The 72,089-nt window shown below is 48.8% G+C and overlaps 2 protein-coding genes across 2 annotated transcripts; one reads left to right on the forward strand and one right to left on the reverse strand.

Annotated features, from left to right (window-relative positions):
* Positions 1-5,383: 5,383 nt before the first annotated feature.
* Positions 5,384-16,645, reverse strand: LOC149431170 (uncharacterized). Its single transcript, XM_089665836.1, has 7 exons — positions 16,566-16,645; positions 7,760-7,869; positions 7,523-7,639; positions 7,313-7,436; positions 6,961-7,208; positions 6,706-6,847; positions 5,384-6,606 (listed from the first exon to the last, which is right to left on the reverse strand). Exons 2-7 carry the CDS (start codon positions 7,835-7,837, stop codon positions 5,384-5,386), a joined length of 1,932 nt encoding a protein of 643 aa, XP_089521962.1. The 5' UTR covers positions 7,838-7,869; positions 16,566-16,645.
* Positions 16,646-16,789: 144 nt separating this feature from the next.
* Positions 16,790-58,276, forward strand: LOC149431171 (uncharacterized). The gene is made up of 2 exons (XM_089665835.1): positions 16,790-16,974; positions 52,543-58,276. The coding sequence occupies exon 2, from the start codon at positions 53,246-53,248 to the stop codon at positions 54,659-54,661; it is 1,416 nt and encodes a 471-aa protein (XP_089521961.1). The 5' UTR covers positions 16,790-16,974; positions 52,543-53,245; the 3' UTR covers positions 54,662-58,276.
* The last annotated feature ends 13,813 nt before the right edge of the window (positions 58,277-72,089 follow it).

The raw sequence follows: 72,089 nt of genomic DNA on the forward strand, positions 1-72,089 counted from the left end.
GGGTGGAGGACACTGAATGGAGGTCAGTGGAGGGATTGGCAGAGAGGGATGGAGGACACTGAGTGGAGGCCAGTGGAGGTATTGGCAGAGAGGGGTGGAGGACACTGAGTGGAGGCCAGTGGAGGGATTAGCAGAGAGGGGTGGAGGACACTGAATGGAGGTCAGTGGAGGGATTGGCAGAGAGGGGTGGAGGACACTGAGTGGAGGTCAGTGGAGGGATTGGCAGAGAGGGGTGGAGGACACTGAGTGGAGGCCAGTGGAGGGATTGGCAGAGAGGGGTGAAGGACACTGAGTGGAGGCCAGTAGAGGGATTGACAGAGAGGGGTGGAGGACACTGAGTGGAGGCCAGTAGAGGGATTGGCAGAGAGGGATGGAGGACACTGAGTGGAAGCCAGTGGAGGGATTGGCAGAGAGGGGTGGAGGGCACTGAGTGGAGTCCAGTAGAGGGATTGGCAGAGAGCGGTGGAGGGCACTGAGTAGAGGCCAGTAGAGGGATTGGCAAAGAGGGATGGAGGACACTGAGTGGAGGCCAGTAGAGGGATTGGCAGAGAAGGGTGGAGGACACTGAATGGAGACCACTGGAGGGATTGGCAGAGAGGGATGGAGGACACTGAGTGGAAGCCAGTGGAGGGATTGGCAGAGAGGGGTGGAGGGCACTGAGTGGAGTCCAGTAGAGGGATTGGCAGAGAGCAGTGGAGGGCACTGAGTAGAGGCCAGTAGAGGGATTGGCAAAGAGGGATGGAGGACACTGAGTGGAGGCCAGTAGAGGGATTGGCAGAGAAGGGTGGAGGACACTGAATGGAGACCACTGGAGGGTTTGGCAGAGAGAGGTGGCATATACAGAATGGTTAGTAAGGTGGATGAGTCTGGCAGCAGCATTCATGATAGACTGAAGAGGGGATATCCTGCGATTAGGTCGGCCAATGAGGAGGGAGTTACACGAGTCAAGGCGTGAGATAGCCAGGGAGGGAATACGTTGCTTAGTGGTTTCAGAGGTTAGGAACGGGCGTATCTTGGAGATGTTGCGGAGGTGAAGTCTACAAGATTTGGACAGCGATTGGATTTGGGGCTGAAAGGACAGATGGGAGTCCAGGATTACACCTAGTACCCTGGCATGAGGGGGGGACTTATGGTTGTATTATTGATCTTGATGGAGAAGTCAGGGGAGGGGCACGGGCTGGAGGGAACAGTATGAGCTCCATTTTGGAAATATTTAGTTTGAGGAAGTGGAGTGACATCCATGCCGATACGTCACTTAGTAGGTTAGTAATGCAAGAGGAGAGTGAAGGGGTGAGGTGAGGGGTAGAGAGATAGATTTGTGTGTCATCAGCATAGAGATGGTACTTAAAGCCATGGGAGTTTATCAAGTGACCAAGAGAGGAGGTGTAGATGGAGAAGAGAAGAGGTCCAAGGACAGAACCTTGAGGGTCCCCTACAGAAAGAGGAAGTGGAGAGAAGGAGAGTTATAGGTAACACTGAAGGAGCGCTGCGGTAGGAGGAGAACCAGGAGAGAGGAGAGTCTCGGAGGCCAAGAGAGTGGAGTTTTTTGAGGAGGAAGGGATGGTTAACAGTATCAAAAGCCACAGAGAGGTCACGTAGTAAGAGTACGGAGTAGTGGTCATTGGTTGGGATGAGTACGGAGCAGTGGCCATTGGATGGGAGGAGTACGGAGTAGTGGCCATTGGTTGGGATCAGTATGGAGTAGTGGCCATTGGTTGGGATCAGTATGGAGTAGTGGCCATTGGTTGGGATGAGTACGGAGTACTGGCCATTGTTTTTAGCAGTTAATAAATCATTAGTGAGTTTTAGTAGGGTGGTTTCAGTGGAGTGGAGTGAGTGAAAGCCAGACTGTAAAGGGTCAAGAAGGTTGTTGTCGGTGAGGGAGGAGCTCAGGCCATTGTAGACTAAGCGTTCTAATAGTTTAGAGGTAAACTGGAGCAGGGAGATGGGTCTTATGTTGTTCAGGTTGTTGGGGTCCCGGGAGGGCTTTTTAAGCATGGGAGTGATGTGTGCATGCTTTAGAGGGGTGGGGAAGGCACCAGTAGAGAGGGAGAGATTGAAGATGTGAGTGAGGGAGCATATATATGGTATACTCCTGACCACCGCACTCTGTACCCCATGTTGTATATGATATACTCTTGACCACCGCACTCTGTACCCCATGTTGTATATGATATACTCCTGACCACCGCACTCTGTACCCCATGTTGTATATGATATACTCCTGTCCACCGCACTCTGCGCCCCATGTTGTATATAATATACTCCTGACCACCGCACTCTGTACCCTAGGTTGTATATGATATACTCCTGACCACCGCACTCTGTACCCCATGTTGTATATGATATACTCCTGACCACCGCACTCTGTACCCCATGTTGTATATGATATACTCCTGACCACCGCACTCTGTACCCTGGGTTGTATATGATATACTCCAGACCACTGCACTCTGTACCCTAGGTTGTATATGATATACTCCTGACCACCGCACTCTGTACCCCATGTTGTATATGATATACTCCTGACCACCGCACTCTGCACCCCATGTTGTATATGATACACTCCTGACCACCGCACTCTACACCCTGGGTTGTATATGATACACTCCTGACCACCGCACTCTGTACCCCATGTTGTATATGATATACTCCTGACCACCGCACTCTGTACCCCATGTTGTATATGGTATACTCCTGACCACCGCACTCTGTGCCCCATGTTGTATATGATATACTCCTGTCCACCGCACTCTGCACCCCATGTTGTATATAATATACTCCTGACCACCGCACTCTGTACCCCATGTTGTATATGATATACTCCTGACCACCGCACTCTGTACCCCATGTTGTATATGATATACTCCTGACCACCGCACTCTGCGCCCCATGTTGTATATGATACACTCCTGACCACCGCACTCTGTACCCCATGTTGTATATGATACACTCCTGACCACCGCACTCTACACCCTGGGTTGTATATGATACACTCCTGACCACCGCACTCTGGGCAATGTTTTGGGATCCCACAGTTGTCATTGCACCGACACACAATATTTTTGTTCAATACATTTTTTATTACAGTTTTATTTATTTACAAGATTGCAGCCAAAACCAGGGAACAAAGCAGAAGATGAAGCCGGATATTCTGGTGAAATGTGTGTGCCGTTGTATTCTCCAGGGCCTCTGCTGTCAGGAAATGATATATTTGGGGGTTTAGCTAATCTTCAGGCCCAAAAAAGGAAAAAAAAAAAAAAAAGCAGAAACATCTCCGGCAGTGAAAGGGTTAAGGTGCACTAGATGGAATCACAGTCCTGTGGTCACCACAGCTCCCCCTAGCTGCAGGCCGGTAATAACATTGCTAGGAGGTCTATTTGTTCAGCTGCTGAATACTTCCCATGTTTAACCACTTGCTGACAGGCTACAGCGCGGTCGCCCAGATCTGGGAGGGCGTCATATGACGTGCGCACCCGGCGCTCTCTGGGTCCTTTGGACACGGCTGCAAAGGGCCAATCACAGCTGCCTTTTACCACATGATCAGCGGTGTCCAAACACCTACACTACTAGATGCTGCTGATGACCGGCAAGTGTGAAAGGAGAAATCTACACTGATAGCCAGGGCACTGATGATCAGTGCAGCCCCAAAGGTGCCCGTCAGTGCTGCCTATCTGTGCCCATCAATACTGCCTGTGCCCATCAATGCTACCTGTGCCCATCCATGCTGCCAATCTGTGCCCAGCAGTGCTGCCAATCTGTGCCTGTCAGTACAGCCATTCTGTATACATCAGTGCTGCCAGTCTGTGTCCAGCAGTGCTGCCTAGCTGTGCCCGTCAGTGCTGCCCATCAATGCTGCCAATCTGTGCCCATCAGTGCTGCCAGCCAGTGCCACTTATCAGTGCCCAGCAGTGCTGCCAATCTGTGCCCAGCAGTGCTGCCAATCTGTGCCCAGCAGTGCTGCCAATCTGTATACATCAGTGCTGCCAATCTGTGCCCATCAATTCTGCCAATCTGTGCCCGTCAGTGCAGCCAATCTGTGCCTGTCAGTGCAGCCAGTCTGTATACATCAGTGCTGCCAATCTGTGCCCATCAATTCTGCCAATCTGTGCCCAGCAGTGCTGCCAATCTGTGCCTGTCAATGCAGCCAATCTGTGCCCGTCAGTGCTGCCAATCTGTGCCCGTAAGTGCTGCCAGTCTGTGCCTGTCAGTGCTGCCAGTCTGTTCCGCTCATCAGTGCCCTTCAGTGCTGCCTATCAGTGCCCTTCAGTGCCATCTATCAGTGCCTCCTCATCAATGCCCACCAGTGCTATCTCATCAGTGCTGCCAAAGTGCGACAGCGCTGAAAATTGTCCCTGGGCAGGAAGGGGGTGACAGTGCCCGGTAGACGAGGGGTTAAATGTCTCCTGACATTTCCGGGGTCCCCTTTGGGGAAGGAAGGGGCTGATAAATGTGACATTTTCCCAGATCCTTCCTCTACTCTCCATCCTGAAGGATCCTTTGGTGTGCTGCCAGTGAGAAGGAGAGGAGGGAAGCCGGCAGCACAGCAGGGCACACGGGGGGCTGGGCAGCAGGGGGAAACGTATGGTGCACAGGGAGGGCGATGGGTGTGGCAGGAGGGGCAATTACTGGAACCGATCCCCTGTACGGCTCTTCTCTGCAGCAGCTGAAACCAGTGGGAGGGAGAGGAGAAGAAGCTGGCTTTCAGCTGCTGCAGAGAAGATCCATACAGGGGATTGTTTCCAGTCATTTCCCCCCTCCTGCCGCACCTCTGCAGCAGCTGAAAGCCAGTAAGAGGGAGAAGCCGGCTTTCAGCTGCTGCAGAGAAGAGCCATACAGGGGATCGGTTCCAGTAATTGCACCTCCAGCCATGCCAATCGTCCTCCCTGACCCCTGATGTCCAGCAACATTCCTATAGAAGACATTTCCCGCACTCCAAGAACTAATACACCTCGAGGGCTGTGTGTGATCCCTGACGTCCAGCAACATTCCTATAGAAGACATTTCCCACACTCCAGGCACTAATACATCTTGAGGGTTGTGTGGAACCCCTGATGTCCAGCAACATTCCTATATAAAACATTTCCCATACTTAGGGCACTAACACACCTTGAGGGTTGTGTGGTATCCCTGATGTCCAGCAACATTCCTATAGAAGACATTTCCCGCACTCCAGGCACTAATACACAACCACAGCCTGCCCTTCTGCTGTGTGCTCGGACTTAACCCATTGTCTGCCAACCTGCCCCTCTATAAAACTTATCAGAAAAACATTTCCCACACTCAGGGCTACGGCACCTACGGCTTCTCCCCCGGCCTGAGATCTCAGATGTCTGTAAAGATGAGACTCATTGGAAAAACATTTCCCGCACTCAGGACAGGGCTACAGCTTCTCCACCGGTGTGAGATCTCTGATGTCTGTAAAGATGAGACTTATCGGAAAAACATTTCCCGCACTCAGCACAGGAATACGGCTTCTCCCCGTGTGAGATCTCTGATGTTTGTAAAGACTGGACTTCTGTGAAAAGCATTTCCCGCACTCGGGGCAAAAATGTGGCTTCTCCCCCGTATGAGATCTCTGATGTGTGTAAAGATTGGATTTCTGCGTAAAACATTTCCCGCACTCAGGACAGGTATATGGATGCTCCCCCGTGTGAGATCTCTGATGCTTGCAAAGGCTGGACTTATCTGAAAAACACTTCCCACACTCAGCACAGGAATATGGCTTCTCACCCGCGTGAGATCTCTGATGTCTGTAAAGATGAGACTTATCGGAAAAACATTTCCCGCACTCAGCACAGGAATACGGCTTCTCCCCCGTGTGAGATCTCTGATGTTTGTAAAAACTGGATTTGTCTGAAAAACATTTCCCGCACTCAGCACAGGAATACGGCTTCTCCCCCGTGTGAGATCTCTGATGTTTGTAAAGACTGGACTTCTGTGAAAAGCATTTCCCGCACTCGGGGCAAAAATGTGGCTTCTCCCCCGTATGAGATCTCTGATGTGTGTAAAGATTGGATTTCTGCGAAAAACATTTCCCGCACTCAGGACAGGTATATGGCTGCTCCCCCGTGTGAGATCTCTGATGCTTGCAAAGGCTGGACTTATCCGAAAAACATTTCCCGCACTCAGGACAGGAATACGGCTTCTCCCACGCGTGGGATCTCTGATGTGCGTAAAGATTATACTTCTGTGAAAAACATTTTCGGCACTCAGGACAGAAATAAGGCTTCTCCCCCGTGTGAGACCTCTGATGTTTGACGAGTTCTGACTTTTTTACAAAACATTTCCCGCACTCAGAACAGGAATACAGCATCTCCCCCGTGTGAGATCTTTTATGCACATTAAGATGGGATTTAAAACGGAAACACTTCCCGCACTCAGTACAGGAGAAGCTCTTCTCTGTTGGAAGGTCCCGCACAGTCTGAGGTTCCTCAGGATATGAGGAATCCGATGGTCCATCTACAGTGTGTGGTGCCGGATGGACATTGGAGGGAGCCGGGTTTTCTCCTGGACTGGACTGTGTAATGTCCTCATCTTCTACTCTACAGTCTGGAGACAAAGTGAGACAATCCTCGGAGGTTTTCCTCGTCTCCCGGCCATGGACTACAATAGAAAGACAAAGAGGATTATTACACAGGAGCAGACTGGTTCCCCTAGACCAGGAGTATGGGTGGGGGAATGTATTTGGTGGTAATGCCCCACCTGTGCTCATCTCTGTAGGAGTGTCCTCCTCTATAAATGTCCCCGTTATTCCATCCTCCTCCATAGACTGCTGATCATCCCTCACATACTTCTCGTCTTCTTCAGCTTCACCCTCAACTCCTCTCTCGCTCAGATCTTCACCCTAAACCAGGACAATGATAGAAAAGATCAGCTTTAATATTGTGACATCACATCCAAAAAAAATCCACACATCACCTCCACCAGTCCACGGTCTAAATTCTCTGTCCCACCAACCTTGTAATGTTGAGGGATCTCCTGATCTTCCTGTGTGGAATCCCGGGAATACAGAGGACGGGGACATCTCTCTGGGGGGTTTTGGAAGCTGGATGACTCCACCATGGTGTCCTGGTACAGATCTTTGTGTACGTTCTCCATCACCCCATCCTCCTCTTTTATCTCTTCTTTAATATTGATCTGTGTGGAATCCCGGGAATACAGAGGACGGGGAGATGTCTCTGGTGGGTTCCCATTCCTGGATCCATCTGTAGGAAACACACACACTGACTGAATACATTTTATCAGATGATGGGGGATCTAGGTGGACCCTCCGTACTTGTCTCTCCTTTACAATAAAGTCTCCTCTTACCTGGTGATGTGAGGGGCGGATGATTGTCCATCATGACGTCCTTGTAGAGATCCTTGTGTCCTTCTAAATACTCCCACTCCTCCATGGAGAAATAGACAGCGACGTCCTGACACCTTATAGGAACCTGACACACACAATGATACAGTCACCATCCAGACACATCCCTTGTCTGTTACTGGAGAAAGTCCCAGAATTCCCAGCACCGCTCACCTCTCCCGTCAGCAGCTCCATCATCTTCTTGGTGACTTCTAGAACCTTCTGCATGTTGCGTCTCTCGGGTTTTAGGGAGTCCCATGGAGGCACTGTGATGGTCGTATGGTCACCTGACTTCAGAAGAGGAAAACCAATAGAGACATCATGTCACCCTCCCAAAAACCTCCTCACCTCTACTGTCAAAATTTGGGTTTTATCATTTTATGTCATGTGACCTCACAAAATCTTTCTCACCTCTCCGGTCAGCAGGTAGATGATCTCCAGGGTGAGGTTTAGTATCCTCTCAGTCACATGACTCCGGCTCCCCTTCATTCTTATTGGTCATGTGGTCTACACCGAATTCCCTGTGAACCAGTAATGGATAACAGAGAATTATCTGGACTGTACAATGTTAGGATGGGGGTGTAAAATATGAGGGTTTCTATCGTGTAAGAACAGCCCACAGTAGGGAACAGTTTGGCGTTCGCTCTGCTCAATGTAAACCTATTTTGTTTTTTTTATTGGTTCATGTTTAGTTTTTGATCTGCTGGCAAAGAAAGCCGAATAAGATCCCTTTATGTTGAAAACAAACTGGATTTGTGACTTACTGTAAAAAAAAAAACATTTCTTGGAATATATCACAGGACATAGTCGGCCTTATAAATCCTTACTCATAGGGTTTATGTGCCACCTACAGATGATTGGACCCTCCAAAGAAGACAGGAAGTCCTCTCCTATATAACCCCTCCCATACAGTACATCAGTTTGGTAGAAAGCTTTGAACCACAACATGGGGGGGATCTCTTCGTCCTGTGATGCACTCCAAGAAATGGATTTTACAAGGAAGTCACAAATCCAGTTGTCTTTATCGGACGTCACGAGGACATAGAGCTGTCTTATTAATCCTAACCAGGGGCGGACTGACCATTCGGAAACTCCCCGAGGGCCCGAGGTCAGTAAGGGGCCCCATGAGATGCCCCTGGTACCTTTCCTAGGCTTTTTAGGGTGTGGTTTGAGTGTGGGCGAGGACACAGGGGCCCCATGATCCCCTATTGCCCGGGGGCCCCATGAGTTGTCAGTCCGCTCCTGATCTTTAATCATAGGAATGTCCTAAAGCAATGCTCATGGGGGAGGGTGACACAAAAACAACCAACAATACAAAAAAGACCTCACACAGCAGCCTGCAACAAAAAAACCCCCAAAAAAACATCTCGGCGGCTCTATCATCCACCTGGCAAAAGCTTGGAAAAGTGTAACCGAATACCAGGTTGCTGTCCTGCAGATCTAAGCGACTGAAGTTGGATGGTGGACAGCCCAGGAAGCATCTATACTTCTGGTAGAAAGAGCCATTACTGGGAAAGGCAGTCTTTTTGTCACCCCATAAGCTTGAAAGATTGGCTGATGGAAGCAAATAGTAGATTTTGTAGTCACTTGACCCTTCTTTGGTCCTTCAAGAGGAGCAATAGAAAGTCTAACCGCCAGACCGCAGCAGAAATGTGGAATTGTGTTCCCCGGTGGCTGAGACCTAGGAAAAATATCCGGTCAAACACTCTCCTGGTTGAAAAGAAAAGCTGAAAATGCTTTAGACAAAAATGATGGCTGAAGTCAAAGGACCACCTTGTCATGGAAATGGATCAGGAATGGCTTCCGGCAAGAAAGAACTGTCACAAAAGCGCGCATCAGAGATGGACGCAGTTCAACCATTTTGGTTTCAACCTCCATCTTGGCGAAGGGACTAACCATCCTGAAATATATTTTCCTGCATCCTCCCCCCTTCCCTCTCTGTTCAGCTACAGTGATATCTGGGTGTGGGTCACTAGCAGGCTAGAACAGCAGGGGGCCCAGAGCTACAAAGCCCCCCATGAGAGACAGGGCCGCTCTGCCCAAGAACCTGTGGAATCTCTCACCTCGTAACAGAGATAAGGCAGCTTCTCCCAGGACTTGAAAGAGGTTTTAACCTCATAAAACCTAGCAGCGTAGTTGACAGAATTAAATGAACATTCCTCAAGTCAGTTTTTCTCCTATGTTTCATATCTTGAACTATGAAAGATGTTGGTTCTAATTCAGAGTTCCGCCCAACGATCCCTCCCTAAACAGAGTATTGGTCAGTTACCCAGAGCCACCCCCCTGCTGGGGGACTTTAAGAAACAGGCTAGCAGGCCTAAAAAGTTAAAGACATCTCCCAATTCTTAACATCAATATACCACCTGGGGAGACCTTTCGCTCTGAAATGTGATCTGCTTCCATTCAAGGCTTAAATGGCAAGTAACTTAACCCTTTAACTTCTCCCTGTTATCTCTTTGCTGTGCTGTTTTCTATATATATATATATATATATATCTTAGTTACATCTTCTTTGTAAATATTTTTTATTGCACCTGTTTGACCCTTTTAGTAATAAATCTTTCTTCTGAAAGTGTTGAACTGTTCCTATAGTTCTTAATTGCAATTTACGAATCCCTGCCTTTGAAGAGACGCTACTGTTTGTTTTAATCTCTGTATAACCGGCCTGTGGACCGTTTTATACAGACAATTATTTCAATCATTATAGTGTATTAACTGATAACGTGAGTTTCCGCTTTCTCTGTACAAAAGGAGGTGGTGGCAGTAGAGGGTTAGTTGCATAATTAACTCGACCCAGTAACAAGCGCATTCAGGCTGCAGGCACAGTTTTTAGTCCATTAGCTAGAAAATCGTTGTGCAGGGTGCAGCTGTTTGTGGCATTGTTACGCAGGTCACATCGCGATTTCTGACTGGCCGGTCCTTCGGTCGCGAGTTTGGTGAGAAGGTCTGGGGTCTGACTCCGCGATTGTGACAAGAACCACCAGTTCGGAAAGCCTTGAGGCAATTACAACCAGGACACCGACTTCCATATCTAAAAACTAAGGGAAGGTCCCAAATAAACTAAAAATGGAGGTCTTTGTAGAACAGAAAAACAAAAAAAAATAAAATCAACAATATGTATAACATTTTGGACAAAGGCACACGCCAAAGCTATTAAGCTCTGAAAGAGGACTGCCAAGGCTGACCTCTGACTTATGATTGTTCTTAGAGCCAAAATCATATCAACCCTTATTTGGGGAAAAGCTAGGACACAACCCACAACATACTTGTGAGGATGAACTTCCTAGCCTCACTTCAGGTCACATAGAATTTTCAAGTCCTGTGGTAAATCTTGCTTGAAGTAGCCTTTGATGGCCCTTATAAGCATGGTAATAATGGCTTCAGATATACCCTCGTCCTTCAGGATTCTGGCTTCAATAGTCATGCCACTAAAGTCAGAGACTGGAAAAGAGGATGGAAGGTTGGCCCTTGTGAGAGGAGATCTGGGCAAAAATCGTAAGAGTCAAAAGATCGGCCACCAACATGTTAATGCTGTGGGAACACCATGTCCTCCTGGGCCAGGCTCGAGCCACCAGAATCACCGGCATTACACATGTGAAGTAGAAGCAGAAGAAACTACGTCAGTGAAAGACATAAATCAGAGTCAGCCGATCCCATAGCTGCAACACCTGCAGATCCCTGGCCCTGAAATTAAACTCGTCTAGTTTTGTACTGAATCCAGATGCCAACAGATCCATATCCAGTGTACCCCACCTCTGACAGAGTGCCTCAACACTCTTGAGTACAAATCCCATTCCCCCAGAGACAACTGTTCAAAGTTGAGGAGTCTTCCTGACAATTGTCCACTCCAGGAAAGTGAACTGTGGACAGAACAATGACCTGAAGATCTGCCCAAGACAGAATGAGGTCCACCTACTGATGGGCCACTCACCTCCTGGTGCACCTTATTTATGCCACAGCCTTACAATTGCCTGACTGAATTCTTACAGAGAGACACTGCAACTGAACTGAGCAATGCAGGCAAGCTGAGGATCCCCCCCATAGTTCTATAATTTTAAGGAGAACTAAGAATAATACTTCTCTATAAAAATAAGCAGTAACTTCATCAGAGATCCCTCACCCCCCAAAAACTGTTAAGCTGGCATCTGTTGTCAGCACCCTAGGGGGAGGAAAACTTTTCTGCTCTCAACTGCTCAGGATCCCTAGAATCCTTACTCCTCAGCCTTTTAGACACCAGTCTAAAAGGCTCAGGAGAAAGGATGCTAGGGAGTTCAACTACAGCATTCTCCTGTCCCATACCACCAGAATATTTCCCTGCAGGAGACTAGAATATAATTGCACCAAGGGAACTGCCTCGAATAAGACACCATCTTCCCCAAAACTCTCAGAAGAGATGATTCGAGAGATAACACATGCCCCCCCCCCCAAAAAAAAAATTTCTTGAGGGTAAAATCACCTTCACATGAGCAAATTTTGCTCTGAGCTGGCAACAATGCTGTTTTCTGGAGACTGAGCACCCTTGAGTGCATATTGTAAGAGATAAGTTTTACTCCAATGCTTCATGGATTGCTCCTCAAGCAGGAAAGCATGTAGGCATCCCAGAATAGGCACCCCATGGGTCCTTGGAATACATAAAAATGGCGCCAGGAGATTTGCAAACAAAAAACCAAGGTCAATATAGCAATGCCATAAACTTGGTTTACAGCTAGTCTTCTCTACAGTCTTGCGGCCAGGTCCTGGGTCTCCTGGTGCCAAAAACTTTCACAGCATCTGGTGATGAAGAAAAAAATTGGGCATACAGATAGTCATCTTTATGTCCACCTACACCCAGGAATCCACTGGACGGAGAGCAGCCAACTGATTGATGAGATACTGTATGTGAGCTCCTATATGGGATTAACACTGGTGTAGAACATGAACCTTATGTGTTCTAGAACTGGAATGATCGAGAGCCTGCAAAAACAATAGACTTCTTTGTGGATTCACATAACATGTTAAACAAAAAAAAAAACAAGCTTTTTTTGTTACTCAACATAAAATCCTTTTCTCTGAGTTTATAGATGGACACAGCTCTTCTATTCTTGACCATAGGGTTTATAGTGCCAGCCATAGGAGTAAGACACTGGGCAGAAAAAGAACAAAAGAGGGGTGGGTGCTGTCTTCATCAATGAACTCAGAGAGAGGGATCTTATGGGGAGTAACAAAAAACCCTGTTTTCTCTCACATTCATTGACACAGTTCTTCTATTCTTGACCATAGCAACATTCCAAAGCAGTGCCCCAATGAGGGATAGGCAGCCAAAGAAACTGGAGCAACCAGAAAAAAACAAGCCACCCACCCACACAAAATTGCCCTCTGGGGAACAAGGAACCTAAAACAGCGGCCTGTAAAACCAAACGAGCATCCGAAGGGGCAGACACAGTAACTGTGCAGGAGGTGGTAAAGGTTTGCACAGATGACGGGGTAGCTGTCAGCCTTCACTTCAAGCTGAATACCAATTACATTTATATACTTGAGATTAAGCTGGACTGAGATGATTCAACCACACTGGCTCATTAGCCCTCAAGCTTCATTATTATTAGTCTGTCAGCCTTTACGTCAAGCTGAATATCAATGACATTGATGTCTATAACTGGATTTGGATACCATCCAGGGGCGGACTGACAACTCATGGGGCCCCGGGCAATAAGGGATCATGGGGCCCCTGTGTCCTTGCCCAAACTCAAAAAAGCCTATGAAAAAGGTACCAGGGGCATTTCATGGGGCCCGCTACTGACCCTGGGCCCTCGGGCAGTGCCTGAGTTTCCAAATGGTCAGTCCGCCCCTGATACCATCATCTTTCAAATACCTGTGGTCAGGTTAAAGGGGCATTAGCCCTTATTTTCAACTGTACACCATTGACATTGCTGTCCACTGATGTCCATTGAATTTGGATGGTATTGGTGGGTTAACTGGCTGAACTGACCAATAAGCTTCCTTCTAACTGTGAGCTTTTGCTCAATTGCTCATCTAAGCATATCTCTGTGGCTAATAGGGGATACAAAACCCACCGAAAGTTCATTCTTCACCCATTACAGTGGGTAATGTCTCCAACGACCTTCAGGGACTTGATCCCCCTGCTGGGGTATACTGCCCTGGATCTGTATACACCCTACCAGGAACACCTCGTCAGCTTTTGCTATGCAGGGTTCCGCAAGGTCCAGCGCTGATCGGCAACTCTAAAGGCTTTCCCATCCAGTGTGGGGTCCGGGTACCGTTCTTCTAAGCAGAGGTAGCTGTAGGAATGGATCCAGATAGCACCAGTCTGCTGATCCTAAACAGGACCGCTAAGAATCTGGTAACATTGTGGAGAGACCATCATCATCTTCAGACACTGGCGAAAAATCTGATTATGGAAGGGGATATATAGGTGAGGACTTCCTGCCTTTTTTTTTTTTTGCCAGTGTCCAATCATCTGGAGATGGAACAGATCTCCTATGACACAAGCACCAAACTGGTGGCCCTCCAGCTGTTGCCAAACTACAAGTCCCATGAGGCATTGCAAGATTGTCAGTTATAAACATGGCTCCGAAAGGCAGAGGCATGATGAGACTTGTAGTTTTGCAACAGCTGGAGGGCCACCAGTTTGACACCCCTTGTCCTAGGGGTAAGGAATAATAAGGCTTCTCCGTGTCCCATTACGTTCAATAGAGAAAAAGCCTCATCACTGCACCCAGTGATGTACTTAGCTTTTGTACTACCCTAGGAAACACTAAAATTGAGTCCCAAATTGGGAAGCCCAAATCCCAAATAAACATATTTCCTGTAAATAGGAAGATAAATTCTTTCCTCTCCTACTTGCACCATCGAACAACGCTGTGATGGAGACCGAATGCTGGATGGAGTCTTATAAAATGGCCACCAGCGGTCAGTGGTTTACCTGCCAACGTTAATACGGTTTTCTTGAATTCTATCCTGTAATGTGTCCCTCTTCCCCATCCTTGAACAGTGTCCTATACTATGTCCCTTCACTGTGTCCTGAATCATCTGTCTGAACTGTGTCCTTATATCATCTTCCTGTTATTTGTCCTGTACCATCTCATTGAACTGCGCCCCTATATTGTGTCCCTGTACTGTATCCTGTAGTATCTCCCTGTACTGTGTCTTCATACCTTGTCCATGTATCCTTTCCCTGTACCATCTCCGTGTACTGTATCCTGTAGAGGCCTCTCTGTACCATCTCTCTGAACCGTCTTCTTGTACAGTCTCCCCAAACCGTCCTTTTGTAGTCTCCCCAAACTGTCTTCCTGTACCATCTAATCGAACCATCTTTTTGTACCGTCCTACTGTACCATCTCCCTGAATCGTCTTCCGGTACCATCTCCCTGACTTGTCTCTCTATACCTTCTGCCCAAACTGCCTTCCTGTACCATCTAATCGGACCATCTTTTTGTACCGTCTTACTGTACCATCTCCCTGAATCGTCTTCCTGTACCTTCTGCCCAAACTGCCTTCCTGTACGATCTCCCCAAACCATCTTCCTGTACCATCTCCCCAAACCATCCTTTTGTACAGTCCCTTCAAACTGTCTTTCTGTACCATCTAATCGAACCATCTTTTTGTACCGTCTTACTGTACCATCTCCCTGAATCGTCTTCCTGTACCATCTCCCTGAATCGTCTCCCTGTACCATCTCCCTGAATCGTCTTCCTGTACCATCTCCCTGAATCGTCTCCCTGTACCTTCTGCCCAAACTGCCTTCCTGTACGATCTCCCCAAACCATCTTCCTGTACCTTCTGCCCAAGCCATCCTTTTGTACAGTCCCTTCAAACTGTCTTTCTGTACCATTTCTCCAAACTGTATTTGTGTACCGTTTCCCCCAACCGTGTTCCTTTACCAGCTCCCTGAACCGTGTTCCTGTACCATCTCCAAGAACCGTCTTCCTGTACCATCTCCCCATACTGTCTTCCTGTACCGTCTCCACATACCGTCTTCCTGTACCATTTCCTCAAACCATCCTTTTGTACAATGTCCCCAAACTGTCTTCCTGTACCGTCTCTCCAAACTGTCTTCTTGTACCATCTATTCGAACCGTCTTTTTTGTACCGTCTCCCCAAACCATCTTTTCTGTACCGTCTCCCCAAACTGTCTTTCTGTACTATCCCCCAAACCGTCTTTTTTTGTACCGTCTCCTTCAAACTGTCATCCTGTACCATCTACCCAAAGTGTCTTTTTGTACCATCTATCCAAACCATCTTCCTGTACTGTCTCCCCAAACTGTTTTCCTGAACTGTGCCCCTATATTGTGTCCATGTACTGTGTCTTCATACCTTGTCCATGTATTCTTTCCCTGTATCATGTCCTTGTACTGTATCCTGTACAGGCCTCTCTGTACCATTTCTTTGAACCGTCTTCCTATAGTTTCCCCAAACCGTCCTTTTGTACAGTCTCCCCAAAATGTCTTCTTGTACAGTCTCCCCAAACCATCTTCCTGTACCATCTCCCCAAAACGGTCTTCCTGTACCATCTCCCCGAACCGTCTTCCTGTACCATCTCCCCAAACCATCTTCCTGTACCATCTATCCAAACGGTCTTCCTGTATCATCTCCCAAAACAGTCTTCCTGTACCATCTCCCTGAACCGTCTTCCTGTACCATCTCCCCAAACCATCTCCCCAAAGCATCTTCCTGTACCAACTCCCCGAACCTTCTTCCTGTACGATCTCCCCGAACCTTCTTCCTGTACCATCTCCCCGAACCTTCTTCCTGTACCATCTCCCCAAACTGTCTTTTTGTACCATCTATCTGAACCTTCTTCCTGTACCATCTCCCCGAACTGCCTTTCTGTACCATCTCCCTGAACCGTCTTCCTGTACCACCTTCCTGAACCTTCGTCCTGTATCATGTTCCTATGTTCCATGTCCTTTTAATTTATGTCCCTCTATTATCTGGGGTTAATGTTTGGTGACAATGTGATCAGTTAAACCCAATTATGTTTTATTCCACTGTTACTTTTTTTTTTATGCCAATGTTTTCACTTCAATACGTGACGTAATCTTAAATCTGTGGAAAAATTGAGAGTGATATGAAGACGTTTGGGGCCATTATGTAGAATATTCATAGGTCTGTATGTACATCAGACTGAAAAAAGGGAGATTTAAAGGGCAAAGAGGGACAGAGAAATATGATGTCCCACAAGGGAGAGTGAGGGGAGATATGATAAAATATAATCTCATTACCTCCTCTGCGCACACTTCCAGCAACGCCTCTTCTATATTTCTTCACACATGGAGCTTTTTGTCTGTGCCTGACATCACTTCCTGTCTGTACCTGGCATCATTTCCTCTCTGTACCTGGCATCACTTCCTGCCTGCCATAGAGACTTCCTGTCTCAATATAACTGAGATCACCACCTTGTGGAGCTCAGAGGAACTGCGGCTTCGAGAAACGTCACACAGCGTGAGCCCGTCTGTATGGAGATGCGGTGTGCATGGATCCAGCACCAGCAGGGGGGAGCAGTTCAGTGTGGCTGGAATTAGGAAACTGAAACCAGACTGTATGATTTATTAATAATGAAACAAAAACCCATTCAACACCAACAAACAGCATACCCAGCAAAAGTGAAGGCCTACAGGATCCATAAACCAGGTGACAAAATACCGAACTAGCAATCTAAATATAATGTTTTAATAAATGTTCAATATTTTATATAGTATATGTATGGTGTTCATATAATAAATGTACAATGTTTTCTATAGTATATGTATGATGTTTTATATAGTATATGTACGGTGTTATATACACAGCTCAAAAAAATTAAAGGAAGACTTTACAATCCGAGTCTAGCATCAAGTCGATGAAACTCCTGGGATATTGATCTGATCAGGTAAGTAGCAGAGGGAGTTGCTCATCAGTTTCAGCTGCTTTGGTGTTCATGAAATGAACAACAGGTGCACTAGATAGGCAACATTGAGACGACCCCCAAAACAGGAATGGTTTTGCAGGTGGAGGCCACTGACATTTTTTCCCTACTTATCCTTTCTCACTCCTTTTGCCTTTGGCTAGGGTCAGTGTCACTACTGGTAGCATGAGGCCATACCTGGACCCTACAGAGGTTGCACAGGCAGTCCAACTCCTCCAGGATGGCACATCAATACGTACCATTGCCAGAAGGTTTGCTGTGTCTCCCAGCACAGTCTCAAGAGCATGGAGGAGATTCCAGGAGACAGGCAGTCCCTCTAGGAGAGCTGGACAGGGCCGTAGAAGGTCCTTAATCCATCAGCAGGACCGGTATCTGCTCCTTTGTGCAAGGAGGAGCAGGATGAGCCCTACCAGAGCCCTACAAAATGACCTCCAGCAGGCCACTGGTGTGAATGTTTCTGACCAAACAATCAGAAACAGACTTCATGAGGGTGGCCTGAGGGCCCGACATCCTCTAGTAGGCCCTGTGCTCACTGCACGGCACCATAGAGCTGGATTGGCATTTGCCATTGAACCCCAGAATTGGCAGGTCCACCACTGGCGCCCCTGTGCTTTTCACAGATGAGAGCAGGTTCACCCTGAGCACATGTGACAGACGTGAAAGGGTCTGGAGAAGCCGTGGAGAACGTTCTGCTGCCTGTAACATGGTTCAGCATGACCGTTTTGGTAGTGGGTCAGTGATGGTCTGGGGAGGCATATCCATGGAGGGACGCACAGATCTCTACAGACTAGACAATGGCACCCTGACTGCCATTAGTCAACGTGATGAAATCCTTTGACCTATTGTCAGACCCTACACTGGTGCAGTGGGTCCTGGGTTCCTCCTGGTGAGGTGGATCCTGGGTTCCTCCTGGTGCGGTGGGTCCTGGGTTCCTCCTGGTGCGGTGGGTCCTGGGTTCCTCCTGGTGCGGTGGGTCCTGGGTTCCTCCTGGTGCGGTGGGTCCTGGGTTCCTCCTGGTGCAGTGGGTCATGGGTTCCTCCTGGTGTACAACAATGCCCGGCCTCATGTGGGGAGAGTATGCAGGCAGTTCCTGGAGGATGAAGGAATTGACACCATTGAATGGCCCCCATGCTTGCCTGACCTAAATCCAATAGAACATATCTGGGATATCATGTTTGGGTCCATCCGACACCGCCAGGCTGCACCTCAGACTGTCCAGGAGCTCAGTGATGCCCTGGTCCAGATCTGGGAGGAAATCCCCCAGGACACCATCCGTGGTCTCATTAGGACCCTCCCCCGACGTTGTCAGGCATGCATACAAGCACATGGGGGCCATACATACTGAGGACCATTCTGAGTTGCTGCAATGACATTTCACCAAAATGGACTCGCCTGCTGCATCATTTCTTCACTTTGATTTTCGGGGTGTCTTTGAATTCAGTCCTCTGTAGGTCGTTGATTTTCATTTCCATCAAATGATGGGGCGTCCTTATGTTCCTCACCCATCCCCCGTCCATGTCAGTATAGAGATCCAGCAGGAGATTTGTCCCCATTGAAATCTGATGGGTTTTCAAAGTCTTCCTTTCATTTTTTGAGCTGTGTATGATAAATGTAGAGTTTTATATAATGAATGTACAGAGTTTTAAATACTGTGCAATGAGGATTCCTAATTCTTTCTGAGCACCATTTCCTGGAGGACCTGCTAATTGCTTTCTGGAAAATGTGGAGATCCAGATCCCTAGTGATGATTAGGATCTGAGTACATCTGGAGAGGTCCGGAGAGCTGTTGCAGCCTGGGTAAAGGGAAAGGCGCTTGTACATACATGACTGAGGTGAGCTGTTGGTGTGATTGTGTATTTTGGAAACACAAGGCAAACACGCATCACGCTTGCGTTGCCATTTATGCTGCGGTCGCATCTGCGCATTTTTGAACAAACAACAACCCACACATTAAACATGCGCTTCTCTGTGTGTTTTGGAAATGCGTGACAAATGTGCGTCACGCTTGTGTTGCCATTTAGGCTGCGTTCGCATCTGTGAAGCGACACCAATAATAGAACAGCACTGACTGACACCAATTCCGGTATATAGAGAATATAAATTCTCCTAGCAGACCCCATATTGTCACATGTATGGTGGTCATAAATGGTTCGCATGACTCCTTACTGTTCTGTATGAGGTGGACATAGTTTGTCCCGTGTGGCTCCATATTGCCTTGAAAATGGTAGACTTGGTTTGTCCCATGGGACTCTATATTGTCTATGTTGTCCATAAATTGTTCCAAGAGATTTTAAATTATCCTGCATTCTCCATCAAAACATTGTCCCACGGAACCACGTATTTTGGTGCATATGGCAGGCAAGGTTTGTCCCATGGGACTTGGCTTGTCCATTGACTCCTCTTCCACCTGATCCCATCCAGCTACTGCTCGTTACTGACCTTTAGGCTTGTTCACTGTCTATACTTCTGCGTGTTCCCTATCAGCTTCATTTGCTACGTGACCCCACTCACTCTCTTCCTGTTGGGGCAATCCAGAGGGCCGTGACCTGAAATTAGAACACACCAAAACCTATCTCCACCATCAGGAGGTCTGGTGAAGACGGGCTAGTGCTTAGACCCCATGCCTTAGGTGAGCCCTCTTCATCCGCTTTGGGGATCCTCTTGTATATTTCCAGCTGACTACTCATGAACCTGTCTACTGCTACAGCCATTGGTCTCCGAGCCTGATCCCAGACTGGGACTGACACTGACATAGATTGTCCTACATGACTCCACATTGTCCTTTACATGACTCCATATTTTTCTGTATATGGGGGACATAGATCTTCCTATGGAACTCCATATTTTCCTGCACATGGCGATAGAGATTATCCCAAGGGACTCCACATTTTCCTGAATATGGTGGACATAGATTGTCAGAGACGACTCCATATTGTTCTGCATATGGAGGACACAGATCGTCCCACATGACTCCATATTGTTCTGCATATGGAGGACATAGATTTTCTTACATGACTCCATATTGTTCTGCATATGGAAGACACAGGTCGTTCCACATGACTCCATATTGTTCTGCATTTGGAGAACACAGGTCATCCCACATGACTCCATATTGTTCTGCATATGGAGGACACAGATCGTCCCACATGACTCCATATTGTTCTGCATATGGAGGACATAGATCGTCCCACATGACTCCATATTGTTCTGCATATGGAGGACATAGATTTTCTTACATGACTCCATATTGTTCTGCATATGGAAGACACAGGTCGTCCCACACGACTCCATATTGTTCTGCATTTGGAGAACGCAGGTCGTCCCACATGACTCCATATTGTTCTGCATATGGAGGACGCAGGTCGTCCCACACGACTCCATATTGTTCTGCATATGGAGGACGCAGGTCGTCCCACACAACTCCATATTGTTTTGCATATGGAGGACGCAGGTCGTCCCACACGACTCCATGTTGTTCTGCATATGGAGGACGCAGGTCGTCCCACACAACTCCATATTGTTCTGCATATGGAGGACGCACGTTGTCCCACACGACTCCATATTGTTCTGCATGTAGAGGACGCAGGTCGTCCCACACGACTTCATATTGTTCTGCATATGGAGGACGCAGGTCGTCCCACACGACTCCATATTGTTCTGCATTTGGAGAACACAGGTCATCCCACATGACTCCATATTGTTCTGCATATGGAGGACGCAAGTCGTCCTACACGACTTTATATTGTTCTGCATATGGAGGACGCAGGTCGTCCCACACGACTTTATATTGTTCTGCATGTAGAGGACGCAGGTCGTCCCACACGACTCCATATTGTTCTGCACACGGAGGACGCAGGTCGTCCCACACGACTCCATATTGTTCTGCATGTAGAGGACGCAGGTCGTCCCACACGACTCCATATTGTTCTGCATATGGAGGACGCAGGTCGTCCAACACGACTTCATATTCTGCATGTAGAGGACGCAGGTCGTCCCACACGACTCCATATTGTTCTGCACACGGAGGACGCAGGTCGTCCCACACGACTCCATATTGTTCTGCATGTAGAGGACGCAGGTCGTCCCACACGACTTCATATTGTTCTGCATATGGAAGACGCAGGTCGTCCCACACGACTTCATATTGTTCTGCATATGGAAGACGCAGGTCGTCCCACACAACTTCATATTGTTCTGCATATGGAGGACACAGGTCATCCCACATGACTCCATATTGTTCTGCATATGGAGGACGCAGGTCGTCCCACACGACTTCATATTGTTCTGCATGTAGAGGACGCAGGTCGTCCCACACGACTCCATATTGTTCTGCACACGGAGGACGCAGGTCATCCCACATGACTCCATATTGTTCTGCATATGGAGGACGCAGATCGTCCCACATGACTCCATATTGTTCTGCATATGGAGGACGCAGGTTGTCCCACACGACTCCATATTGTTCTGCATATGGAGGACGCAGGTCGTCCCACACGACTTCATATTGTTCTGCATGTAGAGGACGCAGGTCGTCCCACACGACTCCATATTGTTCTGCACACGGAGGACGAAGGTCATCCCACATGACTCCATATTGTTCTGCATATGGAGGACGCAGGTCGTCCCACACGACTTCATATTGTTCTGCATATGGAGGACGCAAGTCGTCCTACACGACTTTATATTGTTCTGCATATGGAGGACGCAGGTCGTCCCACAAGACTTCATATTGTTCTGCATGTAGAGGACGCAGGTCGTCCCACACGACTCCATATTGTTCTGCACACGGAGGACGCAGGTCGTCCCACACGACTCCATATTGTTCTGCATGTAGAGGACGCAGGTCGTCCCACACGACTCCATATTGTTCTGCATATGGAGGACGCAGGTCGTCCCACACGACTCCATATTGTTCTGCATACGGAGGACGCAGGTCGTCCCACACGACTCCATATTGTTCTGCATGTAGAGGACGCAGGTTGTCCCACACGACTCCATATTGTTCTGCATATGGAGGACGCAGGTCGTCCCACACGACTCCATATTGTTCTGCATACGGAGGACGCAGGTCGTCCCACACGACTCCATATTGTTCTGCATGTAGAGGACGCAGGTTGTCCCACACGACTCCATATTGTTCTGCATATGGAGGACGCAGGTCGTCCCACACGACTCCATATTGTTCTGCATATGGAGGACGCAGGTCGTCCCACACGACTCCATATTGTTCTGCATATGGAGGACGCAGGTCGTCCCACACGACTCCATATTGTTCTGCATATGGAGGACGCAGGTCGTCCCACATGACTCCATATTGTTTTGCATATGGAGGACATAGATTGTCCCACATGACTCCATATTGTTCTGCATATGGAGGACGCAGGTCGTCCGACATGACTCCTTATTGTTCTGCATATGGAGGACGCAGGTCGTCCCACACGACTCAATATTGTTCTGCATATGGAGGACGCAGGTCGTCCCACACGACTCCATATTGTTCTGCATATGGAGGACGCAGGTCGTCCCACATGACTTCATATTGTTCTGCATATGGAGGACGCAGGTCATCCCACACGACTCCATATTGTTCTGCATATGGAGGACGCAGGTCGTCCCACACGACTCCATATTGTTCTGCATATGGAGGACGCAGGTCGTCCCACACAACTCCATATTGTTCTGCATATGGAGGACGCAGGTCGTCCCACACGACTCCATATTGTTCTGCATATGGAGGACGCAGGTCGTCCCACACGACTCCATATTGTTCTGCATATGGAGGACGCAGGTCGTCCCACACGACTTCATATTGTTCTGCATATGGAGGACGCAAGTCGTCCTACACGACTTTATATTGTTCTGCATATGGAGGACGCAGGTCGTCCCACACGACTTCATATTGTTCTGCATGTAGAGGACGCAGGTCGTCCCACACGACTCCATATTGTTCTGCACACGGAGGACGCAGGTCGTCCCACACGACTCCATATTGTTCTGCATGTAGAGGACGCAGGTCGTCCCACACGACTCCATATTGTTCTGCACACGGAGGACGCAGGTCGTCCCACACGACTCCATATTGTTCTGCATGTAGAGGACGCAGGTCGTCCCACACGACTCCATATTGTTCTGCATATTGGGGACGCAGGTCGTCCCACACGACTCCATATTGTTCTGCATGTAGAGGACGCAGGTTGTCCCACACGACTCCATATTGTTCTGCATATGGAGGACGCAGGTCGTCCCACACGACTCCATATTGTTCTGCATATGGAGGACGCAGGTCGTCCCACACGACTCCATATTGTTCTGCATGTAGAGGACGCAGGTTGTCCCACACGACTCCATATTGTTCTGCATATGGAGGACGCAGGTCGTCCCACACGACTCCATATTGTTCTGCATATGGAGGACGCAGGTCGTCCCACACGACTCCATATTGTTCTGCATATGGAGGACGCAGGTCGTCCCACACGACTCCATATTGTTCTGCATATGGAGGACGCAGGTCGTCCCACACGACTCCATCTTGTTCTGCATATGGAGGACGCAGGTCGTCCCACACGACTTCATATTGTTCTGCATATGGAGGACGCAGGTCGTCCCACACGACTCCATATTGTTCTGCATATGGAGGACGCAGGTCGTCCCACACGACTCCATATTGTTCTGCATATGGAGGACGCAGGTCGTCCCACACGACTTCATATTGTTCTGCATATGGAGGACGCAGGTCGTCCCACACGACTCCATATTGTTCTGCATATGGAGGACGCAGGTCGTCCGACATAACTCCTTATTGTTCTGCATATGGAGGACGCAGGTCGTCCCACACGACTCCATATTGTTCTGCATATGGAGGACGCAGGTCGTCCCACACGACTCCATATTGTTCTGCATATGGAGGACGCAGGTCGTCCCACACGACTCCATCTTGTTCTGCATATGGAGGACGCAGGTCGTCCCACACGACTTCATATTGTTCTGCATATGGAAGACGCAGGTCGTCCCACACGACTTCATATTGTTCTGCATATGGAGGACACAGGTCATCCCACATGACTCCATATTGTTCTGCATATGGAGGACGCAGGTCGTCCCACACGACTTCATATTGTTCTGCATGTAGAGGACGCAGGTCGTCCCACACGACTCCATATTGTTCTGCACACGGAGGACGCAGGTCATCCCACATGACTCCATATTGTTCTGCATATGGAGGACGCAGATCGTCCCACATGACTCCATATTGTTCTGCATATGGAGGACGCAGGTTGTCCCACACGACTCCATATTGTTCTGCATATGGAGGACGCAGGTCGTCCCACACGACTTCATATTGTTCTGCATGTAGAGGACGCAGGTCGTCCCACACGACTCCATATTGTTCTGCACACGGAGGACGAAGGTCATCCCACATGACTCCATATTGTTCTGCATATGGAGGACGCAGGTCGTCCCACACGACTTCATATTGTTCTGCATATGGAGGACGCAAGTCGTCCTACACGACTTTATATTGTTCTGCATATGGAGGACGCAGGTCGTCCCACACGACTTCATATTGTTCTGCATGTAGAGGACGCAGGTCGTCCCACACGACTCCATATTGTTCTGCACACGGAGGACGCAGGTCGTCCCACACGACTCCATATTGTTCTGCATGTAGAGGACGCAGGTCGTCCCACACGACTCCATATTGTTCTGCACACGGAGGACGCAGGTCGTCCCACACGACTCCATATTGTTCTGCATGTAGAGGACGCAGGTCGTCCCACACGACTCCATATTGTTCTGCATATTGGGGACGCAGGTCGTCCCACACGACTCCATATTGTTCTGCATGTAGAGGACGCAGGTTGTCCCACACGACTCCATATTGTTCTGCATATGGAGGACGCAGGTCGTCCCACACGACTCCATATTGTTCTGCATATGGAGGACGCAGGTCGTCCCACACGACTCCATATTGTTCTGCATGTAGAGGACGCAGGTTGTCCCACACGACTCCATATTGTTCTGCATATGGAGGACGCAGGTCGTCCCACACGACTCCATATTGTTCTGCATATGGAGGACGCAGGTCGTCCCACATGACTCCATATTGTTTTGCATATGGAGGACATAGATTGTCCCACATAACTCCTTATTGTTCTGCATATGGAGGACGCAGGTCGTCCCACACGACTCCATATTGTTCTGCATATGGAGGACGCAGGTCGTCCCACACGACTCCATATTGTTCTGCATATGGAGGACGCAGATCGTCCCACACGACTCCATATTGTTCTGCATATGGAGGACGCAGGTCGTCCCACACGACTCCATATTGTTCTGCATATGGAGGACGCAGGTCGTCCCACACGACTCCATCTTGTTCTGCATATGGAGGACGCAGGTCGTCCCACACGACTTCATATTGTTCTGCATATGGAGGACGCAGGTCGTCCTACACGACTCCATATTGTTCTGCATATGGAGGACGCAGGTCGTCCCACACGACTCCATATTGTTCTGCATATGGAGGACGCAGGTCGTCCCACACGACTCCATATTGTTCTGCATATGGAGGACGCAGGTCGTCCCACACGACTTCATATTGTTCTGCATATGGAGGACGCAGGTCGTCCCACACGACTCCATATTGTTCTGCATATGGAGGACGCAGGTCGTCCGACATAACTCCTTATTGTTCTGCATATGGAGGACGCAGGTCGTCCCACACGACTCAATATTGTTCTGCATATGGAGGACGCAGGTCGTCCCACACGACTCCATATTGTTCTGCATATGGAGGACGCAGGTCGTCCCACACGACTTCATATTGTTCTGCATATGGAGGACGCAGGTCGTCCCACACGACTTCATATTGTTCTGCATATGGAGGACGCAGGTCGTCCCACACGACTCCATATTGTTCTGCATATGGAGGACGCAGGTCGTCCCACACGACTCCATATTGTTCTGCATATGGAGGACGCAGGTCGTCCCACACGACTCCATATTGTTCTGCATATGGGGGACGCAGGTCGTCCCACACGACTCCATATTGTTCTGCATATGGAGGACGCAGGTCGTCCCACACGACTTCATATTGTTCTGCATATGGAGGACGCAGGTCGTCCTACACGACTCCATATTGTTCTGCATATGGAGGACGCAGGTTGTCATACACGACTCCATATTGTTCTGTATATGGAGGACGCAGGTCGTCCCACACGACTCCATATTGTTCTGCATACGGAGGACGCAGGTCGTCCCACACGACTCCATATTGTTCTGCATATGGAGGACGCAGGTCGTCCCACACGACTCCATATTGTTCTGCATATGGAGGACGCAGATCGTCCCACACGACTCCATATTGTTCTGCATATGGAGGACGCAGGTCGTCCCACACGACTCCATATTGTTCTGCATATGGAGGACGCAGGTCGTCCCACACGACTCCATCTTGTTCTGCATATGGAGGACGCAGGTCGTCCCACACGACTTCATATTGTTCTGCATATGGAGGACGCAGGTCGTCCTACACGACTCCATATTGTTCTGCATATGGAGGACGCAGGTCGTCCCACACGACTCCATATTGTTCTGCATATGGAGGACGCAGGTCGTCCCACACGACTCCATATTGTTCTGCATATGGAGGACGCAGGTCGTCCCACACGACTTCATATTGTTCTGCATATGGAGGACGCAGGTCGTCCCACACGACTCCATATTGTTCTGCATATGGAGGACGCAGGTCGTCCGACATGACTCCTTATTGTTCTGCATATGGAGGACGCAGGTCGTCCCACACGACTCAATATTGTTCTGCATATGGAGGACGCAGGTCGTCCCACACGACTCCATATTGTTCTGCATATGGAGGACGCAGGTCGTCCCACACGACTTCATATTGTTCTGCATATGGAGGACGCAGGTCGTCCCACACGACTTCATATTGTTCTGCATATGGAGGACGCAGGTCGTCCCACACGACTCCATATTGTTCTGCATATGGAGGACGCAGGTCGTCCCACACGACTCCATATTGTTCTGCATATGGGGGACGCAGGTCGTCCCACACGACTCCATATTGTTCTGCATATGGAGGACGCAGGTCGTCCCACACGACTTCATATTGTTCTGCATATGGAGGACGCAGGTCGTCCTACACGACTCCATATTGTTCTGCATATGGAGGACGCAGGTTGTCATACACGACTCCATATTGTTCTGTATATGGAGGACGCAGGTCGTCCCACACGACTCCATATTGTTCTGCATACGGAGGACGCAGGTCGTCCCACACGACTCCATATTGTTCTGCATATGGAGGACATATTTTGATCTTCTTGACACCATACTGTCTTGCACATGGAAGGTTTGATTTGCACCATGGAGCTCCATTTTGTGCTGCATTTGGTAGACATGGCCACTGGCCATATGGTCATACTGTCCTGCATAATGCAAAAGAAGACCATCCCACAGAAATACTGTATATGTTTTTTCTTGCATATAGTGGCCATGAATTGTGACATGGGACTTCATATTGTCCTGCAGATGGTGGACATAGATTGTCCCATGAGTGTCACAGATACCAAGTGTTTGGTTTCCTGTGAAACAGGCGTGGCCAGAAATGTGTGGACTTGCACAGAGGACTCCAGACACAGGTATAATGTAAAATATGATTTATTAAGAACGTATCAGAACTGCAGAAATCAAACCAGAGAATCTAATAAGTGAGTGAGCAAACAACGAACAACTACCTAAACCAAATATATACAGATAGCAAGATCTGAGAAGTGGATACACGGGAGATCAGGCAAAAGGAGCAGGGAGCAAGCCAGGACAGGGAGAAGAGAAACGGGGAAGGAACAAGTAAGCAGGTAAGGGATCAGGCTGCAGGGTCAGGATCAGAATCAGGCTGCAGGGCCAGGGTGGAGGGTCAGGATGCAGGGCCAGGGTGAATGGTCAGGATCAGAATTAGGATCAGGCTGCAGGGCCAGAGTGCAGGGTCAGGATCAGGCTGCAGGGCCAGAGTGCAGGGTCAGGATCAGGCTGCAGGGCCAGAGTGCAGGGTCAGGATCAGGCTCCAGGGCCAGAGTGCAGGGTCAGGATCAGGCTCCAGGGCCAGAGTGCAGGGTCAGGATCAGGCTCCAGGGCCAGAGTGCAGGGTCAGGATCAGGCTCCAGGGCCAGAGTGCAGGGTCAGGATCAGGCTCCAGGGCCAGAGTGCAGGGTCAGGATCAGGCTCCAGGGCCAGAGTGCAGGGTCAGGATCAGGCTCCAGGGTCAGAGTGCAGGGTCAGGATCAGGCTGCAGGGCCAAGGTGAATAGTCAGGATCAGGTTGCAGGGCTAGGGTGCATGGTCAGGATCAGGCTGCAGAATCAGGGTCAGGGTACAGAGTCAGGATCAGGATGTAGGGCCAGGGTGAATGGTCAGGTTCAGGCTGCAGGGTCAGGATCAGGCTGCAGGGCCAGGGTGCAGAGTCAGGCTGCAGGACCAGGGTCAGGATCAGGCTGCAGGGTCAGGATACAGGGTTAGGTTGCAGGGCCAGGGTGAATGGTCAGGTTAAGGCTGCAGGGCCACGGTCAGGATCATGCTCCAGGGCCAGGGTCAGGCTGCTCTTCCAGGGTCAGGATCAGGCTACTGGATCAGGATCAGGCTGCAGGGTTAGGATCTGGGTGCAGGGTCAGGATCAGGCTGCAGGACCAGGGTCAGGATCAGGCTGCAGGGTCAGGATACAGGGTTAGGTTGCAGGGCCAGGGTGAATGGCGCAAAACCAGGTCCCCCCGTTCATTCTCCCTCTACAAATCTGCCTTCCTCACTTACACCTCCTCCCTCCACGCCGCCAAGCAGGCTTACTTCGTAAACCTGATTAACACCCTCTCCTCCTGCCCTCACCGACTCTTCTCCACCTTCAACTCCCTGCTCTCTCCCCCCCTCCTCCACTCAGTACCTCACTCACCGCCCACGAGATTGCCACTCATTTCCACAATAAAATTGATGCTATCCGTCAGGACATAGTCAACTCGCAATCTACCTCCCCACCTAGCCTCCCCCCCCCTATCTCCCCCTCATCTCTTCCCTCCTCTGACCTCGCAACCGCACTGCCCCCCTCCACACCCAAGACCCCGCTTACCGTAACCCCACCAGCTCTGCACTCCTTCAGCCCCGCTACCACTGAGGAAGTCACCAGGGTCTTCTCTGAAGCCCGCCTCACTACCTGCCCCCTAGACCCTATCCCCTCTCGACTCCTCCAGTCACCCCCCTCTTCCCTCATCTGCTCCCTCACCCACATCTTCAATCTCTCCCTCTCTACCGGCGTATTCCCCTCCCCCCTAAAGCATGCGCACATCACCCCCATACTCAAAAAGCCCTCCCTGGACCCCTCTGACCCAAACAACCTCAGACCCATCTCCCTGCTGCCACTCACTTCCAAACTCCTGGAGCGCTTAGTCTACAACCGCCTAAGCGCCCACCTAACTGACAACAACCTCCTTGATCCACTACAGTCCGGCTTCCGTCCCCTACACTCCACCGAAACCGCCCTCCTCAAAATCACCAACGACCTACTTACCGCCAAAGCCAAAGGCGACTACTCTGTCCTCCTCCTCCTGGACCTCTCCGCGGCCTTCGACACAGTTGACCACCGCCTCCTCCTTAATAAACTATTCTCCCTTGGCGTCAGAGACACCGCTCTCTCCTGGTTCTCCTCTTACCTATCCCGACGCTCCTTCAGCGTTTCCTACAATGGTGCCACCTCCCCTTCCCTCCCCCTCTCTGTTGGGGTCCCCCAGGGCTCTGTCCTTGGACCCCTTCTCTTCTCCATCTACACCTCCTCCCTTGGCAAACTCATACACTCCCACGGCTTCAACTACCATCTCTATGCTGATGACACTCAAATTTACCTCTCCACCCCTCACCTCACCTCCACTTTCTCCGCCCGCATCACTCACCTCCTAAACGACATCTCTGACTGGATGTCGCTCCATTTCCTCAAACTCAACCTCTCCAAAACCGAGCTTCTCGTCTTCCCTCCTGCCCGCGCCCCCCCCCCCCCATCCTATCCATCACTACTAACATCACCACCATCAATCCCGCCCTGCAAGCCAAAGTCCTTGGGGTCATTCTGGACTCTAACCTCTCCTTCCAACCTCATGTCAAATCACTGACAAACACATGCAGGCTCCACCTCCGCAATATCGCCAAAATACGCACCTTCCTTACCCCAGACACCGCTAAACTACTTGTGCACTCCCTGATTATCTCACGCCTTGACTACTGCAACTCCCTCCTCACCGGCCTACCCCAGTGCAAACTCTCCCCGCTTCAGACCATCCTGAACTCAGCTGCCAGACTCATCCACCTCACCAGCCGCTCCACCTCTGCCACCCCCCTCTGCCTCTCCCTCCACTGGCTCCCTATTGCCCAACGCATCAAATTCAAACTACTCACTCTGACCTACAAAGCCATTCACAACACTGCCCCTAACTACCTCACCGACCTGATTCCCAAGTACCACCCTACCCGTACCCTTCGCTCTTCACAGGACCTCCTTCTATCTTGCTCCCTGGTCTCCTCCTCACACGCACGTCTGCAAGACTTCTCCAGGTCCTCCCCCATCCTCTGGAACTCACTACCCCAATCCATCAGACTGTCACCTTCCCTCCTCACCTTCAGGCGCTCCCTGAAAACCCACCTCTTCAGGGAAGCCTACCCCACCCTCACCTAACTGCTGCTCTCCTTCATTCCTCCTACCACTCCATCCCCCACAGCCACTTCCTCCTGTACCACTACCCCCTCCCTCCCAGATTGTAAGCTTGAAAGAGTAGGGCCCTCTTACCCCTCGTGTGCTGTTCGTAGCTGCTGTAATGTTTCATGTATTGTCCCCCCCTCTATTGTACAGCGCTGAGCAAACCCTTTGGCGCTATATAAACTCAATGTAATGTAATGTTAAGGCTGCAGGGCCATGGTCAGGATCATGCTCCAGGGCCAGGGCCAGGATCAGGATCAGGCTGCTCTTCCAGGATCAGGATCAGGCTGCAGGGTCAGGATCAGGATGCAGGGTCAGGGTGAATGGCCAGGATCAGGCTGCAGGGCCAGGGTCAGGATCAGGCTGCAGGGCCAGGGTCAGGATCAGGCTGCAGGGCCAGGGTCAGGATCAGGCTGCAGGGTCAGGATCAGGCTGCAGGGCCAGGATTAGGATCAGGCTGCAGGGTCAGGGTACATGGTCAGGATCAGGATCAGCCTGCAGGGCACATGGACAAACACCAAGGCAAAGAGGAGAAGTGCAGGCAAGGCTTAAATACACTTTCAGCACCGAGCATCAGGTTGATGCCTGATTACCATGAGCTTCTACCTGCTGAGAGACACCTGCTGGTGAACACCAGAACTGCAGTCTATAAGTCTTGGAGCCCCAGTGCCATTGGCAGGTGAATCTGTTCCTGACAATGAGACCCCACATTGTCCTGCGTTTGGTGAGCATGATTTGTACTGTCCCTTATATAACGGATATAAATTGTATCAAAGGACGTGTCTGCCTGTGTCCTGCAGATTATCGCACAGTACTCCATATTGTTTTTCAAAATGCAAACTGAGATTGTCACACAGGAGCAGGGCCGCTATCAAGGGGGTACAGCCCATACATATGTAGGGGGTCCAGGCCCCAACCAGGGCTGCAGGGGGGTCCCCAGGAGAGTCTCCCAGTACACAGTACCTTTGTCCCGATGAACCTGTGCTAAATCCCGGAACAAGTTCTGGCGTTGGGCTCTGTTGGGCCTGAAAGGGGAACGCTAGTGAGGGCACCCGCTCCACATCTCTTGCAGGGATCCCGGAGGTTCCTCACATGGTGATGGTCCCTCTTTGGCAGCATCTCTCCCCACTGAAGGTCCACATGCCTCCCTGAGGACCCTTCCACCTGACCTCCGCTCCAATGGTCCCATCTATAAAGACGGGAGGGGGAGGAGGGACATTTCGCTGTTCTGAGCCAGGTTGGTGTTCAGTTTATGGATGGACAGGGAAGGGGGTAGGTAATGAGGATGCAGGGAGGGGGTTAGAAGATATGTGCTGGGGGGTGCTTTGGGACTGGGAGGGGAGAGGACTGGTGCAGGAAGGTGGGGTGGGGGGGATTTCAAATCCGACTCCCCCCACTAGCACAAGTCCACTTCCCTCCCGAAGCATCCCCCAACGTGTATTCTCCCCCCCCCCCAAATCAAATCTGCCACAGAGGGGCAATGGACAAGGGGAATGTGAGCAGGTTAACTATCTGTCCTAATCTCAGGGGGCCCTCTCTGTCCTCATCCCAGGGGTCCCTCTCTGTCCTCATCCCAGGGGTCCCTCTCTGTCCTCATCTCAGGAGTCCCTCTCTGTCCTCATCTCAGGAGTCCCTCTCTGTCCTCATCTCAGGAGCCCCTCTCTGTCCTCATCTCAGGAGTCCCTCTCTGTCCTCATCTCAGGGGCCCTCTCTGTCTTCATCTAAGGGGGCCCTCTCTGTCCCCATCTCAGAAGTCCCTTGCTATCCCCATCACAGGGGTCCCTCGCTGTCCCCATCACAGGGGTCCCTCTCTGTCCTCATCTCAGGGGTCCCTTTCTGTCCTAATCCCAGGAGCTCCTCCCTATCCTCATCTCAGGGGTCCCTCTCTGTCCCCATCTCAGGGGTCCCTCTCTGTCCTCATCTCAGGGGTCCCTCTCTGTCCTCATCTCAGGGGTCCCTCTCTGTCCTCATCTCAGGGGTCCCTCTCTGTCCTCATCTCAGGGGTCCCCCTCTGCCCTCATCTCTGGGTTCCCTCTCTGTCCTCATCTCAGGAGTCGATTTTTGTCTTCATCTCCGGGGGCCCTCTCTCTCCTCATATAAGGAGTCACTCTCTGTCCTCATCTCAGGGGTCCCCCTCTGTCCTCATCTCAGGGGCCCTCTCTGTCCTCATCCCAGGGAACTCTCTCTGTCCTCATCACAGGGGTCCCTCTCTGTCCTCATCCCAGAAGTTCCTCTCTGTCCTCATCTCAGGAGTCCCTCTCTGCCCTCATCCCAGGGGTCCCTCTCTGCCCTCATCCCAGGGGTCCCTCTCTGTCCTCATCCCAGGAGTCCCTGTCTGTCCTCATCTCAGAAGTCCCTCTTTGTACTCATCTCTGTTGTCCCTCTCTGTCCTCATCTCTGGAGTCCCTCTCTGTCCTCATCTCAGGAGTCCCTCTCTGTCCTAATCTCAGAGGTCCCTCTCTGTCTTTATCCCAGGAGTCCCTCTCTGTCTTTATCCCAGGAGTCCCTCTCTGTCCTCATCCCAGGAGTCCCTCTCTGTCCTCATCCCAGGGCTCCCTCTCTGTCCTCATCCCAGGGGTCCCTCTCTGTCCTCATCCCAGGGGTCCCTCTCTGTCCTCATCCCAGGGGTCCCTCTCTGTCCTCATCCCAGGGGTCCCTCTTTGTCCTCATCCAAGGGGTCCCTGTCTGTCCTCATCTCAGAAGTCCCTCTTTGTACTCATCTCTGTTGTCCCTCTCTGTCCTTATCTCTGGAGTCCCTCTCTGTCCTCATCTCAGGGGCCCTCTCTGTCTTCATCTCAGGGGCCCTCTCTGTCTTCATCTAAGGGGGCCCCCTCTGTCCCCATCTCAGAAGTCCCTTGCTATCCCCATCACAGGGGTCCCTCGCTGTCCCCATCACAGGGGTCCCTTTCTGTCCTCATCTCAGGGGTCCCTTTCTGTCCTAATCCCTGGAGCTCCTCCCTGTCCTCATCTCAGGGGTCCCTCTCTGTCCTCATCTCAGGGGTCCCTCTCTGTCCTCATCTCAGGGGTCCCTCTCTGTCCTCATCTCAGGGGTCCCTCTCTGTCCTCATCCCAGGAGTCCCTCTCTGTCCTCATCTCAGTAGTCCCCCTCTGCCCTCATCTCTGGGTTCCCTCTCTGTCCTCATCTCAGGAGTCGATTTTTGTCTTCATCTCAGGGTCCCTCTCTGTCCTCATCTCAGGGGGCCCTCTCTGTTCTCATATAAGGAGTCACTCTCTGTCCTCATCTCAGGGGTCCCTCTCTGTCCTCATCTCAGCTGTCCCTCTCTGTCTTCATCTCAGGGGCCCTCTCTGTCCTCATCCCAGGGGACTCTCTCTGTCCCCATCTCAGAAGTCCCTCGCTGTCCCCATCACAGGGGTCCCTTGCTGTCCCCATCACAGGGGTCCCTCTCTGTCCTCATCTCAGGGGACCCTCTCATTCTTCATCTCATGGGTCCCACTCTGTCCTCATCTCAAGGGTCCCTCTCTGTCCTCATCCCAGAGGTCCTTCTCTGTCCTTATCCTAGGGGTCCCTCTCTGTCCTCATCCCAGGAGTTCGTTTCTGTCCTCATCCCAGGAGTTCCTCTCTGTCCTCATCCCAGGAGTTCGTTTCTGTCCTCATCCCAGGAGTCCCTCTCTGTCCTCATCCCAGAAGTTCCTCTCTGTCCTCATCTCAGGAGTCCCTCTCTGTCCTCATCCCAGAAGTTCCTCTCTGTCCTCATCGCAGGGGTCCCTCTCTGTACTCATCCCAGGAGTCCCTCTCTGTCCTCCTCTCAGGAGTCCCTCTCTGTCCTCCTCTCAGGAGTCCCGCTCTGTCCTCATCTCAGGAGTCCCTCTCTGTCCTCATCTAAGGAGTCCCTCTCTGTCCTCATCTAAGGAGTCCCTCTCTGTCCTCATCTAAGGAGTCCCTCTCTGTCCTCATCTAAGGAGTCCCTCTCTGTCCTCATCTAAGGAGTTCCTCTCTGTCCTCATCTCAGGGGTCCTGTCACGTACCTGTATAGTGAGCCTGATGTGAAGAGGTAGGCCTCCCGTACAACTCCGACTCAAGGACCGCTGATGGTGAGGCAGCGGTCACAGGGGCACGGTGGGGTATGGGTGCCTGTGATCAGTCCGGTAATAGTAGGTGAGCTGATTAGTTGTAGGCGGGGAGCAGGGTTCTGATGTAGCCGTGCAGGATGGATGGATACTCGAGCGCAGCGTGCTGAGGATGCAGGGTCAGATGAGCCGGGTTCGGTATCGGTCAGCAGATCAGGCTTACAGCGGCAGGAGGAAGAGTAGTCGGGTCACAGGCCAGGTCAGCAACGGAAGATCAATCAGACAGGAGAGGAGACAGAAGAATAATCCAAGACAAGCCAGAGGTCAGGGCAGGAGGCAATCAAGCGGAGATCAGGAACAGGCTGGTTCAGTATCAGGAGACAATCACAGGAATCAGGGAACACGAGCAGGGAAAAGACCATACGGCAATGGGACAACTACTGCAGCCAGTTTAAATAGCCCTTTTGGTGCCAGCATTAGTGACAGGCGCGCGCCCGAATGCGGGAGCGTGCATGCGCGCACGTGCGCCGATGTCCAAGTACCTGCACATCTGTTTGACTCGTAAGGTATCTGCGCATGCGCATAATTGTTCTCCGCGGAACTTCACCTACACTATGGGCAGGCCTTCCCTGACATTGCCCCCTCCCTATGGGCAGCCTCCGGATGCCCAATTGGTTCCTTCTTTGTGGGTGATTGAGAAAGAACTCACAAATTAAATTTGTAGCATGCACATTCTGTGCAGGTTCCCAGGAATTCTCCTCTGGCCCATACCCCTTCCATTTGATTAGATATTGCGTCTGGTCCCTCCTTTTCCTACAGTCCACAACAGCCTTGACTTCAAATTCCTCCTCTCCATCCACAATTATAGGCTCAGGAGGCCTTGACCTTCGATCAGAAAAGGGGTCTGGTACTGCAGGTTCTAGTAATGACACATGGAAAACTGGGTGGACTTTAAGGGATTCCGGTAATGCTAATTCGTAAGAGACATTGTTCATTTTTTGTCTTACCGGAAATGGTCCCACAAAGTTAGGTGCCAGTTTCCTTGAAGGACACGCCATCTTCAGGTTGGTTGTGGCGAGCCAGACCTGGTCTCCTGGGTGCAGGATCAGTTCTCCCCTTCTCCTTCTATCGAAGACCCTCTTGTTGTCCTCCTGGGCTTTTGTGAGTCCCTGTAACAATTTGTTATTAGTAGAAAAAAAACTTATAGAAATAAATAGGAATGTGCTAAATAATAAACAGTGATTAACCATTTGCCGCCCGCCCTATGGCCGAATGTCATCAGCATTCCGGGTGGACGCATTCCTGGTGGACGCCGTCCTGACGTCACATCCATTAGGCTCCGCCGCTCCATGAGGACATCGTATTGATGAAACACGTAGGGCGGAGCCTAATGGATGTGACGTCAGGACGTTCCCTGTGACTGTTGGCTGTTCGTCCACGGTGAGCGGGGCTCGTCCATTCATGTGTTTATGCTGACTTATGCTGGTGTCGGCCGGGACACCTTGTTTGTGAGTGCTATTTCGTTTTTAAAGCTGAGACTTTCTGCGGGTCCATCTCAATTCCAGCTGTGGAGATGATCAGCCCAAGAAATGGAATACTCTCTTGCTCAAATTTGCATTTCTCAGCCTTGGCGTAAAGTCCGTGCTGACTAAGTCGTCTAAGACATTTTTAACATGCTCTCGATGGATCTCCAAGGTTGTGGAAAATATTAGAATGTCATCCAGGTAGACTATGACAAAGATGTCAAGGTAATCTCTGAAGATATCATGGATAAAATGTTGGAAGGTAGCAGGTGCATTGCACAATCCGAAGGGCATGACCAAATACTCGAAATGGCCAAATCGGGTACAAAAAGCAGTCTTCCATTCGTCCCCCTCCCAGATACAGAGCAAGTTATAGGCTCTTCTTAAATCTAATTTTGTAAATATGACTGCAGTTTTTGGAAGACTTCGGGAACCAAGGGAAGGGGGTAACGATTCTTTTCCGTAATTTTGTTTAGTTCCCGATAATCCACACAAGACCCTAGGGAGTCGTCTTTCTTTTCCACAAAGAATATTCCCGCTCCTGCTGGAGATGTGGAAGGGCGAATGAATCCCTTTTGAAGGTTTTCTTCAAAATATTCCTTTAATACCCCTAATTCCCGTTCAGATAGGGGAAAAATGCGCCCGAAGGAAATTTCAGATCCTGGAAGCAGATCGATCGGGCAATCGTAAAGTCGATGAGGAGGAAGGCTATCTGCTCCTTGCTTGCTAAAGACATCCAGGTATCCATGGTAGGCTTGCAGGACTATTTAGGCAAGTTTAGTATCTGAGTCTATGCAAAGTAGTGTAGAGGTGGATGGAGGTGCTATGGACAGGCAATGTTTTTTGCAATATGGGGATGAAAACTGGATTTTCTCGATCTTCCAATCAATCTGTGGGTTATGAGCCTGTAGCCATGGTAGGCCCAAGACGACAGGAAACAAGGGAGAGGCGATCGCATCTAGGCGTAATAGTTCCTGATGGAGAGTAGTGATGGTAGTCAGTAGTGGCGGGGTCTCTTTATTTACCAGCCCACATTTGATGCAGGACCCATCAGCTAAAAATATATTAAGTCCTTGTTCCTTTAGCTGCAGAGGGATGTGTTGCTGGGCTGCAAAGGATAGATCGATGAAGCAGCTACAGGCCCCAGAATCAATAATTGCGGTCACCGATACGGTTCTTCCGGGAAGGTGGAAGGAAATAGGAACAGCCATATGAGTTGAGCTGGCAGGTAATGATGAATGATTACGCAGCTTGGCAGGGCAGGAACGCACATAATGGCCAGCTTCTCCACAGTACAGGTAGAGATTGTTTACTCGGCGGCGTTGGTGTTCCTCAGGGGTTAGCGACAGATGAATCAGACCAAGCTGCATAGGTTCGGGTGTGTCTGATGTCACAGGATCAGAATTTCTGGGTAATGTACTGGGCTGGATCGGAATTTTGGGTTAGCATCCATGTAGGCCTAGGAACTTGGGTGGCCCTCTCTAACCTGCGTTCACGTAGGCGACGGTCAATCTGAATGGATAGTGTGATCAAGTCCTCTAGAGAATTGGGTATGCCCACTCGGGCAAGTTCATCTTTGAGGGCCTCAGTAAGACCCAAGCGGAACTGTCACAACGCTCTTTCAGCGTTACCTATAATGCTACCACCTCCCCCTCACTCCCCCTCTCTGTTGGGGTCCCTCAAGGCTCCGTCCTAGGGCCCCTTCTCTTCTCCATCTACACCTCCTCCCTTGGCCAACTCATACACTCTCACGGCTTCAACTACCACCTATATGCCAACGACACACAAATCTATCTCTCAACCCCCCACCTCACCCCCTCAGTCTCTGCCCGAATCACACACCTACTGAGCGACATATCTGACTGGATGTCGCTCCACTTCCTTAAACTGAACCTCTCTAAAACCGAGTTTCTTGTCTTATCCCCAGCCCAGTCACCACCCCCCATTGACTTCTCCATCACATCCAACAACGCCACCATCAAATCCACCCCGCAAGCCAGAGTACTTGGTGTCATTCTGGACTCCAACCTATCCTTCCAGCCCCATGTCCAATCTTTAACAAACTCATGCAGACTCCGCCTCCGCAACATGCAGACTCCACCTCCGCAACATGCAGACTCCACCTCCGCAACATCGCCAAAATCCGCACGTTCCTAACCCCAGAAACCACTAAACAGCTCATCCACTCCCTCATCATATCACGACTCGACTACTGCAACTCCCTCCTCACTGGCCTGCCTCGCCGCTGGCTATCCCCGCTTCAGTCCATCCTGAATACGGCTGCCAGACTCATTCACCTTTCCAACCGCTCCGTTTCCGCCACCCCCCTCTGCCAATCCCTCCACTGGCTTCCGATTGCGCAACGAATCAAATTCAAAATCCTAACACTGACTGCCAGGGCAGGGCTGTGGAACGGACAGGTAGGCCTAGTGGCAGGATAACGCACTGACTGACGACAACCACCACCAACAGACCGAAGTCCCTCGGGGCGTGGAGTCTAAGTCCCAAGCTGCCCTTCACCAGGGCCCCTGATGGTGGGGATGGACTTGACGCAGCCAGGAACCAGGTCGCGGCCCTCGAGACACCCCGGCTGCGGTAATGGCCACCGCCAATGGCGTGTAGCTGGTAGGAATGACAATAGCGTAGTCAGGCGGGCTGGGTCGACAACAACGGGACAAAACGGTACAGAACAGTAGGCAAGAATCACAGGTCACGGGCCGGGTTCAGCAACGGAAGGTCAGATCAAAGGAAAACACAAAGAATGGTCTAGTCACAAGCTGAGTCAGATTCCAGGAGAGTCACGAGAGTATACACAGAGCTGTAACAACACAAAGACACAAGTGCAAAGAGCATGTGCGGATCGCAGGCTTATATGTACTCAGCCACACCTCTCTGGGGGATGGACCTCAGAGACCTGAAGGCATAAAAGACTCCCACCATGCTCTGCAGAAACCCAAGATGGACGCCAGTACATGAAGCCGCACAATCTCTGGGAAAGGGTAGGACCTTGACACTGACGTACAAAGCCGTCCACCACACTGCCCCGAACTACATCACTGACCTAATATCCAAGTACCGCCCAGCACGCACACTCCGCTCCTCACAAGACCTCCTTCTCTCTAGTTCCCTGGTCTCCTCCTCCCATGCCCGCCTCCAGGACTTCTCCAGGGTGTCACCCATCCTCTGGAACTCCCTGCCCCAACCCATCAGATTATCACCTACTCTCCTCTCCTTTAGGCGCACCCTGAAAACCCACCTCTTCAGGGAAGCCTACCCCACCCCCTGCTAACTTGCCGACCTCCTCCACTCTTCCTACCACCCCATCCCCCACAGCTATCTCCTCCTGTGCCACCATCCCCTCCCTCCTAGATTGTAAGTTCGAAAGAGCAGGGCCCTCGATCTCCTCATGTATCACATGTATTGGTATTGTTCTGTCACATGTTCTGTCCCCCTTTGTAATGTACAGCGCTGAGCGAACTATTGGCGCTTTATAAATACTGTATAATAATAATAACTGATGACGCAGGGCAGCATCATTCCAATTAGTGTCTGCACTCCAACGTCCAAAGTCCGTGATATAGTCCTTGGCGACCCTGTTGGAGTGCATGTAAGGCTGCTTCTGCTGTGGCAGTCCGCTGTGGATCGTCATACAGCTGGGCCATTGAGTCAAAGAAAGTAGTCATAATATTCAGGTGTGAGTGATTACTTTCCAGCAGACGATGGGCCCAAGCTTGTGGCTCCCCTTGGAGCAGAGAGATAATGAACCCCACTTTAACATTTTCCATGGAGAAGGTTCTTGGCTGGTGGTGGAACTAGAGCTGGCATGCGTTGCGGAATGCTCTAAACTTGCTTCGGTCTCCAGCGAATCGCTCAGCAGTGGGTACACGGGGTTCAGGAGGTGGCATCATGCCAACAGTATTAGTGAGAGGTTCTGTGGGAGCCCCAGCCGTGGTTGGGACAGAGGGAGCTGCAGACACAGGAGCAGGTGAAGCCAGCGTCTGCATGCGTTCCGAAAAGGTGCACATATCCTTCCTGCAGAGTTTTGACCCGCTTGGGTCAGTGCTGCCAGATGCTGACATGTTTCATCCAGAGGCGAAGGTCCTCTTCCAGGCTCAGACATGGCCGTATGGTACTGTCACATACATGGATAGTGAGCCTGATGTGAAGAGGCAGGCCTCCCGTACAACTCCGGCTCAAGGACCGCTGATGGTGAGACAGCGGTCACAGGGGCACGGTGGGGTATGGGTGCCTGTGATCAGTCCGGTAATAGCAGGTGAGCTGATGAGTTGTAGGCAGGGAGCAGGGTTCTGATGTAGCCGTGTGGGATGGATGGATACTCGAGCGCAGCGTGCTGAGGATGCAGGGTTAGATGAGCCGGGTTCGGTATCGGTCGGGTAGATCAGGCTTACAGCGGCAGGAGGAAGAGTAGTCGGGTCACAGGCCAGGTCAGCAATGGAAGATCAATCAGACAGGAGAGGAGACAGAAGAATAATCCAAGACAAGCCAGAGGTCAGGGCAGGAGGCAATCAAGCAGAGATCAGGAACAAATACGATATTGGTATAGTGAGTGCTCTTTAAAAGATAGCAGCTAAAGCACTAAAGGAGACCACAGTAACCTCCGAATAACAATAAATAAGTCCCTCTCTGTCCTCATTCCAGGAGTCCCTCTCTGTCTTCATCTCAGTAGTCCCTCTATGTCCTCATCTCTGGGGTCCCTCTCTGTCCTCATCCGAGGAGTCCCTCTCTGTCCTCTTCTCAGGGGTCCCTCTCTGTCCTCTTCTCAGGGGTCCCTCTCTGTCCTCTTCTCAGGGGTCCCTCTCTGTCCTCTTCTCAGGGGTCCCTCTCTGTCCTCTTCTCAGGGGTCCCTCTCTGTCCATCTCTGGGGTCCCTCTCTGTCCTCATCACAGGGTCCCTCTCTGTCCTCATCCAAGGAGTCCCTCTCTGTCCTCATCCAAGGAGTCCCTCTCTGTCCTCATCCCAGGGGACCCTCTCTGTCCCCATCTCAGGAGTCCCTCTCTGTCCCCATCTCAGGGGTCCCTCTCTGTCCCCATCTCAGGGGTCCCACTCTGTCCTCATCTCAGGGGTCCCTCTCTGTCCTTCCTAGGGATCCCTCTCTGTCCTCATCCCAGGGGTCCCTCTCTGTCCTCATCTCAGTAGTCCCTCTCATTCCTCATCTCAGGGGTCCCTCTCTATCCCCATCTCAGGAGTTGATTTTTGTCCTCATCTCAGGGGTCCTTCTCTGTCCTCATGTCAGGGTCCCGCTCTTTCCTCATCACAGGGGGCCAACTCTTTCCTCATCACAGGGGGCCCTCTCTGTCCTCATATAAGGAGTCCCTCTCTGTCCTCATTTCAGGGGTCCCTCTCTGTCCTCATTTTAGGGGTCCCTCTCTGTCCTCATCTCAGTAGTCCCTCTCTGTCATCATCTCAGTGTCCCTCTCTGTCTTCATCTCAGGGGTCCCTCTCTGTCCTCATCTCAGGGGTCCCTCTCTGTCCTCATCTCGGGGGTCCCTCTCTGTCATCATCTCAGGGGTCCCTCTCTGTCCTTCCTAGGGATCCCTCTCTGTCCTCATCCCAGGGGTCTCTCTCTGTCCTCATCCCAGGGGTCCCTCTTTGTTCTGATCTCAGGAGTCTCTCTCTGTCCTCATTTCAGGGGCCCCTCTCTGTCCTAATCGCAGGCGTCCCTCTCTGTCCTCATCCCAGGGGTCCCTCTCTGTCCTCATCCCAGGGGTCCCTCTCTGTCCTCATCTCTGCGGTCCCTCTCTGTCCTCATCCCAGGAGTCCCTCTCTGTCCTCTTCTCAGGGGTCCCTCTCTGTCCTCTTCTCAGGGGTCCCTCTCTGTCCTCATCTCTGGGGTCCCTCTTTGTCCTCATCTCTGGGGTCCCTCTTTGTCCTCATCTCTGGGGTCCCTCTCTGTCCTCATCAAAGGGTCCGTCTCTGTCCTCATCCATGGAGTCCCTCTCTGTCCTCATCAAAGGGGTCACTCTCTTTCCTCATCTCAAGGGGCCCTCTCTGTTCCCATCTCAGGAGTCCCTCTCTGTCCCCATCACAGGGTTTCCTCTCTGTCCCCATCTCAGGGGTCCCTCTCTGTCCTCATCTCAGAGTCCCTCTCTTTCCGCATCTCAGGGGCCCTCTCTGTCCTCATCTCAGGGTGCCCTCTCTGTCCTCATCTCAGGGGTCCCTCTATGTCCTCATCTCATGGGTCCCACTCTGTCCTCATCTCAGGGGTCCCTCTCTGTCCTTCCTAGGGATCCCTCTCTGTCCTCATCCCAGGGGTCCCTCTCTGTCCTCATCTCAGGAATCCCTGTCATTCCTTATCTCAGGGGTCCCTCTCTGTCCTCATCTCAGGAGTCCCTCTCTGTCCTCATCTCAGGAGTCCCTCTCTGTCCTCATCTCAGGAGTCCCTCTCTGTCCTCATCTCAGGGGTCCCTCTCTGTCCTCATCTCAGGGGTCCCTCTCTGTCCTCATCTCAGGGGTCCCTCTCTGTCCTCATCTCAGTAGTCCCTCTCTGTCGTCATCTCAGCGGGCCCTCTCTGTCCTCATCTCAGTAGTCCCTCTCTGTCATCATCTCAGGGGTCCCTCTCTGTCCTTCCTAGGGATCCCTCTCTGTCCTCATCCCAGGGGTCTCTCTCTGTCCTCATCCCAGGGGTCCCTCTTTGTTCTGATCTCAGGAGTCTCTCTCTGTCCTCATTTCAGGGGCCCCTCTCTGTCCTAATCGCAGGCGTCCCTCTCTGTCCTCATCCCAGGGGTCCCTCTCTGTCCTCATCTCTGCGGTCCCTCTCTGTCCTCATCCCAGGAGTCCCTCTCTGTCCTCTTCTCAGGGGTCCCTCTCTGTCCTCTTCTCAGGGGTCCCTCTCTGTCCTCTTCTCAGGGGTCCCTCTCTGTCCTCTTCTCAGGGGTCCTTCTCTGTCCTCTTCTCAGGGGTCCCTCTTTGTCCTCATCTCTGGGGTCCCTCTCTGTCCTCATCAAAGGGTCCGTCTCTGTCCTCATCCATGGAGTCCCTCTCTGTCCTCATCAAAGGGGTCACTCTCTTTCCTCATCTCAGGAGGCCCTCTCTGTTCCCATCTCAGGAGTCCCTCTCTGTCCCCATCACAGGGTTTCCTCTCTGTCCTCATCTCAGAGTCCCTCTCTTTCCGCATCTCAGGGGGCCCTCTCTGTCCTCATCTCAGGGTGCCCTCTCTGTCCTCATCTCAGGGGTCCCTCTATGTCCTCATCTCATGGGTCCCACTCTGTCCTCATCTCAGGGGTCCCTCTCTGTCCTTCCTAGGGATCCCTCTCTGTCCTCATCCCAGGGATCCCTCTCTGTCCTCATCCCAGGGGTCCCTCTCTGTCCTCATCTCAGGAATCCCTGTCATTCCTTATCTCAGGGGTCCCTCTCTGTCCTCATCTCAGGAGTCCCTCTCTGTCCTCATCCCAGGGGTCCCTCTCTGTCCTCATCTCAGGAATCCCTGTCATTCCTTATCTCAGGGGTCCCTCTCTGTCCTCATCTCAGGGGTCCCTCTCTGTCCTCATCTCAGTAGTCCCTCTCTGTCGTCATCTCAGTGTCCCTCTCTGTCTTCATCTCAGCGGGCCATCTCTGTCCTCATCCCAGGGGTCCCTCTCTGTCATCATCTCAGTTGTCCCTCTCTGTCCTCATCTCAGGAGTCCCTGTCTGTCCTCATCCCAGGGGTCCCTCTCTGTCCTCATCTCAGTTGTCTCTCTCTGTCATCATCTCAGGGGTCCCTCTCTGTCCTTCCTAGGGATCCCTCTCTGTCATCATCCCAGGGGTCCCTCTTTATCCTGATCTCAGGAGTCTCTCTCTGTCCTCATTTCAGAGGCCCCTCTCTGTCCTAATTGCAGGCGTCCCTCTCTGTCCTCATCCCAGGGGTCCCTCTCTGTCCTCATCTCTGGGGTCCCTCTCTGTCCTTATCTCTGGGGTCCCTCTCTGTCCTCATCCCAGGAGTCCCTCTCTGTCCTCATCTCTGGGGTCCCTCTCTGTCCTCATCTCTGCGGTCCCTCTCTGTCCTCATCCCAGGAGTCCCTCTCTGTCCTCATCTCTGGAGTCCCTCTCTGTCCTCTTCTCAGGGGTCCCTCTTTGTCCTCATTTCAGGGGTCCCTCTCTGTCCTCTTCTCAGGGGTCCCTCTTTGTCCTCATCTCAGGGGTCCCTCTCTGTCCTCATCTCTGGGGTCCCTCTCTGTCCTCTTCTCAGGGGTCCCTCTTTGTCCTCTTCTCAGGGGTCCCTCTCTGTCCTCTTCTCAGGGGTCCCTCTCTGTGCTCTTCTCAGGGGTCCCTCTTTGTCCTCATCTCTGGGGTCCCTCTCTGTCCTCATCAAAGGGTTCGTCTCTGTCCTCATCCATGGAGTCCCTCTCTGTCCTCATCAAAGAGGTCCCTCTCTTTCCTCATCTCAGGGGGCCCTCTCTGTTCCCATCTCAGGAGTCCCTCTCTGTCCCTATCACAGGGGTCCCTCTCTGTCCCCATCTCAGGGTTTCCTCTCTGTCCCCATCTCAGGGGTCCCTCTCTGTCCTCATCTCAGGAGTCAATTTTTGTCCTCATCTCAGGGGTCTTTCTCTGTCCTCATCTCAGAGTCTCTCTCTGTCCGCATCTCAGGGGGCCCTCTCTGTCCTCATCTCAGGGGGCCATCTCTGTCCTCATCTCAGGGGTCCCTCTCTGTCCTCATCTCAGGGGTCCCTCTCTGTCCTCATCTCATGGGTCCCACTCTGTCCTTCCTAGGGATCCCTCTCTGTCCTCATCCCAGGGGTCCCTCTCTGTCCTCATCTCAGGAATCCCTGTCATTCCTTATCTCAGGGGTCCCTCTCTGTCCTCATCTCAGGGGTCCCTCTCTGTCCTCATCTCAGTGGTCCCTCTCTGTCCTCATCTCAGTGGTCCCTCTCTGTCATCATCTAAGTGTCCCTCTCTGTCTTCATCTCAGGGGGCCCTCTCTGTCCTCATCCCAGGGGTCCCTCTCTGTCCTCATCTCAGCTGTCCCTCTCTGTCATCACCTCAGTGTCCCTCTCTGTCTTCATCTCAGGGGGCCCTCTCTGTCCTCATCTCAGTTGTCCCTCTCTGTCCTCATCTCAGTTGTCCCTCTCTGTCCTCATCCCAGGGGTCCCTCTCTGTCCTCATCCCAGGGGTCCCTCTTTGTCCTGATCTCAGGAGTCTCTCTCTGTCGTCATCTCAGTGGTCCCTCTCTTTTCTCATCCCAGGTGTGACAGGAGTCACTTTGGGTGGGGGGCCCATGAAACCCAGCTCACTTTGGAGAGTTGGGGAGACCCCTGTCTCAGAGCCCCATATCCCTCTTATGTTTGAGTCACCCTGTGCCTGCTAGGGGTACAGGGTGATCTGTCCTAATATTGTGTAGACATGTATAGGTGGGGTGTGGGGGGTTGTTCATTGTTTAATGCCATGTGGTTGTATCTCATTGTTCTATTGTGTGTTTGGCTTGGGAGCAAACTATTATGGCATGTATGTGTTTGTGTGTATTGGCTTGGTGGGGGGTGTCTGCTGATGTGTCTCTTGTTGCTAGATTTGGTTTGCCCCGCCCTGTGTCATTATACGGGGAGGGGGGATTGAATGTATATATCTTGTATCTGTGTTAAAATAAAGCTATTTCCTGATTTATTTCAAGACTTCTGCAGGGCTTCTGCAGACCGTTCTTGCAACATACTTTAGGACTGTGTCTGCGGAGGAGTACCTGGAGCTCAGGCAGTGGATTTGGGAGGTGCTTTGGAGTGGAGCCCTCCAGGTTGCTGCTATGTACAAGGGCAAGTGCTATCCAACCCCAGGGGAATAGGCCAGGGACCATCCGATGTTACGGATGCCATTCCTAGGAGAGCAACCCCAGGAGCAATGGGTGACTGAGTTGGACAGGCTGGTCCAGCAAGAGATATCAGGTTTTGCAATGGTGCGCAGAGCAGAAATATTTAGGGGTGACAACAGAATGCTCTCTGGAGGGATATGACTTTGGTGGTCCTGGATTGCTGTGGGAGAGCCTTACAGATCATTTTGTGTTTGGCAATGAAGGAGAACCTACCCTTGAGGACCTGCAAAAAGACAGAGAGGCTATGTTTGGTCTCACAGGGGTCTCAGAGCTTGAACCAGATCTAGAATACCTGCTGATGAAAGAACAGCATCTGGAAAGGGCATACAGGCAACTACTAAAACATGTTCATCAGCATGCCCAAGAATCGGCAGAGGAAATTCCAGAGATTGCCGTCCCCAAAACTGAAGTGCTGACAAAAGGGCAGAGCTCTGCTAGCCTCTGCCCAGAACTGGTAACATCTTCTGGGTTCCACAGACAGGAGATGGTGAACCCCTATCCCCAGACACCAGTTCCAGAAACTGGGGATTTGATTGACTTCTCTGCTGAGGAGGAACCAGCCGGAGCGTCTCCAGCAGAAGAGCTGGCATCAGGGCATGGTGTTGTTGACCTCTGCCGCACACCTGTGGTAGTTTCAGAGGCCCAGGAGGAGAATGGAGAGGAGGTTGTTGTCCTACTTCCCCCACAGTCAGCCAAAATGGACTAAACTGTCTTCCCTCCCAAGCTAGGATCTGTGCACCAGGGTGTCAGGGTCCTGTCCATGGCAGAGGCTCTGGAAGATCTGGCATTTGTGCCAGTACTCTGCATGGCTGCAGAAGTACACATCAGCCTCAGTCTGGTGCCAGACGGCCTTTATAAGGAGGCTCATCACTTCCTCAAGTTGCTGGATGATCTCTAGCTCCCCGTACCCTGTTCCTGTTTCCTGTGACTTTGACCCGTGATTTCCTGTTACCAACTCGGCTTGCTCCTGGACCTGTCTACTCTGTCTTACCCCTGATCTGACCTCGGCCAGGCTAATGGATACTCTCTCTCTCTCTCGCTCCTCTGTTTATGACCTTGGCTATCCCATCTGACTATGTCTGCTCTGATTCCCACCTGGTACCTGACCTTGGCTTGAACCAACTACCCAGTAAACATCTAAATCTCGGAAGGGCTTACATACCATGCACAGGCGCCTCCTGTCTGCAAACCTATCTCCATGCACCAGCTGTGATTCTGAGTGGACCACCAACCAGCACTCCTACAGGTGACCTCTGCAACTTTGGGCCTGACTCCCGCTGTCCCACTCTCAGGGGAGTCCGGAACTTAGCCGCAAGGGAAGCCCTCTCTCCATTGGCCTCCATCACCAGGTACGTGATACAGGGGGACAGTGACAGAGGAATGTCATCCCAGCAACAGATCCACAGTCTGGGAGTGGAGGAAGCCGGCCTCCCTCCCCCATGGTTAGCCGGAGCAGATGTGGGGTCCCCAGCAGAAGTGCTGGCAACAGGACAGAGCGCCGCTGACCACTGCCTAGCAACTACAGTCAACACCTGGATACCCCAGGGATGCTGGGCAGTCGGCCCAGATCCCCAACACCATGATGGAGTTGGCCCAGCCACCCTGTCTTCTCTCCAGCGGCTGAGAGGACTTCAGGGAGAAGGACCAGCCACTTCTCCCCAGCGGCGGGTATGTTTTACGAGAGAAGCAGAAGTTGGCTGGGTGAGTAATACTTTGTGTGGGACAATTTGCTTGGGGTACTGTTTGGGCGTTGGCATTGGGGGACTGGAAGTACAGACTAACTTCAGAGTACATCCGTCTGGGGTTTACTCCTGCGTTAGTCTCCTGCTGAAAGGGGAGATATGTGACGGGAGTCACTTTGGGTGAAAAATATATGAAAAATATCTTTAAAAATATATATTTTTTAAATATATGTATAAAAAAGTAATTTTAACATATAATTTTACATATATTTGTAAATGCAGTCTAAAAATGCAGATTTGTTTTTTTAAAGACATACAGTATTTTGGAAATGTATTTTAAAAAATATTTTTCATATATTTTGTAATAAAAATGCATTCAACATACAGTATATATATATATTAAAATATATTTTGAAATATATTGAATGCGGGCAAAATTGTATTTCAAACATATGTCAATGTATTTGGGAAGAATATTTTTAAAATATACTTCAAATATATTTTTCTTCCATGTGAGTTGGCCTGCAGGGGGTGGCTTTTAGTGGAAGCCTCTCTCAGCCGGGGTGTGGGGGGGTTGGTGTCTGTTAGCGAAAGGCTGTCAGCTGGGAGGGTTGATCGGTGTCAGGCTCTTTTGGTGAGGGAGGGGGGGGGGGTGCTGTTGTATTGGTCGGTGTCAGGCTTTCTGCAGGGAGTACTGTGGAGTTGGTTGGTGGCAAGCTCCCTTAGCAAGGAAGGATGGGTGCTGTGGAGTTGGTCAATGCCAGGCTGTTTCGGGGGATGGGGGAGTGCTGTTGTATTGGTCGGTGTCAGGCTCTTTCGGAGGGGGGGTACTGTGGAGTTGCTTGGTGGCAGGCTTCCTTGGCAAGGGGGGATGGGTGCTGTGGAGTTGGTCAATGTCAGGCTGTTTTGGCGGGGGGTGCTGTTGTGTTGGTCGATGTCAGGCTCTCTTGGCTGGGGCCAAGGTGGCAAAGGTGGAAGGTGAATGATTTTCGTGTTGCCTAGGTCAGCACGAAACCTAAATACACCGCTGGGTACATGTCCCACCCGTTAGTGCCCAGCATCCTGTTCCCTTTGTTTGACAATCCCTCACCTATTAACCTTGAAAATGGAGAAAATTGATTTCCAAAATTTGCCTTCTATCAGCTTCAGTGGGGTTTGCATTGAACTTTGCAATCTTGGGATTCTTACATGCCCTTGCTAAACGCACCCTCAAATCGATGCCAAGCACATTTGCCCATCACTATGCAGCCCAATGCTCTTAGTAGAACAAAAAAAATAGCTTCTATTGCAGGAAATTGTAATAATATGTTAAGCTAAACCTTGTGTGGCTGCGATCTTTTCGTAGCGGACTTTGTGGGTGTATATTCTACCCCTACGTGACAACGTCATTCTGACGAAACATGTTGGGGGTGTCATGCATGTGACATCATCATGCTTCGATCGATAGCGATTGGGGATTTTTGTTATCAGCCTGCTACTTTAATTTTCGATGCTCTTAAATCTGCTATATGGCCTTGCTACTTTTGGATTGAACCGCTGCTCAAAATTTGCGAGTTGTTTTCATGAGATCCAAAAATATTTGGATTTCATTTTGTATGTACTCATGCTGAGCTGATGCCACCTGTGGAGGAGGTTTGAGAGTGTCTGACCATTCGGAGCTTGATAGTCTATCCGTTTGGAGTGACCCCTATGTGTATGCCGATGTCATCTGTGGATGAGCTATGTAAGCGCGTTCGACCAATGTGGTCCACCATTTCTGGTAAGGAGCCTCAGACGACACAGTGATCCGGTTTAGGAGTCTGTCACTTCACCTAGCAGCAGTGGCTTCCTGTTCACATGTGGATTGCTTTTCTTTTGGCACTATACCAATGGACTTATTCACTTTATTTGTGTAATATGGGCTTTTTTACCCACATACATATATATATATACAGGGCTCAAAATTTCAAGTTCTGAGCTACTAGCCAGGCCACCAGTTGTCCCACCCAACCCCTACCCTGCCCCGCCCCTAATTCCGCCCCTACTCACTTCCTCATAAATTCTCATGAATTGACACTGTTAAGTGTTTTATGCAGAATAAAGGTACAAAAATAAATATTAACAACCACTTTAGCTATATCCAAAAGCAATGTAAACATAACAGGAAAACAAGTGCTTTACATCTACAGGGAAATAAAGTGACGCACAGTGCAGAGGATGCAGGGAGAGCAGTACGGATTGGAGGGAGGAAGGGAGGAAGGAAACATAGAAAGAAAGGAGGAAAGAAAGTAGGGAGGAAAGAAAGAAAAAAGAGTGAAGAAAGGAGGGAGGAAAGGAGAAAAGAAAGAAAGGAGGGAGGAAAGGAAGAAAAAAGAGAGAGGAAAGAAAGGAGGGAGGAAAGAAAGAAAGGAGAGAGGAAAAGAGGAAAGAAAGAAAGGAGGAAGGAAAGAAAGGAGGGAGGAATGATAGAAAAAAGAGCAAGGAAAGAAAGAAAGAAAGAGAAAAAAGAGCGAGGAAAGAAAGGAGGGAGGAAAGAAAGGAGGGAGGAAAGAAGGAAAGAGCGAGGAAAGAAAGGAAGGGAGGAAAGAAAGGATGGAGGAAAGAAAGAAAGGAGGAAAGAGAAGGCAGGAAAGAAAAGAGGAAAGAAAGAAAGGAGGGAGGAAGGAAAGAAAGAGAAAAAGAAGGAAAGAAAGAAGTGAGGGAGGAAAGGAAAGAGGAAAGAAAGAAAGGAGGGAGGAAAGAGAAAGAAGTGAAGAAAGAAAAAAGCGAGGAAAGAAAGGTGGAAAGAAAGAAAGGAGGGAGGAAAGGAGAGAAAAGGAATAAGGAAAGAAAGGAGGGAGGAAAGAAGGAAAGAAAGGAGGAAGGGAGGAAAGAGAAGGAAGGAGGAAAGAAGGAAAGAAAGAAAAGAGGAAGGGAGGAAAGAAAGTAAGAAAGAAAGGAGGAAAGAGAAGGCAGGAAAGAAAAGAGGAAAGAAAGAAAAGAGGGAGGAAGGAAAGAAAGAGAAAAAGAAGGAAAGAAAGGAGGGAGGAAAGGAAAGAGGAAAGAAAGAAAGGAGGGAGGAAAGAGAAAAAAGGGAAGAAAGAAAGAAAAAAGCGAGGAAATAAAGGCGGAAGGAAAGGAGGAAAGAAAGAAAGGAGGGAGGAAAGGAGAATAAAGGAAGAAGGAAAGAAAGGAGGGAGGAAAGAAGGAAAGAAAGGAGGAAGAGAGGAAAGAAAAGAAAGGAAAGAAAAAGAGGGAGTAAAGAAAGAAGTGAGGGAGGAAAGAGAAAGGAGGGAGAAAAGAGAAAGAAGGGAGGAAAGAAAAGAGGAAAGGAGGGAGGGAGGAAAGGAGGAAAGGGAAAAAAAGAAAGAAAGAGAAAGGCGGGAGGAAGGGAGGGAGGAAAGAAACAAAGAAAGGAGGAATAGAGGGAAGAAAGAAAGAAGGGAGGAAAGAGAGAAAAGAGGGATCAAAGAAAGGGAAAAAAGAAAGAAGGAAGGAAAGAAAGGAGGAAAGAAAGGAGGGGGGAAGGGAGGAAAGAAACAAAGGAGGAAGAGAGGAAAGAAAGAAAGGAGGGAGGAAAGAGAGAAAAGAGGGAGGAAAGAAAGAGAAAAAGAAAGAAGGAAGGGAGGAAAGAAATAAAGAAGGGAGGAAAGAAAAGAAGAAAGAAAAGAGGGAGGGAGGAAAGAAATAAAAATAAATAAAAGAGCGAGGAAAGAAAGGAGGGAAGAAAGAAAGCAAAAAAGATAGAACAAAAGAAAGACGTGAGGGAGGCAAGAAAGAGAGGAAGGAAAGGAAAGAAGGAAGGGCTCACAGGTTCTGTCATCACAGGGATGCTGGCTGCTCTGTATATTTCCCACTCATCCTCTTCTGAGAAGCTGCACGATTTGGAGTGTGGGAGGGGACAGGGGATAGCAGAGCAGTGTGTAGGATGGGGGGAGCGCTGGGCACTGAGGAGAACACAGGGGATCCGGAAAGAAACTGAAGAAAGGGGGATGATCGGTGCAGCAATGGGAAGCCGCTTCTCCTCTCCCTCCCGCAGTTTTCAGCTGCTTCATTGAAAGCCATACAGGGAGATCACTGCCTGTCACTGCCCCCGCACACTCCTAGTCCCGACGCTGCTCGCCCCCCAAGTAATTTTCACTCGCACAATGCCAGTGGAGAAGTGGAAATTTTGAAGGCTGTTATATGGTATGTATTTTTGAAGCACTTGAACTTTATTCATTTAGCGCTGTTTTATTTATGTTTATGATGCAGGAAATTGTAATAAACTGTCAATTTTATCATCCATAGTGTCCTCAATAATATAAAATACAAAAATACCTTTTGTCCCACCAGCTCCTCTCTATTAGATTGTAAGCTCCCAGGAGCAAAAGGCCCTCCAAACCCTTCTTGTATAGAATTGTACCATTGCTGTATTGTCTCCCTTTTATATGAGCAAACTGTTGGAGCTGTATCAATCCTGTATATTATTATATTTAATAATGAACGTTAAAAATAGAAAGCAACTTTATTTAGCCCTTTATATAAAATTCTGCCTTTTTTATTTTTATTTTTCTGTACAGGTGGATTGATGATCCAGGTTTTCCGTCACGTTTGTCTTCATAAATACCAAATGAACCATATGGGTGTCTTAAGTGGCTAAAAGTCTTTACAGCAGTTTACTGAAGGATTCACACAGGACAGAAGACCTATCGGTGTTCTAAATGTTTTGGATACTCTTCAACATTGATCAAGCCTCTGAGGACAACAGGAGAGAAAAAAAAGAGAAAGTAAAAAAAAGGCCGGACTTTACTGGTACTAAGGAACGCTCTATCCATCAATAAAAATATGTATTTTTATTAAAAAATTTAAAACCAACATTCACAAAAAGAAAACCCAACAAAACCCCACTCTGTAGTCGTCCTACAATGATACATGGTTTGTTCGATTCAGTGTGGCTTTTTCGTGCCAGATCATCCGAAGAGGTCAACGCGTTTCGCTTATCTGCTTCCTCAGGACTCTTAGTTGGATTTACAGGAAATTGACCCGACTACAGAAAACATATATTTAGACATTTTATTTATATCTAGTACCATATACTTTTAAAATTGAAATCACTTAGGGGAGGTGGCAATATACATGCTTAAAAAAAAGACAACAGGCGAGAAGTCATTTCAGAAGTGACAATCACTTTGCAGTAAAGTCCAACCCATGTATACGTGAGAGGAGCCATTTCAGAAGCGATTTTTTGTTTGGAATGTAACAAAGGTTTTTTTTTTCTTTACAATGGAGGCCGAACGTATCCCACACCAGAAGACTCATGATGGAGAGAAGTCTCATCGATGTTCTAAATGTGACAAAGGTTTCGCAGTGAGGGGCCAGCTTACCATACACATGAGAACTCACACTGGAGGGAAGCCGTACCAGTGTCCCGAATGTGACAAAGTTTTCAAAACCAAGAAAGAGCTTATCATGCACCAGCGGGTTCACACCAGGGAGAAGCCGTATCAGTGTTCCGAATGTGACAAAGTTTTTGAAACCAAGAAAGAGCTTATCAAGCACCTGAGGATTCACACTGGAGAGAAGCCGTATCAGTGTTCCGAATGTGACAAAGCTTTTACAATTCTGCAAGATCTCAGCAAACACATGAGAACTCACACCGGAGAGAAGGCATATCGGTGTTCGGAATGTGACAAAGCTTTTACAATTAAGGCAAATCTTATCGAACACCAGATGATTCACACCGGAGAGAAGCCCTATGAGTGTTCCGAATGTGACAAAGCTTTTAAAACCAAGAAAGTGCTTATCGCGCATCAGAGGATTCACACCGGAGAGAAACCATATCAGTGTTCCGAATGTGACAAAGCTTTTACAATGAAGCCAAATCTTATCATACACCAGAGGATTCACACTGGAGAGAGGCCATATCAGTGTTTGGAATGTGGCAAAGATTTTACAATGAAGTCAAATCTTACCGCACACCAGATGATTCACACCGGAGTGAAACCGTATCAGTGTTCAGAATGTGGCAAAGCTTTTATAATAAAGAAAACTCTTATCAAACACCAGAGGATTCACACCAGAGAGAAGCTGTATCAGTGTTCCAAATGTGACAAAGTTTTTAAAACCAAGAAAGAGCTTATCGCACACCAGAGGAAGCCAAATCTTATCACACACCTGAGGGTTTACAGCGGAGAAAAGCCGTATGAGTGTTCCGAATGTAACAAAGTCTTTAAAACCAAGAAAGAGCTTATCATGCACCAGAGGATGCACTCCAGAGAGAAGCCATATCAGTGTTCCGAATGTGACAAAGCTTATAAAACATTGTCACAGCTTATCACACACAACATGGTTCACACCAGGCAGAGGCCATATCCATGTCCCGAGTGTGACAAATCTTTTAAAGAGAAGAGAGATCTCATCTCGCACCAGATGCTTCACACTGGAGAGAAGCCATATCAATGTTCTGAATGTGACAAAGCTTTTACAGACAACAGAGGGCTTAACAGACACCAGGGGGGTCACACCGAAGACAAACCACATAAATGTTCTGAATATGGCATTGCTTTTGCACAAAAGGCAACACTTACCCAACACCAGAAGATTCACACCGGAGAGAAGCCCTATCAATGTTCTGAGTGTGATGAAGCTTTTACACTTAATTCTGAGCTAATCAAACACCAGAGGATTCACACGCTTTAACTGCAAAGAGGAATCTCTGGAAGAAGGGAAGGGGGGGTTGTTAAAGAGGTAGCAGCTAAGCCGTAATGAAAGATTTGCTGGTGTCTCATTAGTTTCACATCTCGTGTCATCTCACAAGCTCGTAAAAAAAGCGAAAAAAGGTATAATGCTACTTTTGAAGAACAAACTAAAATCTGTGAGCAAAAAAAGGAATGTAATGAATGGAGCATGGAGTTTAGTGCTTAGAAAGTCCTTGAATATTTTACTTTTTTTTTAACAGAAATGGAAAAAACGCCTCTGAGTGTAATACCATCAATGTATTTATTAGAAACAATGTAGGCTCACAAATGGCAACTTACGTGCTCTGGAAGAATAGGGCTACATTCACACTAGCTGAAGTCGTCAGACAGGTGTTTGGGAAGCGTTTTAACGTTTCTCAAATGCCTATGAAAATTCTGCACATGGCAGCACACAGTGCTGTTCACATGGAAGCGTTAGTGTCGCGTTGCGGCAAAACTGACGCCTAGTGTCCAGTCAGGAGGAATTGAAGCCTCCCATTCAAGTCTATGGCGCCGCTCCGCAAATGCCTGGAAGGCATTTGCAGTGCGGCTGTGGAGCATTAATAGCATTTAACTTTATTATAGGAGTTTGTGGTGCGGTTTTAATGCTTGACAAATGCCTATCAACTGCCTCAAAACCACGCATAGGGCATTTTGGGAGCATTTGAGGAGCATTACAAATGCTTCCCAAACGCTTGTCAAATGCTATAGGGGCGTTTGGCAAGAGTTAGAAATAAATCAAGTGTGAATGAGCCCTAAAGGGCACAAAATAAAGTCCATGATTGGTGAAGTAGTCTGGCCGTGGATCACTTCGGAATGGCAGGAGATGGATCTCAAGCAGCCGCTCAGTGGAGAAGACAAAACCGGTAGCTCTGGAGGCTTGTGGAGCCAAGCATGGACTGCAATGCTGGACCAGAGGTTTGCTGAGAGCTGGCAGTGACACAACACGTCTCGGAGCATGCACGGGACCAGTGGCATATTTACAGTGAGGCAAACAAGGAATTTTTTATTTTGGGGGGGGCGCCACCTGGTGACCTGGTGAGCCTTTGCCATGGAATCCAAGGAGGCTGTTGGAAGGTGTAAGCTTCTGGCACAAAGAAGGAAGACACTGGGTTTGGCTCCAGAGAGGTTAAGGTTAGTGCTTGACTAACTCTATCTCTCTGCAAGCGGCAGCGAGGGCCGGGAGGGATTGTTTGGCAGAGAGTGGAATTGGCAAACAAGGCATTTGCCTGGGGCAGCAATTTTTTTTGGGGGGGTCGCCACCTGGGGACCTGGTAAGCCTCTGCCATGGAATCCAAGGAGGCTGTACGCTGCTGGAAGGTGTAAGCTTCTGGCATAAAGAAGGAAGACACTGGGCTTGGCTCCAGAGAGGTTAAGGTTAGTGCTTGACTAACTCTATCTCTCTGCAAGCGGAGGCGAAGGGCCGGGAGGGATTGTTTGGCAGTGGAAGCGGCAAACAAGGGATTTGCCTGGGTCAGCAATTTTTTTTTTTTAGGGGGGGCACCACCTGGGGACCTGATGAGCCTCTGCCATGGAATACAAGGAGGCTGTACACTGCTGGAAGGTGTAAGCTTCTGGCACAAAGAAGGAAGACACTGGGCTTGGCTCCAGAGAGGTTAAGGTTAGTGCTTGACTAACTCTATCTCTCTGCAAGCGGAGGCGAAGGGCCGGGAAGGATTGTTTGGCAGAGAGTGGAGGCAGCTGGCCCCGGGGGGTGCTGCTGCCCAATTTTAGTGGTGACAGGGGCTGCACGAGGAGGTGAGGGTGCTGGTGGTGGTGGGGGGTGCCCAATTTTAGTGGCAGCTGGGGCGCCCAGTTTTAGTGGTTGACAGGGGGGGGTGCTGGTGGTGGTGCCCAATCTTAGTGTTGTCTAGGGTGAGCTAAATACAGCACATTGGGGGACACCACCAGGGTGCACAGAATTGCTCCTCCCTCAAGCTTCACTATCCAGGACCCCTCACAAGCTTTATTTTGTGCCTTTTACTCTTTTAGAGCACTTCAGTTGCTATTTGTTAACGGCTTAATGGCTGGGGGAGGAGGTGAGGGCGGTAGTGGGGGGTGCCCAATTTTAGTGGCGGCGGAAGCGCCCAGTTTTAGTGGTTGGCAGAGACTGGAGGGGTGCTGCCCAATTTTAGTGTTGCCTAGGGCGAGCTAAATGTAGCACATCAGGGGACACCACCAGGGTGCGCAGAATCGCTCCTTTCCCAAGCTTCACCATCCAGGACCCCGCACGGGCTTTATTTTGCACCCTTTACTCTTTTAGAGCACTTGAGTTGCCATTTGTTAACCTACATTGTTTTTAATAAATACATTTGTGGCATTACACTTAGAGGCACTTTTTCCATTTCTGTTTACCATTGTGCGCATCTAGAGAGCCTTCTTCTACTCTGGAAACCAGCTGCCCAAGTGGACCATCTTATCTCTAACTCCCCTCCCCCTTTTTTATCATGGACTTTTAATTCCATATGCCTGAACCAGTCCTACCAATCATTCTCCTATTGGCGCATACGGTTTTGTGCTTTGGCTTTTTTCTTCTTTTTTTTTTCGGAGAAGGATCGATGAATGAACTGTGTTTCCTCATGATCCTCATCTGTATCTTTTTTATGGAGCTTTGACTGAACATGTAATGCGTTTGCATCCGTTCTAACTGATCTGTTCCCAAGTGTTTTCTTCATTGACAGATCCTGAGTTAATACTCGATTAACACTGCCTCAGTACCAGAGACTGGGTTGCAATCAAGAAGCATCTTGCCGAGCCTCTGAAACTTCAGAGAGGAGAGTCCTTTCCAGGTTCTGCTGACTGTTGTTATTGCAACCAAGTTTGAGGACTCCAGCTAAGTCCACCTCCCGATATATGTTCCACCTCGGTTCCCACGATCCATGCCTCATTTCCAATGTTCCTCCTCCTCTTATGGATGACAGGTTTGTAGGCAGGTCTGAGGATGGGACACTGGCCAGGGAGAAGCCTCGGAGAAAGCAACCCTCCTAAGCTAGTGTAGGCCTTCCAACAGAGAGTTGCAGCTGTTTTATGGGATGTGTTCAATGGGACCACTTAAGCCCAGATGGTCACTTGTTTCATTTGGTTCTGCCACAAGTCTAAGGGATTTCATCAGGTGAAGATTGGACGTCCTCATTATCTTGCTTCTCTGTTCATCTATTCCTCCTCTCCATAGACTGATCACAAAGTACAACTGCAAGAGATCTGAACTTACAAACTGCTAAGTGTGCAGTCACATTCCTACAACTTCTTCTGCAGGACTGAAATTCCTCTGATTGGGGTTCTCTTTAATGACTCTGAGTGGACAGATCTCTTTTATTTGGGGGGTAAACTTTATTTTTATTTTCATTTCATTTTATTTTTATATTTATTTTTATTTTATTTTTATTTTATTTTAAGTTAATTTATTTTTATTGTTGAGTTTTGCATTTCATTTAAAATGATTATGGATAAAATTATATATCTGATATGGACATATATACAATTATGTGTGCATATTTCCATTGCTATTATATACCGTATTTTTCGCTCCATAAGACGTACCTGACCATAAGACGCGCCTAGGTTTTAGAGGAGAAAATATGAAAAAAATATTCTGAACCAATGGACTGCAGACATAGTACAGGAGATGACCAGAGACTGTGGACATAGTACAGGAGATGACCAGAGACTGCGGACATAGTACAGGAGATGACCAGAGACTGCAGACACAGTACAGGAGATGACCAGAGACTGCGGACATAGTACAGGAGATGACCAGAGACTGCGGACAGTACAGGAGATGACCAGAGACTGCGGACACAGTACAGGAGATGACCAGAGACTGCAGACACAGTACAGGAGATGACCAGAGACTGCGGACATAGTACAGGAGATGACCAGAGACTGCGGACATAGTACAGGAGATGACCAGAGACAGCCGACACAGTACAGGAGATGACCAGAGACTGCGGACACAGTACAGGAGATGACCAGAGACTGCAGACAGTACAGGAGATGACCAGAGACTGCGGACCTTTGGGGAGGGAGGGGGAGCTGACATCTGAATTTGACAGATACCCGCTCCCACTTCCTAGGAGTAATCCTCCTTTTAGTGTGGGCACCCTGCTGTGACAGCCGTGTGCCCACTGCGCATGCGCGAGAAGCTCTGCGCTTTGTGAATGACCCCTTTTTTTGGGGGGGAAAAAGTGCATCTTATGGAGCGAAAAATACGTTAAGTAAAATTTGTAATAAGTATATTAATCAGTAAGAGAGTAATTAAATTAATTTCTGTAAAATCCTATAAAATTCGAAATGTCAATAATGGCGTTTATATATATCGTGATGTATCCAGTGATAAGTAATATATGATGGTATACACATTGTTTTTATATTATATATATCATGATGTATCCCATGATAAGTAATGTATGATCGTATACACATTGTTTCATTATTATATATATCATGATGTATCCAATGATTAGTAATATATGATCGTATACACATTGTTTCATTATTATATATATCATGATGTATCCAATGATTAGTAATATATGATCGTATACACATTGTTTCACTATTATATATATCGTGATGTATCCAATGATAAGTAACGTATGATCGTATACGCATTGTTTCATTTTATATATATCGTGATGTATCCAATGATAAGTAATATATGATCGTAAACACATTGTTTCACTATTATATATATCATGATGTATCCAGTGATAAGTAATGTATGATCGTATACACATTGTTTCACTATTATATATATCATGATGTATCCAGTGATAAGTAATATATGATCGTAAACACATTGTTTCACTATTATATATATCATGATGTATCCAGTGATAAGTAATATATGATCGTATACACATTGTTTTGATATTATATATATATCATGATGTATCCAATGATAAGTAATGTATGATGGTATACACATTGTTTTGATATTATATATATATCATGATGTATCCAATGATTAGTAATATATGATCGTATACACATTGTTTTGATATTATATATATATCATGATGTATCCAATGATAAGTAATGTATGATCGTATACGCATTGTTTCACTATTATATATATCGTGATGTATCCAATGATAAGTAATGTATGATGGTATACACATTGTTTTGATATTATATATATATCATGATGTATCCAATGATTAGTAATATATGATGGTATACACATTGTTTTGATATTATATATATATCATGATGTATCCAATGATTAGTAATATATGATCGTATACACATTGTTTCATTATGAGTAACATTATATAGGTTGTCATTGTATATGACATATGATATTGTCATTATGGTTACATTGGGGTTTATTTACTAAAGCTGGAGAGTGCAAAATCAGACTCACTTCTGCATAGAAACCAATCAGCTTCCAGGTTTCAATGCCAAAGCTTCATTGAACAAGCTGAGGTTAGAAGCTGATTGGTTTCTATGCAGAAGGGAGTCTGATTTTGGACTCTCCAGCTTTAGTAAATAAACCCCATTGTGTCATTAGGGAAGTGAATAATGTTTTAGCAGTGGTGTTATGTAATAATATATTTTGGATGTAAACTATTATAATGTGATTGTCGTTATGTGTTCTGCCCTCTTTTGAGTAAAAGTATGGAGCCTAGTGGTTGCCAGTAACTGACATCACTTCCTGCGAGATGGAGGTGAATTAATTAAGCATGATAATCAGTCTGGTGATTCTATTTATTTTCTCCTGATATAAGCGGTAAGCCGCACCGCACCGTCACCCCTTTAAGTTAGGATGAAACGCATCAGGGCGTGATGGTGCTGCAGGCCCGGAAGTGACGTAGATCCGTAACCGGAAGTGACGAGACACATTATTTGGGCTTGTTGATGTTTTGAACATTGTAAGTGCAATACTTGGAGTAAATAAATGTACCTATCTCGGGTAATATACTATTGGAGCGGACTCTTTGTTCTTCTCTTTTCATGATATGGTGGAGTGGAGTTTTGAATTATCCTGGCAGCCAATCATTGAGTGGGCTGTCCTTGGAGGAACCTCCTGGTCTAATTAGTGGATATCCTCTTGAGTATTCTATAACAAAGGCAATATCTGGTGAGTGCAGACCTGAGCGATAGACTTTTGATTTATTACTTTTGTGAGTGCATTTTCTTTTGTACCTGAATACAGTGTTCATATTTTATGGGGTTGCCTGATGATCTATTCCTTTTATTTTTGATCATACACACCTTAAAGGTCCAATGGAGGAATAAACCATGGAAGGAACATGTCACGAATCAGAAATTTGGAGACACCTATTCCTTATAAAGCGTGTTTGGCCTGTTATGATTTATACGTCATTGGTCAAGGTGAGCAGGGAGTGGGGCTCACCTTGAGAGGGGAGTGTTGAATATTGCTGGATGCTAACACAACATATATTGGATTGGACGTTTTATTATCACATTATTTTTAGTTATATATCATTTTTTTGGGACTGTCACTATATGTTTTTCAAAGCTTATGGTTTTGCAGTGAAGGAAATGCGTATTTCATCCCCTGCTGATGTTGAATGTTGGCCCACTCACAAAGAAATGATCGTTCTAAAAATCGAATGTTCGGTGTATTGTAACACTGAGAGACTGAATAGCAACAACAAATTCAGCAGAAATGCGTCTAACAAATGATGACTGATCTGCATGTTCATAAAGGAAATAAGTATTTGATCCCCTTCACAAAACATAACTTAGTACTTGTTGGCAATCACAGAGGTCAGATGTTTCCTGGAGTTGGCCCCCAGGTTCGCACACATCTCAGGAGGGATTTTGGCCCACTTCTCTTGGCAGATCCTCTCCAAGTCATTAAGGTTTGGTGGCTGACGTTTGGCAACTCGAACTTTCAGCTCCCTCCACAGATTTTCAATCAGATTAGGGTCTGGAGACTGGCTAGGCCACTCCTGGACCTTTAATGTGCTTCTTCTTGAGCCACTCCTTTTGTTGCCTTGGCCGTGTGTTTTGGGTCATTGTCATGCTGGAACACCCATCCACGACCCATTTTCAATGCCCTGGCTGAGGGAAGAAGGTTCTCACCCAAGATTTGATGGTACATTGCCCCATCTATCGTCCTTTTGATGCGGTGCAGTTGTCCTGTCCCCTTGGCAGAAAAATGTCCCCAAAGCAGAATGTTTCCACCACCATGTTTGATGGTTAGTTGGGATGGTGTTCTTGGGGTCATAGGCAGCATTCCTCCTCCTCCAAACACGGCGAGTTGAGTTGCTGCCAAAGAGCTGGATTTTGGTCTCCTCTGACCACAACACTTTCAGCCAGTCCTCCTCTGCATCATTCAGATGTTCAGTGGCAGACTTCAGACGGGCCTGGACATGTGCTTTCTTGAGCAGAGGGACATTGCGGGCACTGCAGGATTTCAGTCCTTGTCGGCGTAGTGTGTTACCAATTGTTTTCTTGGTGACTGTGGTCCCAGCTGCCTGGAGATCATTGACAAGATCCTCACGTGTAGTTCTGGGATGATTCCTCACTGTTCTCATGATCATTGACACTCCACGAGGTGAGATCTTGCATGGTGCACCAGACCTAGGGAGACTGACACTTGTTTTGTGTTTCTTCCATTTGTGAATGATTGCACCAACTGTTGTCACCTTCTCACCAAGCTGCTTGGCCATAGTTTGGTAGCCCAGTGCAGCCTTGTGTAGGTCTACCATCTTGTCCCTGACATCCTTGGACAGCTCTTTGGTCTTTGCCATGGTGGAGAGTTTGGAATCTGATGGTTTGATTGCTCCTGTGGACAGGTGTCTTTTATATAGGTAACAAAATGAGATTAGCAGCACTCCCTTTAAGAGACTGCTTCTAATCTCAGCTTGTTACCTGTATGAAAGACACCTGGTAGCCAGAAATCCTGCTGAATGATAGGGGATCAAATCCTTCTTTCCCTCATGAACATGCAGATCAGTCATCATTTGTTAGACACATTTCTGCTGAATTTGTTGTTGTATTCTGTCTCTCAGTGTTACACCGAACATTCCATTGTTAGACCGATCATTTCTGTGTGAGGGGCGAACGTTCAACATCAGAGGGGAGCAAATACGCATTTCCTTCACTGTATGTATGAGGAGGTAGTGCACCACATTTTTTTGTTTCATTTATAAAGGCTTTCAGGTACAGTAGTTTGTCGCCAATTGCACACAATTTTAAGTCATGTTTGGTGTTCCAGCATGACAATGACCCAAAACACACGGCCAAGGCAACAAAGGAGCGGCTCAAGAAGATGCACATGAAGGTCCTGGATTGGCCTAGCCAGTCTCCAGACCTTAATCCAATTGAAAATCTGTGGAGGAGCTGAAAGTTCGAGTTGCCAAACGTCAGCCACCAAACCTAAACCGCTTCCATACCGGGCACTTTTTCCCCCTTCCTGCCCAGGCCATTTTTCAGGTTTCAGCGCTCTCACACTTTGAATGACAATTGCGCGGTCATACAACACTGTACCCAAACTAAAATTTTATCATTTTCTTAACACAACTAGAGATTTCTTTTGGTGGTATTTAATCACCGCTGGGGTTTTTATTTTTTGCTAAATTAACAAAAAAAGACCAAAAATTAAAAAAAAAACACGTTTTCTTTGTTTCTGTTATAAAAGTTTGCAAATAAATAATTGTTCTTCATAAATTTAGGCCGAGATGTATTCTAATACATGTCTTTGGTGAAAATAACCCAAATCAGTATTTATTATTTAGTTTGTAGGAAAGTTATAGAGTTCACAAACTATGGTATAGATCTGAATATTGATCAATCCTGAAGTACTGACAGCCAATCTAATTTCTTGAGGTCCAAAAATGTCAGAACAGTACAGATATCCCCCAAATGTCAGGACAGGACAGATATCCCCAAATGTCAGAACAGTATGGATATCCCCCAAATGTCAGGACAGGACAGATATCCCCAAATGTCAGGACAGTACAGATATCCCGCAAATGTCAGAACAGTACAGATATCCCCCAAATGTCAGAATGGTACAGATATCCCCCAAATGTCAGGACGGTACAGATATCCCCCAAATGTCAGGACAGGACAGATATCCCCCAAATGTCAGGACAGTACGGATATCCCCCAAATGTCAGAACAGGACAGATATCCCCCAAATGTCAGGACAGATATCCCCCAAATGTCAGGACAGGACAGATATCCCCCAAATGTCAGGACAGGACAGATATCCCCCAAATGTCAGGACAGGACAGATATCCCCCAAATGTTAGAACAGGACAGATATCCCCCAAATGTTAGAACAGTACAGATATCCCCCAAATGTCAGGACAGGACAGATATCCCCAAATGTCAGAACAGTACAGATATCCCCCAAATGTCAGGACAGTACAGATATCCCCCAAATGGCCCCTTTTTGCAAAGTAGACAGTCCGACGTATTTCATAACAGGCATGGCGAGTTTTTTGAAGTTGTAACTTTGCTATTACTTTGCTATAAGCAAGCATATACCTGAATGAAATTGATTCATTCAGGATTTTTTTTTCCTTAACTGTGATTTGGCCACAGCTAATCACATGACACAGCTGGGCTGTGATTGGCCCAGCTTGTGCATGTGATCACTGTGACCATTTACAGCTAGACACACTTGTATACAATGGATGGCATGATAGGAAGCCATCCATTGTATACAACTGTCATGTGACCTGCTGTGATTGGTCACAGCAGGTCACATGGTACCGGCAACGGGGCCGGTACACAGATCTGTCATCGGCCGCTGCGTGGCTCTGCGGGCATTAAAACTGCGCATGCCCGAAAGGACGCCATATGGCGTCCACCCGGAACTGTGAGGGTTTTTGCTAGCCATAGGCCAGGCGGGAACCGGTTAATGACTTGGAGAGGATCTGCCAAGAGGAGTGGGCCAAAATCCCTCCTGAGATGTGTGCAAACCTGGGGGCCAACTCCAGGAAACGTCTGACCTCTGTGATTGCCAACAAGGGATTTGCCACCAAGTACTCAGTCATGTTTTGTGATGGGGATCAAATCCTTCTTTCCCTCATGAACATGCAGATCAGTCATCATTTGTTAGACGCATTTCTGCGCATTTCTGCTGAATTTGTTGTTGCTATTCTGTCTCTCAGTGTTACACCGAACATTCAATTTTTAGACCGATCTTCTTTGTGAGGGACGAACATTCAAAATAAGCAGGGGATCAAATACGCATTTCCTTCACTGTATATTTATTGAAATATATTTTGAAATATATTGAATAAGGCCAAAAATTGTAGTATTTCAAATATATGTCAATATATTTGGGAAGAATATTTTAAAAATATATTTAAAATATATTTTTCTTCCATGTGGAAATGTAGGTCAGGAGCTTCAGTTACTGATCACATCAAACATCAGAATGGGGAAAAATGTGATTGGTGCAAAACACCAAAAACATCGAGTGAGCTGCAGTTCATGGGACATACAGTTGTGCTCAAAAGTCTGCATCTCCTGGCAGAAATTGTGAAATTTTGGTATTGATATTGAAAAGATGACTGATCATGCCAAAAAATGCTCTTTTATTGAAGGATGATGACATTAGGAAGCCATTTATTATCAAATAGTTGTTTGGCCCTTTTTTAAATCGTAATGATAACAGAAATCACCCAAATGGCCCGGATCAGAAGTCTCCGCCCCCGGATCAGAAGTATCCGCCCCCTGGATCAGAAGTATCTGCCCCCTGATCAAAATTCTCCTCCCCCTATGAATGTTTGGCCTTGGTACAGACACACAAGGTGACACACACGGGTTACAATGCCAATTAGAGGTTAATGTCCCACATCTGTGGATTTTTAAATTGCAATTTGTGTCAGTGTATAAATAGTCAATGAGTTTGTTAGCTCTTACGTGGAAGCACTGACTAGGCTAGATACTGAGCCATGGGGATTAGAAAAGAACTGTCAAAAGTCCTGCGTAACAAGGTAATGGAACTTTCTAAAGATGAAAAAGGAAATAAAAAGATGTCCAAAGCCTTGAATATGCCAATCAGTACTGTTAAATCACCTATTAAGTGGGAAGTTCGAGGATCTCTTGATACCAAGCAAAGGTCAGGTAGACCAAGAAAGATTGCCAGAAGAATTGTCCAGGATTCAAAGAAAAACCCACAGGTAACATCAAAAGAAATCCAGGCTGCTCTGGAAAAAGATGGTGTGGTTGTTTTTAAGGAGTACAATATGGTGATACTTGAACAAAAATGAGCATTTTGGTGGAGGTGCCAGAAAGAAGCTTTTACTGCATCAATGCCACAAAAAGGCCAGGCTACAATATGCCTGACAACACCTTGACATGCCTAACCGGGCCTTCTTGTGTCATTGATGCAGTAAAGGCTTCTTTTCGGCACCTCCACCATGCAGCTCATTTTTGTTGAAGTGTCATCATATTGTGCTCCTTCAAAACAACCACACTGTCTTTTTCCAGAGCAGCCTGGATTTTTCTTGTGGTTGCCTATAGGTTTCCCTTTGTATCCCGAACAATTCTTTTGGAGGTTATGGCTGCAATCTTTCTTGGTCTACCTGACCTTGGCTTCGTATCAAGAGATCCCCGAACTTTACACTTAATAGGTGATTTAACAGTACTGATTGGCATATTCAAGGCTTTGGACATCTTTTTATTTCCTTTTTCATCTTTAGAAAGTTCCATTATCTTGCTACGCAAGACTTTTGACAGTTCTTTTCTGATTCCCATGGCTCAGTATCTAGCCTAGTCAGTGCAGCCAGGATTTTTCCCGTGGTTACCTATGGGTTTCCCTTTGTATCCCGAACAATTCTTTTGGCAGTTATGGCTGCAATCTTTCTTGGTCTACCTGACCTTGGCTTGGTATCAAGAGGTCCCCAAACTTTACACTTCTTAATAGGTGATTTAACAGTACTGATTGGCATATTCAAGGCTTTGGACATCTTTATATGTCCTTTTCCATCTTTAGAAAGTTTCTGTAATGGAACCGGACCCTGACTGCACTTGGGTACTTCCGTTAAACTCCGGCTTCCCCGTCCGAACACCGACCACAGACACCACCGCTGACCATACAAGACTAGACGACACCAATCTTGAAGGAAACCAGGAAATAGACTACTTTATTTTAACACAGATACAAGATATATACATTCAAGGGAACAATTCCCCCTCCATGCATAATGACACAGGGCAGGGCAAACCACATCTAGCAACAAGAGACACATCAGCAGACACCCTCCACCAAGCCAATACACAAACACATACATCCCATAATAATTTGCTCCCAAGCAAAACACACAATAGAACAAAGGCATGCAACCACATGGAATTAAACAATGAACAAACCCCCACCCCAATATTAGGACATTTCACCCTGTACCCCTAACAGGCACAGGGTGACTTACATATAATAGGGATATGGGGAGCTGAGACAGGGGTCTCCCCACTTCTCCAAAGTGAGCTCTGTTCCATGTGCCCCCCACCCAAAGTGACTCCCGTCACAGAGCCATTACCTTGTTACGCAGGACTTTTGACAGTTCTTTTCTGATCCCCATGGCTCAGTATCTAGCCTAGTCAGTGCTTCCACGTAAGAGCTAACAAACTCATTGACTACTTATACACGGACACTAACTGCAATTTAAAAAGCCACAGATGTGGGACATTAACCTCTAATTGGCATTGTAACCCGTGTGTGTCACCTTGTGTGTCTGTACCAAAGCCGAACATTCCAGGGGGCGGAGACTTCTGATCCGGGGGTCGGAGATGTCTGATCCGAGGGGTGGAGACATCTGATTAGGGTGATTTCTGTTATCATTATGATTTGAAAAGGAGCCACACAACTATTTGATAATAAATGGCTTCATATGATCATCATCCTTCAATAAAAGAGCATTTTTGGCAGATCTGTCATATTTTCAATATCAATGCCAAAATTTCACAATTTCTGCCAGGGGAGGAAAACTTTTGAGCACAACTGTATCGGCAGAGTATAGACTTGTTATCTGTCTGTGGAATAAGAGAAATGGATATGGCTCTTTAACAACCTCCCGTCCGGCCCATGGATATAAACGGCCGGACGGTGGCAGTGCAGGGGCGGGTGGCCGTTTATAAACGGCCTCCCCGCACCCTGCTTGTGCGCGCTCCAAGGGAGTGTGCAGCACCGTGATCCGATGCCCGCTGTGTCCTCCAGACACAGTGGAACATCAATCGTTGTATGGGAACTCTGTGTGAGGTCCCGATCATGTGATCACTGATTGGCCAATCAGTGATCACATGAATAGTAGTAAGCAAGATGTCACTTCTGACATCATTGCTTACTACGTGTGAAATCTGTGAATGATCACAGAGATCACATGGTACAGGGCTATTCACAACAGCCTTGCACCATGTGACAAGCTGTGACCAATCACAGCTCACACAGTATTTCTCAATGGCTGCAAGTATGCAGCCAGAGAGAAGGAGAAATGATTGCTTTTACAGGCTTTATGGGTAACAGTGTAACAAAAATAAATCTTCATCACCCCCCACAAGTAGTACAGTGTCACCATGGTGACACTGTACCACTAGGGTGACCGTATGTAAAAAAAAAAACAAAAAAAAAAAACAAATAATAATATAAAAAAATAAAATAAACATGTAAAAAACATTTTTTAAAAATTATAATTTTTGGTTATAAACTAATTTGGGTTATTTTTTTTTTACTAAAGATTTTTTTGGCCAAGATTTATGAAGAAAGATTATTTATTTGCAAAATGTTATAAGAAAAACACTTTTTCAAACTTTTTGGACTTTTTCATTTATATAGGAAAAAAATAAAAATCCCAGCGGTGAATAAATACCACCAAAATAAAGTTTTATCTGTCTCAAAAAAATTCTAAAACATTCATATGGGTACAGTGTTGCATGACCGCGCAATTGTCATTCAAAGTGTGATAGCACTGAAAGCTGAAAATTGGCCTGGACAGGAAGGGGGGGGGGGAGTGTCCGGACTGGAAGGGGGGAAGTGTCCGGACTGGAAGGGGGTGAAAGTGTCCGGACTGGAAGGGGGTGAAAGTGTCCGGACTGGAAGGGGGGGAAAGCATCCAGACAGGAAGGGGGTGAAAGTGTCCGGACTGGAAGGGGGGGAAAGCATCCAGACAGGAAGGGGGTGAAAGTGTCCGGACTGGAAGGGGGGGAAAGCATCCAGACAGGAAGGGGGTGAAAGTGGCCGGACTGGAAGGGGGTGAAAGTGTCCGGACTGGAAGAGGGTGAAAGTGTCCGGACTGGAAGGGGGGGAAAGTGTCCGGACTGGAAGGGGGGAAAGTGTCCGGACTGGAAGGGGGGGAAAGTGTCCGGACTGGAAGAGGGTGAAAGTGTCCGGACTGGAAGAGGGTGAAAGTGTCCGGACTGGAAGGGGGGGAAAGTGTCCGGACTGGAAGGGGGGAAGTGTCCGGACTGGAAGGGGGGGAAAGTGTCCGGACTGGAAGGGGGGAAGTGTCTGGACTGGAAGGGGGGGGAAGTGTCTGGACTGGAAGGGGGGAAAGCGTCCGGACTGGAAGGGGGGAAAGCGTCCGGACTGGAAGGGAGGGAAAGCGTCCGGACTGGAAGGGGGGGAAAGTGTCCGGACTGGAAGGGGGGGAAAGCGTCCGGACCGGAAGGGGGGGAAGTGTCCGGACTGGAAGGGGGGTGAAAGTGTCCGGACCGGAAGTGGTTAAGGAAAATCATGTTGTGCTTTCAGAGGGGATTGTGGGGGAAAGAGTCAAACCCTTCTTCTTGTTTTATGACGTTTTTCAATGATTCCTGTAAATCGATGTATTCTCCCTCACAGCTAAAACTGATCAATACTGAATGTTTATTCCAGCCAATGAAGCTGCGGTCATCATCTCCTGTTTGCTGATATTACAAATGTTGATCTGGCTACAAGTGCTGGACTTTGATTTCCACGAGTTCTAAAAATGAGCCAAACTTGCAAGATACGAACAACGATTAGAATGAGACCATCATGAAGAGTCGCCTTAGTTGTAATATTCTGATTGGTCGAAGTGTCATTGGTTGTAATATTCTGATTGGATGGGGGAACATTCCTCCCTTAGTTCCTGTTTGTATTTAGTCCCGACTCACGCGACCATTATACAAACACATGTAGAGTCCACCTGTGTCCTGGTCTTCATTGAGTGTTCCCAAGGATCCTTGAAAGGGGTTTCACGGATCATCCGAGGAACACACATATTTAACCCTTTGCTATCACTCATCATCGCTGATCCCCGTGTGGTAAAACTGAAAGCCATCAAACCAGGCTCTGGGTTCTCCATCCAACTAGCAGGTGGTGCCAGGCATTCCCAGAGCTTCAGTACGTGTCGACTATGGATTTGGGGAAAGGCGCTGCCAGACTGGAGTTGTGAGCGGGCTCCCCGCCGATGTTCTGCTTGGAAATGGATTAGGGGAGGTGCGGTGCCAGTAAGTTGGGGCTGTGACCAGGAGCCAAGCCAGTCGAGGTCTGCCAGCTGAAGATGCCCACCTGGAACCCCTTCCCACCCGGGATCCAGTGAGTGCTCCCAACCCTGGCCTACATACCACTCTGACCTGCCAGAGTCTGTCTTCTGCTGTGTGCCCGGACTTACCCATTGCCTGCCAGTCTGTCTTCTGCTGTGTGCCCGGACTTACCCATTGCCTGCCAGTCTGCCTTCTGCTGTGTGCCCGGACTTACCCATTGCCTGCCAGTCTGCCTTCTGCTGTGTGCCCAGACTTACCCATTGCCTGCCAGTCTGCCTTCTGCTGTGTGCCCGGACTTACCCATTGCCTGCCAGAGTCTGTCTTCTGCTGTGTGCCCGGACTTACCCATTGCCTGCCAGTCTGCCTTCTGCTGTGTGCCCGGACTTACCCATTGCCTGCCAGAGTCTGCCTTCTGCTGTGTGCCTGGACTTACCCATTGCCTGCCAGTCTGCCTTCTGCTGTGTGCCCGGACTTACCCATTGCCTGCCAGTCTGCCTTCTGCTGTGTGCCCGGACTTACCCATTGCCTGCCAAAGTCTGTCTTCTGCTGTGTGCCCGGACTTACCCATTGCCTGCCAGTCTGCCTTCTGCTGTGTGCCCGGACTTACCCATTGCCTGCCAGAGTCTGCCTTCTGCTGTGTGCCCGGACTTAACCGTTGGTATACGTATCAAGCGCCCTCCAAATCACTCAATAAAAGCCTTGTGTTCCCCACTGCTCTCTGCATGTGTTCTGTCCCACCTACACCTCCATAACAGTCCTCATCCCAGGAGTCCCTCTCTGTCCTCATCTCAGTGGTCTCTCTCTGTCCTCATCTCAGTGGTCCCTCTCTGTCCTCATCTCTGGGGTCCCTCTCTGTCCTCATCCCAGAAGTCCCTCTCTGTCCTCATCTCAGTGGTCTCTCTCTGTCCTCATCTCAGTGGTCCCTCTTTGTCCTCATCTCTGGGGTCCCTCTCTGTCCTCATCTCTGGGGTCCCTCTCTGTCCTCATCTCTGGGGTCCCTCTCTGTCCTCATCTCTGGGGTCCCTCTCTGTCCTCATCTCAGTAGTCCCTCTCTGTCCTCATCTCAGGGGTCTTTCCCTGTCCTCATCTCTGGGGTCCCTCTCTGTCCTCATCTCAGAAGTCCATCTCGGTCATCTTCCCAGAGGTCCCTCTCTATCCTTATCTCAGGAGTCCCTCTATGTCCTCATCCCAGGGGTTCCTCTCTACCCTCATCTCAGGAGTCCCTCTCTGTCCTCATTTCTGGGGTCCCTCTCTGTCCTCATCTCAGGGGTTCCTATCTGTCCTCATCCCAGGGGTCCCTCTCTGTCCTCATCTCAGGGGTCCCTCTCTGTCCTCATCTCAGGAGTCCCTCTCTGTCCTCATCTCAGGAGTCCCTCTGTGTCCTCATCCCAAGGGTTCCTCTCTATCTTCATCTCAGGGGTCCCTCTCTGTCCTCATCTCAGGAGGCTCTCTCTGTCATCTCAGGAGTCCATCTCTGTCCTCATCTAAGGAGTCCCTCTCTGTCTTCATCTAAGGAGTCCCTCTCTGTCCTCATCTCAGGGGTCCCTCTCTGTCCTGATCTCAGGAGTCCCTCTCTGCCCTCATCTCAAGGTCCCTCTCTGTCCTCATCTCAGGGGTCCCACTCCATCCTCATCTCAGGGGTCCCACTCCGTCCTCATCTCAGGGGTCCCACTCTGTCCTCATCTCAGGGGTCCCTCTCTGTCCTCATCTCAGGGGTCCCTCTCTGTCCTCATCTCAGGGGTCCCTCTCTGTTCTCCTCTCAGGGGTCTCTCTCTGTTCTCTTCTCAGGGAGACAAAATGTAGGTGGTCAGTTCCAGAGAGGCCAAGGCCTTAAGCTGTGTAAGGGAACCCAAAATGGCTGTCCTGTACAGGAGTCCATGTTGTCCTGCATAAGGTGGACTTAGATTGCTCCATGGGACTCTAAACTGCCTGCTGCCCGATCGCTTCCACAGCCCCCG

This window comes from Staurois parvus, unplaced genomic scaffold, assembly GCF_062004578.1.
Source record: "Staurois parvus isolate SC_StPar_1 unplaced genomic scaffold, SC_StPar_1.0 ptg002368l, whole genome shotgun sequence".
NCBI classification, from domain to species: domain Eukaryota; kingdom Metazoa; phylum Chordata; class Amphibia; order Anura; family Ranidae; genus Staurois; species Staurois parvus.

Bases quoted from the DNA above. Each gene is read 5' to 3' on its own strand.
- LOC149431170 (XM_089665836.1), bottom strand. From the start codon at position 7,837: ATGAAGGGGAGCCGGAGTCATGTGACTGAGAGGATACTAAACCTCACC. The intron at 7,437-7,522 runs GTGAGCGGTGCT...TGTGTGTGTCAG, and splicing joins TGGAGCTGCTGACGGGAGAG to GTTCCTATAAGGTGTCAGGA. The intron at 7,209-7,312 runs GTAAGAGGAGAC...TGTTTCCTACAG, and splicing joins TCCGCCCCTCACATCACCAG to ATGGATCCAGGAATGGGAAC.
- LOC149431171 (XM_089665835.1), top strand. From the start codon at position 53,246: ATGGAGGCCGAACGTATCCCACACCAGAAGACTCATGATGGAGAGAAG.